At 46.1% G+C, this 72,089-nt stretch overlaps 2 long non-coding RNA genes across 2 annotated transcripts; one reads left to right on the top strand and one right to left on the bottom strand.

Moving 5' to 3' along the window:
* Window positions 1-37,628: 37,628 nt before the first annotated feature.
* On the bottom strand, window positions 37,629-38,192 carry LOC136784016 (uncharacterized). Its single transcript, XR_010824360.1, has 3 exons — window positions 38,085-38,192; window positions 37,814-37,994; window positions 37,629-37,744 (listed from the first exon to the last, which is right to left on the bottom strand). It is a non-coding gene; the product is annotated as an uncharacterized lncRNA (long non-coding RNA).
* Window positions 38,193-42,306: 4,114 nt separating this feature from the next.
* Window positions 42,307-42,870, top strand: LOC136784015 (uncharacterized). The gene is made up of 3 exons (XR_010824359.1): window positions 42,307-42,414; window positions 42,505-42,685; window positions 42,755-42,870. It is a non-coding gene; the product is annotated as an uncharacterized lncRNA (long non-coding RNA).
* Window positions 42,871-72,089: the final 29,219 nt, after the last annotated feature.

Below are 72,089 nucleotides of genomic sequence, written 5' to 3'. Positions count from 1 at the left end.
GGAGTACTTGTATGGGACTAGGGTAACTCACTTGGGGTCAGAGAGTACATATAAAGGGGCTAGGATAACTCACTTGGGGTCAGGGAGTGCTTATACAGGTGATATGGTAACTCACTTGGGGTCAGGGAGTACTTGTATTGGACTAGAGTAACTCACTTGGGGTCAGGGAGTACTTATATGGTACCAGGATAACTCACTTAGGGCCAGGGTACACTTATAATGGGGTAAGGTAACACACATGGGGTCAAGGAGTAGTTATAAGGGACTAGGGTAACTCACTTGGGGTCTGGGAGTACATATAAAGGGGATAGGATAACTAACTTGCGGTCAGAGAGTACATATAAAGAGGCTAGTATAACTCACTTGGGGTCAGGGAGTACTTATATTGGGGCTATGGTAACTCACTTGGGGTCAGGGAGTACTTATTTGGGACTAGTGTACTCACTTAGGGACAGGGAGTTCTTATATGGGACTAGGGTAACACACTTGCTGTCAGAGAGTACATATAAAGGGGATAGGATAACTCACATGCGGTCAGAGTGTACATATAATGGGGCTAGGATAACTCACTTGGGGTCAGGGAGTACATTTATGGGACTAAGGTAACACATTTGGGGGTCAGGGAGTACTTTTAAAGGGGCTAGGGTAACACACTTGGGGTCAGGGAGTACTTATATGAGACTAGGGTAACACACTTGGGGCAAGGAGTACTTATAAAGGGGTTTGAATAACTCAATTGCGTTCAGAGAGTGCATATAAAGGAGCTAGTATAACTCACTTGGGGTCTGGGAGTACTTATGATGGGGCTATGGTAACTGACTTGGGGTCAGGGAGTACTTATTTGGGACTAGTGTACTCACTTGGCGTCTGGGAGTACTTATAAAGGGGCTAGAATAACCCACTTGGGGTCAGGGAGTACTACTGTGGGACTACGGTAACTCACTTGCGGTCAGAGAATATATATAAAGGGGCTAGGATAACTCACTTGGGGTCAGGGAGTACTTATAAAGGGGCTAAGGTAACACACTTGGGTTCAGGGAGTACTTATATGAGACTAGGGTAACACACTTGGAGTCAGGGAGTACTTATAAAGGGGTTTGAATAACTCACTTGCGTTCAGAGAGTGCATATAAAGGGGCTAGGATAACTCACTTGCGGCCAGGGTGTACTTATAAAGGGGCTGGTGTAACTCACTTGGGGTCAGAGAGTACTTATAAGGGACTAGGGTAACTCACTTGCGGTGAGAGAGTACATATAAAGGGACTAGGGTAACTCACTTGGCTTCTGGGAGTACTTATAAAGGGGCTAGAATAACCCACTTGGGGTCAGGGAGTACTACTGTGGGACTACGGTAACTCACTTGCGGTCAGAGAGTACATATAAAGGGGCTAGGATAACTCACTTGCGGTCAGAGGGTACATATAGAGGGGCTAGGATAACTCACTTGGGGTCAGGGAGTACTTATAAAAGGGCTATGGTAACTCACTTGGGGTCAGGGAGAATTTATATGGGACTAGGGTAACTCACTTGCGGTCAGAGAGTACATATAAAGGGGCTAGGGAAACTCACTTGGGGTCAGGGAGTACTTATAATGGGGCTATGGTATCTCACTTGGGGTCAGGGAGTAAATATTTGGGACTAGTGTACTCACTTAGGGACAGGGAGTTCTTATATGGGACTAGGGTAACACACTTGCGGTCAGAGAGTACATATAAAGGGGATAGGATAACTCACTTGGGGTCAGGGAGTACTTATAAAGGGGCTATTGTAACTCACTTGGGGTCAGGGAGTACTTATATGGCACTAGGGTAACTCACTTGCGGTCAGAGGGTACATATAAAGGGGCTAGGATAACTCACTTAAGGTAAGGGAGTACTTATAAAGGGGCTATGGTAACTCACTTGGGGTCAGGGAGTAATTCTATGGGACTAGGGTAACTCACTTGCGGTCAGAGAGTACATATAAAGGGGCTAGGATAACTCACTTGGGGTCAGGGAGTGCTTATAAAGGTGATGTGGTAACTCACATGGGGTCAGAGAGTACTTCTATGGGACTAGGGTAACTCACTTGCGGTCAGAGAGTACATATAAAGGGGCTAGGATAACTCACTTGCGGTCAGAGGGTACATATAAAGGGGCTAGGATAACTCACTTGGTGTCAGGGAGTACTTATAAAAGGGCTATGGTAACTCACTTGGGGTCAGGGAGTATTTATATGGGACTAGGGTAACTCACTTGCGGTCAGAGAGTACATATAAAGGAGCTAGGGAAACTCACTTGGGGTCAGGGAGTACTTGTATGGGACTAGGGTAACTCACTTGGGGTCAGGGAGTACTTATATGGTACCAGGATAACTCACTTGCGGTGAGAGAGTACATATAAAGGGGCTAGGATAACTCACTTGGGGTCAGGGAGTGCTTATAAAGATGATATGGTAACTCACTTGGGGTCAGGGAGTACTTATATGGCACTAGGGTAACTCACTTGCGGTCAGAGGGTACATATAAAGGGGATAGGATAACTCACTTGCGGTCAGAGGGTACATATAAAGGGGCTAGGATAACTCACTTGGGGTCAGGGAGTACTTATAAAAGGGCTATGGTAACTCACTTTGGGTCAGGGAGTATTTATATGGGACTAGGGTAACTCACTTGCGGTCAGAGAGTACATATAATGGGTCTAGGGAAACTCACTTGGGGTCAGGGAGTACTTGTATGGGACTATGGTAACTCACTTGGGGTCAGGGAGTACTTGTATGGTACCAGGATAACTCACTTGGGGCCAGGGTGTACTTATAAAGGGGCTAGGGTACCTCACTTTGGGTCAGGGAGTAGTTATAAGGGACTAGGGTAACTCACTTGGGGACTGGGAGTACTTATATGAGACTAGGATAACACACTTGGGGTCAGGAAGTACTTATAAAGGGGTTAGAATAACTCACTTGCGGTCAGAGAGTACATATAAAGGGCCTAGGATTACTCACCTGGGGTCAGAGAGTACTTATAAAGGGGCTATGGTAACTCACTTGCGGTCAGAGGGTACATATAAAGGGGCTAGGATAACTCACTTGGGGTCATGGAGTACTTGTATGGGACTAGGGTAACTCACTTGGGGTCAGGGAGTACTTATATGGTACCAGGATAACTCACTTAGGGCCAGGGTGTACTTATAAAGGGGGTAAGGTAACTCACATGGGGTCAAGGAGTAGTTATAAGGGAATAGGGTAACTCACTTGGGGTCTGAGAGTACATATAAAGGGGATAGGATAACTGACTTGCGGTCAGAGAGTACATATAAAGAGGCTAGTATAACTCACTTGGGGTCAGGGAGTACTTATAAAGGGGCTGGGGTAACTCACTTGGGTTCAGAGGGTACTTATAAGGGACTAGGGTAACTCACTTGCGGTCAGAGAGTACATATAAAGGGGCTAGGATAACTCACTTGGGGTCAGGGAGTGCTTATAAAGGTGATATGGTAACTCACTTGGGGTCAGGGAGTACTTATAAAGGGGCTATTGTAACTCACTTGGGGTCAGGGAGTACTTATATGGCAATAGGGTAACTCACTTGCGGTCAGAGGGTACATATAAAGGGGCTAGGATAACTCACTTGGGGTCATGGAGTACTTATAAATGGGCTATGGTAACTCACTTGGTGTCAGGGAGTACTATTATGGGACTAGGGTAACTTACTTGCGGTCAGAGAGTACATATAAAGGTGCTAGGATAACTCACTTGGGGTCAGGGAGTACTTGTATGGGACTAGGGTAACTCACTTGGGGTCAGGGAGTACTTATATGGTACCAGGATAACTCACTTAGGGCCAGAGTGTACTTATAAAGGGGGTAAGGTAACTCACATGGGGTCAAGGAGTAGTTATAAGGGAATAGGGTAACTCACTTGGGGTCTGGGAGTACATATAAAGGGAATAGGATAACTGACTTGCGGTCAGAGAGTACATATAAAGAGGCTAGTATAACTCACTTGGGGTCAGGGAGTACTTATAATGGGGCTATGGTATCTCACTTGGGGTCAGGGAGTACTTATTTGGGACTAGTGTACTCACTTAGGGACAGGGAGTTCTTATATGGGACTAGGGTAACACACTTGCGGTCAGGGAGTACATATAAAGGGGATAGGATAACTCACTTGGGGTCAGGGAGTACTTATAAAGGTGCTAGGGTGAATCATTTGGGGTCAGGGTGTACCTCTATGTGACTAGAGTAACTCACTTGGGTTCAGGGAATACATATATGAGACTAGGGTAACACTCTTGGGGTCAGGGAGTACTTATAAAGGGGCTAGGATAACTCACTTGGGGTCAGGGAGTACATTTATGGGACTAAGGTAACACATTTGGGGGTCAGGGAGTACTTTTAAAGGGGCTAGGGTAGCTCACTTGCGGACAGATAGTACATATTAAGGGGATAGGATAACTCACTTGGGATCGGGGAGTACTTATAAAGGGGCTAAGGTAACACACTTGGGTTCAGGGAGTACTTATATGAGACTAGGGTAACACACTTGGGGTCAGGGAGTACTTATAAAGGGGTTTGAATAACTCACTTGCGTTCAGAGAGTGCATATAAAGGGGCTAGGATAACTCACTTGCGGCCAGGGTGTACTTATAAAGGGGCTGGTGTAACTCACTTGGGGTCAGAGAGTACTTATAAGGGACTAGGGTAACTCACTTGCAGTGAGAGAGTACATATAAAGGGGCTAGGATAACTCACTTGGGGTCAGGGAGTACTTATAAAGGGGCTATTGTAACTCACTTGGGGTCAGGGAGTACTTACATGTCACTAGGGTAACTCACTTGCGGTCAGAGGGTACATATAAAGGGGCTAGGATAACTCACTTAAGGTCAGGGAGTACTTATAAAGGGGCTGTGGTAACTCACTTGGGGTCAGGGAGTAATTCTATGGGACTAGGGTAACTCACTTGCGGTCAGAGAATACATATAAAGGGGCTAGGATAACTCACTTGGTGTCAGGGAGTGCTTATAAAGGTGATGTGGTAACTCACTTGGGGTCAGAGAGTACTTCTATGGGACTAGGGTAACTCACTTGCGGTCAGAGAGTACATATAAAGGGGCTAGGATAACTCACTTGCGGACAGAGGGTACATATAAAGGGGCTAGGATAACTCACTTGGGGTCAGGGAGTACTTATAAAAGGGCTATGGTAACTCACTTGGGGTCAGGGAGTATTTATATGGGACTAGGGTAACTCACTTGCGGTCAGAGAGTACATATAAAGGGGCTAGGGAAACTCACTTGGTGTCAGGGAGTACTTATATGGTACTAGGGTAACTCATTTGGGGGTTAAATTGTACTTATATGGAACCAGGGTAACTCACCTGGGGTCAGGGAGTACTTATTTGGTGCTAGTGTAACTCTCTTGGGGTCAGGAATTACTTATATGCGACTAGGGTAATTCGCATTGGGTCATTGAGTACTTATATGGCACTAGGGTAACTCACTTGGGGTCAGGGAGTAATTACAAAAGCGCTAGGGTAACTCAATTGGGGTAAAGGAGTACCTATATGGGACTAGGGTACCATACTTGGGGTCAGGGAGTACTTATAAAGGGGCTAGTGTAACTCACTTGGTGTCAGGGAGTACTTATATGGTACTAGGGTAACTCGTATTGGGTCAGGGAGTACTAATAAAGGTGCTAGATTATCTCACTTGAGGTAAGGGAGTACTTATAAAGGGGCTAGGGTAACTCACTTGGGGTCAGGGAGTACTTATATGGGACTAGGGTAACTCACTTGGGGTCAGGGAGTACTTATAAAGGGGCTAGGGTAACTCACTTGGTGTCAGGGAGTACTTATATGGGACTAGTGTAACTCACTTGGGGTCAGGGAGTACTTATATGGGACTAGGGTAACTCACTTGGGGTCAGGGAGTACTTATATTGTACTAGGGTAACTCACTTGGAGTCAGGGAGTACTTATATGGGACTAGGGAATCTCACTTGGGGTCAGGGAGTAATTATATGGTACTAGTGTAACTCACTTGGGGTCAGGGAGTACTTATATGGGACTAGGGTAACTCACTTGGGGTCAGGGAGTACTAATAAAGGGGCTAGATTATCTCACATGTGGTCAGGGAGTACTTATAAAGGGGCTAGGGTAACTCACTTGGGGTCAGGGAGTACTTATATGGGACTAGGGTAACTCACTTGGGGTCAGGGGGTACTTATAAAGGGGCTAGGGTAACTCACTTGGTGTCAGGGAGTACTTATATGAGACTAGTGTAACTCACTTGGGGTCAGGGAGTACTTATATGGGACTAGGGTAACTCACTTGGGGTCAGGGAGTACTTATATGGGACTAGGGTAACACACTTGGGGTTAGGGAGCACTTATATGGGACGAGTGTAACTCACTTGGGGTCAGGGAGTACTTATATGGGACTATGGTAACTTACTTGAGGTCAGGGAGTACTTATATTGTACTAGGGTAACTCACTTGGAGTCAGGGAGTACTTATATGGGACTAGGGATCTCACTTGGGGTCAGGGAGTACTTATATGGGACTAGTGTAACTCACTTGGGGTCAGGGAGTACTTATATGGGACTAGGGTAACTCACTTGGTGTCAGGGAGTACTTATAAAGGGGCTAGGGTAACTCGCATTGGGTCAGGGAGTACTTATAAAGGGGCTAGGGTATCTCACTTGGGGTCAGGGAGTACTTCTATGGGACTAGGGTAATTCACTTGGGGGTCAGGGAGTACTTATATGGGACTACTGTAACTCACTTGGGGTCAGGGAGTACTTATATGGGACTAGGGTAACTCACTTGGGGTCAGGGAGTACTTATATTGTACTAGGGTAACTCACTTGGAGTCAGGGAGTACTTATATGGGACTACTGTAACTCACTTGGGGTCAGGGAGTACTTATATGGGACTAGGGTAACTCACTTGGGGTCAGGGAGTACTTATATGGGACTAGGGTAACTCACTTGGGGTCAGGGAGTACTTATAAGGGACTAGTGTAACTCACTTGGGGTCATGGAGTACTTATATGGGACTAGGGTAACACACTTGGGGTTAGGGAGCACTTATATGGGACGAGTGTAACTCACTTGGTGTCAGGGAGTACTTATATGGGACTAGGGTAACTTACTTGAGGTCAGGGAGTACTTATATTGTACTAGGGTAACTCACTTGGAGTCAGGGAGTACTTATATGGGACTAGGGATCTCACTTGGGGTCAGGGAGTACTTATATGGGACTAGTGTAACTCACTTGGGGTCAGGGAGTACTTATATGGGACTAGGGTAACTCACTTGGGGTCAGGGAGTACTTATAAAGGGGCTAGGGTAACTCGCATTGGGTCAGGGAGTACTTATAAAGGGGCTAGGGTATCTCACTTGGGGTCAGGGAGTACTTCTATGGGACTAGGGTAATTCACTTGGGGGTCAGGGAGTACTTATATGGGACTACTGTAACTCACTTGGGGTCAGGGAGTACTTATATGGGACTAGGGTAACTCATATAGGGTCAGGGAGTACTTATATGGGACTAGTGTAACTCACTTGGGAGTCAGGGAGTACTTATATGGGACTACTGTAACTCACTTGGGGTCAGGGAGTACTTATATGGGACTAGGGTAACTCACTTGGGGTCAGGGAGTACTTATAAAGGGGCTAGGGTAACTCGCTTGGGGTCAGGGAGTACTTATAAAGGGGCTAGTGTAACACACTTGGGGTCAGGGAGTGCTTATATGAGACTAGGGTAACTCGCTTTGGGTCAGGGAGTACTTATAAAGGGGCTAGTGTAACTCAATTAGGGTAAGGGAGTACCTATATGGGACTAAGGTAACTCACTTGAGGTCAGGGAATTCCTAAATTGGACTAGGGTAACTCACTTGGGGTCAGGGAGTACTTATATGGGACTAGGTTAACTCACTTGGGTTCAGGGATTACTTATAAAGGGGCTAGGGTAACTCACTTGGTGTCAGGGAGTACTTATATGGTACTAGGGTAACTCATTTGGGGGTTAAATTGTACTTATATGGAACCAGGGTAACTCACCTGGGGTCAGGGAGTACTTATATGGGACAAGGGTAACTCACTTGGGGTCAGGGAGTGCTTATTTGGGGCTAGTGTAACTCTCTTGGGGTCAGGAATTACTTATATGGGACTAGGGTAATTCGCATTGGGTAATTGAGTACTTATATGGCACTAGGGTAACTCACTTGGGGTCAGGGAGTAATTACAAAAGCGCTAAGGTAACTCAATTGGGGTAAGGGAGTACCTATATGGGACTAGGGTACCATAATTGGGGTCAGAGAGTACTTATAAAGGGGCTAGTGTAACTCACTAGGTGTCAGGGAGTACTTATATGGTACTAGGGTAATTCGTATTGGGTCAGGGAGTACTAATAAAGGGGCTAGATTATCTCACATGTGGTCAGGGAGTACTTATAAAGGGGCTAGGGTAACTCACTTGGGGTCAGGGAGTACTTATATGGGACTAGGGTAACTCACTTGGGGTCAGGGGGTACTTATAAAGGGGCTAGGGTAACTCACTTGGTGTCAGGGAGTACTTATATGAGACTAGTGTAACTCACTTGGGGTCAGGGAGTACTTATATGGGACTAGGGTAACTCACTTGGGGTCAGGGAGTACTTATATTGTACTAGGGTAACTCACTTGGAGTCAGGGAGTACTTATATGGGACTAGGGTATCTCACTTGGGGTCAGGGAGTAATTATATGGTACTATCGTAACTCACTTGGGGTCAGGGAGTACTTATATGGGACTAGGGTAACTCACTTGGGGTCAGGGAGTACTTATAAAGGGGCTAGGGTAACTCGCATTGGGTCAGGGAGTACTTATATGGGACTAGGGTAACTCACTTGGGGTCAGGGAGTACTTATAAAGGGGCTAGGGTAACTCGCATTGGGTCAGGGAGTACTTATATGGGACTAGGGTAACTCACTTGGGGTCAGGGAGTACTTATAAAGGGGCTAGGGTAACTCGCATTGGGTCAGGGAGTACTTATAAAGGGGCTAGGGTATCTCACTTGGGGTCAGGGATTACTTCTATGGGACTAGGGTAATTCACTTGGGGGTCAGGGAGTACTTATATGGGACTACTGTAACTCACTTGGGGTCAGGGAGTACTTATATGGGACTAGGGTAACTCATATAGGGTCAGGGAGTACTTATATGGGACTAGTGTAACTCACTTGGGAGTCAGGGAGTACTTATATGGGACTACTGTAACTCACTTGGGGTCAGGGAGTACATATATGGGACTAGGGTAACTCACTTGGGGTCAGGGAGTACTTATAAAGGGGCTAGGGTAACTCGCTTGGGGTCAGGGAGTACTTATAAAGGGGCTAGTGTAACACACTTGGGGTCAGGGAGTGCTTATATGAGACTAGGGTAACTCGCTTGGGGTCAGGGAGTACTTATAAAGGGGCTAGTGTAACACACTTGGGGTCAGGGAGTACTTATATGGGACTAGGTTAACTCACTTGGGTTCAGGGATTACTTATAAAGGGGCTAGGGTAACTCACTTGGTGTCAGGGAGTACTTATATGGTACTAGAGTAACTCATTTGGGGGTTAAATTGTACTTCTATGGAACCAGGGTAACTCACCTGGGGTCAGGGAGTACTTATATGGGACTAGGGTAACTCACTTGGGGTCAGGGAGTACTTATTTGGGGCTAGTGTAACTCTCTTGGGGTCAGGGAGTAATTACAAAAGCGCTAAGGTAACTCAATTGGGGTAAGGGAGTACCTATATGGGACTAGGGTACCATAATTGGGGTCAGAGAGTACTTATAAAGGGGCTAGTGTAACTCACTAGGTGTCAGGGAGTACTTATATGGTACTAGGGTAAATCGTATTGGGTCAGGGAGTACTAATAAAGGGGCTAGATTATCTCACATGTGGTCAGGGAGTACTTATAAAGGGGCTAGGGTAACTCACTTGGGGTCAGGGAGTACTTATATGGGACTAGGGTAACTCACTTGGGGTCAGGGGGTACTTATAAAGGGGCTAGGGTAACTCACTTGGTGTCAGGGAGTAATTATATGGTACTAGGGTAATTCACTTGGGGTCAGGGAGTACTTATATGGGACTAGGGTAACTCACTTGGGGTCAGGGAGTACTTACAAAGGGGCTAGGGTAACTCGCATTGGGTCAGGGAGTACTTATATGGGACTAGGGTAACTCACTTGTGGTCAGGGAGTACTTATAAAGGGGCTAGGATAACTCACTTGGGGTCAGGGAGTACATTTATGGGACTAAGGTAACACATTTGGGGGTCAGGGAGTACTTTTAAAGGGGCTAGGGTAGCTCACTTGGTGTCAGGGAGTAATTATATGGTACTAGGGTAATTCACTTGGGGTCAGGGAGTACTTATATGGGACTAGGGTAACTCACTTGGGGTCAGGGAGTACTTATAAAGGGGCTAAGGTAACACACTTGGGTTCAGGGAGTACTTATATGAGACTAGGGTAACACACTTGGGGTCAGGGAGTACTTATAAAGGGGTTTGAATAACTCACTTGCGTTCAGAGAGTGCATATAAAGGGGCTAGGATAACTCACTTGCGGCCAGGGTGTACTTATAAAGGGGCTAGGGTAACTCACTTTGGGTCAGGGAGTAGTTATAAAGGGGCTATTGTAACTCACTTGGGGTCAGGGAGTACTTATATGGCACTAGGGTAACTCAATTGCGGTCAGAGGGTACATATAAAGGGGCTAGGATAACTCACTTAAGGTCAGGGAGTACTTATAAAGGGGCTGTGGTAACTCACTTGGGGTCAGGGAGTAATTCTATGGGACTAGGGTAACTCACTTGCGGTCAGAGAATACATATAAAGGGGCTAGGATAACTCACTTGGTGTCAGGGAGTGCTTATAAAGGTGATGTGGTAACTCACTTGGGGTCAGAGAGTACTTCTATGGGACTAGGGTAACTCACTTGCGGTCAGAGAGTACATATAAAGGGGCTAGGATAACTCACTTGCGGACAGAGGGTACATATAAAGGGGCTAGGATAACTCACTTGGGGTCAGGGAGTACTTATAAAAGGGCTATGGTAACTCACTTGGGGTCAGGGAGTATTTATATGGGACTAGGGTAACTCACTTGCGGTCAGAGAGTACATATAAAGGGGCTAGGGAAACTCACTTGGTGTCAGGGAGTACTTATATGGTACTAGGGTAACTGATTTGGGGGTTAAATTGTACTTATATGGAACCAGGGTAACTCACCTGGGGTCAGGGAGTACTTATTTGGTGCTAGTGTAACTCTCTTGGGGTCAGGAATTACTTATATGCGACTAGGGTAATTCGCATTGGGTCATTGAGTACTTATATGGCACTAGGGTAACTCACTTGGGGTCAGGGAGTAATTACAAAAGCGCTAGGGTAACTCAATTGGGGTAAAGGAGTACCTATATGGGACTAGGGTACCATACTTGGGGTCAGGGAGTACTTATAAAGGGGCTAGTGTAACTCACTTGGTGTCAGGGAGTACTTATATGGTACTAGGGTAACTCGTATTGGGTCAGGGAGTACTAATAAAGGTGCTAGATTATCTCACTTGAGGTAAGGGAGTACTTATAAAGGGGCTAGGGTAACTCACTTGGGGTCAGGGAGTACTTATATGGGACTAGGGTAACTCACTTGGGGTCAGGGAGTACTTATAAAGGGGCTAGGGTAACTCACTTGGTGTCAGGGAGTACTTATATGGGACTAGTGTAACTCACTTGGGGTCAGGGAGTACTTATATGGGACTAGGGTAACTCACTTGGGGTCAGGGAGTACTTATATTGTACTAGGGTAACTCACTTGGAGTCAGGGAGTACCTATATGGGACTAGGGAATCTCACTTGGGGTCAGGGAGTAATTATATGGTACTAGTGTAACTCACTTGGGGTCAGGGAGTACTTATATGGGACTAGGGTAACTCACTTGGGGTCAGGGAGTACTAATAAAGGGGCTAGATTATCTCACATGTGGTCAGGGAGTACTTATAAAGGGGCTAGGGTAACTCACTTGGGGTCAGGGAGTACTAATATGGGACTAGGGTAACTCACTTGGGGTCAGGGGGTACTTATAAAGGGGCTAGGGTAACTCACTTGGTGTCAGGGAGTACTTATATGAGACTAGTGTAACTCACTTGGGGTCAGGGAGTACTTATATGGGACTAGGGTAACTCACTTGGGGTCAGGGAGTACTTATATGGGACTAGGGTAACACACTTGGGGTTAGGGAGCACTTATATGGGACGAGTGTAACTCACTTGGGGTCAGGGAGTACTTATATGGGACTATGGTAACTTACTTGAGGTCAGGGAGTACTTATATTGTACTAGGGTAACTCACTTGGAGTCAGGGAGTACTTATATGGGACTAGGGATCTCACTTGGGGTCAGGGAGTACTTATATGGGACTAGTGTAACTCACTTGGGGTCAGGGAGTACTTATATGGGACTAGGGTAACTCACTTGGTGTCAGGGAGTACTTATAAAGGGGCTAGGGTAACTCGCATTGGGTCAGGGAGTACTTATAAAGGGGCTAGGGTATCTCACTTGGGGTCAGGGAGTACTTCTATGGGACTAGGGTAATTCACTTGGGGGTCAGGGAGTACTTATATGGGACTACTGTAACTCACTTGGGGTCAGGGAGTACTTATATGGGACTAGGGTAACTCACTTGGGGTCAGGGAGTACTTATATTGTACTAGGGTAACTCACTTGGAGTCAGGGAGTACTTATATGGGACTACTGTAACTCACTTGGGGTCAGGGAGTACTTATATGGGACTAGGGTAACTCACTTGGGGTCAGGGAGTACTTATATGGGACTAGGGTAACTCACTTGGGGTCAGGGAGTACTTATAAGGGACTAGTGTAACTCACTTGGGGTCAGGGAGTACTTATATGGGACTAGGGTAACACACTTGGGGTTAGGGAGCACTTATATGGTACGAGTGTAACTCACTTGGTGTCAGGGAGTACTTATATGGGACTAGGGTAACTTACTTGAGGTCAGGGAGTACTTATATTGTACTAGGGTAACTCACTTGGAGTCAGGGAGTACTTATATGGGACTAGGGATCTCACTTGGGGTCAGGGAGTACTTATATGGGACTAGTGTAACTCACTTGGGGTCAGGGAGTACTTATATGGGACTAGGGTAACTCACTTGGGGTCAGGGAGTACTTATAAAGGGGCTAGGGTAACTCGCATTGGGTCAGGGAGTACTTATAAAGGGGCTAGGGTATCTCACTTGGGGTCAGGGAGTACTTCTATGGGACTAGGGTAATTCACTTGGGGGTCAGGGAGTACTTATATGGGACTACTGTAACTCACTTGGGGTCAGGGAGTACTTATATGGGACTAGGGTAACTCATATAGGGTCAGGGAGTACTTATATGGGACTAGTGTAACTCACTTGGGAGTCAGGGAGTACTTATATGGGACTACTGTAACTCACTTGGGGTCAGGGAGTACTTATATGGGACTAGGGTAACTCACTTGGGGTCAGGGAGTACTTATAAAGGGGCTAGGGTAACTCGCTTGGGGTCAGGGAGTACTTATAAAGGGGCTAGTGTAACACACTTGGGGTCAGGGAGTGCTTATATGAGACTAGGGTAACTCGCTTTGGGTCAGGGAGTACTTATAAAGGGGCTAGTGTAACTCAATTAGGGTAAGGGAGTACCTATATGGGACTAAGGTAACTCACTTGAGGTCAGGGAATTCCTAAATTGGACTAGGGTAACTCACTTGGGGTCAGGGAGTACTTATATGGGACTAGGTTAACTCACTTGGGTTCAGGGATTACTTATAAAGGGGCTAGGGTAACTCACTTGGTGTCAGGGAGTACTTATATGGTACTAGGGTAACTCATTTGGGGGTTAAATTGTACTTATATGGAACCAGGGTAACTCACCTGGGGTCAGGGAGTACTTATATGGGACAAGGGTAACTCACTTGGGGTCAGGGAGTACTTATTTGGGGCTAGTGTAACTCTCTTGGGGTCAGGAATTACTTATATGGGACTAGGGTAATTCGCATTGGGTAATTGAGTACTTATATGGCACTAAGGTAACTCACTTGGGGTCAGGGAGTAATTACAAAAGCGCTAAGGTAACTCAATTGGGGTAAGGGAGTACCTATATGGGACTAGGGTACCATAATTGGGGTCAGAGAGTACTTATAAAGGGGCTAGTGTAACTCACTAGGTGTCAGGGAGTACTTATATGGTACTAGGGTAATTCGTATTGGGTCAGGGAGTACTAATAAAGGGGCTAGATTATCTCACATGTGGTCAGGGAGTACTTATATGGGACTAGGGTAACTCACTTGGGGTCAGGGGGTACTTATAAAGGGGCTAGGGTAACTCACTTGGTGTCAGGGAGTACTTATATGAGACTAGTGTAACTCACTTGGGGTCAGGGAGTACTTATATGGGACTAGGGTAACTCACTTGGGGTCAGGGAGTACTTATATTGTACTAGGGTAACTCACTTGGAGTCAGGGAGTACTTATATGGGACTAGGGTATCTCACTTGGGGTCAGGGAGTAATTATATGGTACTAGTGTAACTCACTTGGGGTCAGGGAGTACTTATATGGGACTAGGGTAACTCACTTGGGGTCAGGGAGTACTTATAAAGGGGCTAGGGTAACTCGCATTGGGTCAGGGAGTACTAATATGTGACTAGGGTAACTCACTTGGGGTCAGGGAGTACTTATAAAGGGGCTAGGGTAACTCGCATTGGGTCAGGGAGTACTTATATGGGACTAGGGTAACTCACTTGGGGTCAGGGAGTACTTATAAAGGGTCTAGGGTAACTCGCATTGGGTCAGGGAGTACTTATAAAGGGGCTAGGGTATCTCACTTGGGGTCAGGGAGTACTTCTATGGGACTAGGGTAATTCACTTGGGGGTCAGGGAGTACTTATATGGGACTACTGTAACTCACTTGGGGTCAGGGAGTACTTATATGGGACTAGGGTAACTCATATAGGGTCAGGGAGTACTTATATGGGACTAGTGTAACTCACTTGGGAGTCAGGGAGTACTTATATGGGACTACTGTAACTCACTTGGGGTCAGGGAGTACATATATGGGACTAGGGTAACTCACTTGGGGTCAGGGAGTACTTATAAAGGGGCTAGGGTAACTCGCTTGGGGTCAGGGAGTACTTATAAAGGGGCTAGTGTAACACACTTGGGGTCAGGGAGTGCTTATATGAGACTAGGGTAACTCGCTTGGGGTCAGGGAGTACTTATAAAGGGGCTAGTGTAACACACTTGGGGACAGGGAGTACTTATATGGGACTAGGTTAACTCACTTGGGTTCAGGGATTACTTATAAAGGGGCTAGGCTAACTCACTTGGTGTCAGGGAGTACTTATATGGTACTAGAGTAACTCATTTGGGGGTTAAATTGTACTTCTATGGAACCAGGGTAACTCACCTGGGGTCAGGGAGTACTTATATGGGACTAGGGTAACTCACTTGGGGTCAGGGAGTACTTATTTGGGGCTAGTGTAACTCTCTTGGGGTCAGGGAGTAATTACAAAAGCGCTAAGGTAACTCAATTGGGGTAAGGGAGTACCTATATGGGACTAGGGTACCATAATTGGGGTCAGAGAGTACTTATAAAGGGGCTAGTGTAACTCACTAGGTGTCAGGGAGTACTTATATGGTACTAGGGTAACTCGTATTGGGTCAGGGAGTACTAATAAAGGGGCTAGATTATCTCACAAATGGTCAGGGAGTACATATAAAGGGGCTAGGGTAACTCACTTGGGGTCAGGGAGTACTTATATGGGACTAGGGTAACTCAATTGGGGTCAGGGGGTACTTATAAAGGGGCTAGGGTAACTCACTTGGTGTCAGGGAGTAATTATATGGTACTAGGGTAATTCACTTGGGGTCAGGGAGTACTTATATGGGACTAGGGTAACTCACTTGGGGTCAGGGAGTACTTACAAAGGGGCTAGGGTAACTCGCATTGGGTCAGGGAGTACTTATATGGGACTAGGGTAACTCACTTGTGGTCAGGGAGTACTTATAAAGGGGCTAGGGTAACTCACTTGGGGTCAGGGAGTACTTATATGGGACTAGGGTAACTCACTTGGGGTCAGGGAGTACTTATATGGGACTAGTGTAACTCGCTTAGGGTCAGGGAGTACTTATAAAGGGGCTAGTGTAACACACTTGGGGTCAGGGAATGCTTATATGAGACTAGGGTAACTCGCTTTGGGTCAGGGAGTACTTATAAAGGGGCTAGTGTAACTCAATTAGGTTAAGGGAGTACCCATATGGGACTAAGGTAACTCACTTGAGGTCAGGGAATACCTAAATTGGACTAGGGTAACTCACTTGGGGTCAGGGAGTACTTATATGGGACTAGGGTAACTCACTTGGGGTCAGGGAGTACTTATAAAGGGACTAGGGTAACTCACTTGGGGTGAGGGAGTACTTATATGGGACTAGGGTAACTCACTTGGGGTCAGGGAGTACTTATATTGTACTAGGGTAACTCACTTGGAGTCAGGGAGTACTTATATGGGACTAGGGAATCTCACTTGGGGTCAGGGAGCAATTATATGGTACTAGTGTAACTCACTTGGGGTCAGGGAGTACTTATATGGGACTAGGGTAACTCACTTGGGGTCAGGGAGTACTTATAAAGGGGCTAGGGTATCTCACTTGGGGTCAGGGAGTACTTATATGGGACTAGGGTAATTCACTTGGGGGTCAGGGAGTACTTATATGGGACTAGGGTAATTCACTTGGGGGTCAGGGAGTACTTATATGGGACTAGGGTAACTCACTTGTGGTCAGGGAGTACTTATAAAGGGGCTAGGGTATCTCACTTGGGGTCAGGGAGTACTTCAATGGGACTAGGGTAATTCACTTGGGGGTCAGGGAGTACTTATATGGGACTACTGTAACTCACTTGGGGTCAGGGAGTACTTATAAAGGGGCTAGGGTATCTCACTTGGGGTCAGGGAGTACTTATATGGGACTAGGGTAATTCACTTGGGGGTCAGGGAGTACTTATATGGGACTAGGGTAACTTACTTGAGGTCAGGGAGTACTTATATTGTACTAGGGTAACTCACTTGGAGTCAGGGAGTAGTTATATGGGACTAGGGTATCTCACTTGGGGTCAGGGAGTACTTATATGGGACTAGGGTAACTTACTTGAGGTCAGGGAGTACTTATATTGTACTAGGGTAACTCACTTGGAGTCAGGGAGTACTTATATGGGACTACTGTAACTCACTTGGGGTCAGGGAGTACTTATATGGGACTAGGGTAACTCACTTGGGGTCAGGGAGTACTTATATGGGACTAGGGTAACTCACTTGGGGTCAGGGAGTACTTATAAGGGACTAGTGTAACTCACTTGGGGTCAAGGAGTACCTAAATTGGACTAGGGTAACTCACTTGGGGTCAGGGAGTACTTCTATGGGACTAGGGTAATTCACTTGGGGGTCAGGGAGTACTTATATGGGACTACTGTAACTCACTTGGGGTCAGGGAGTACTTATATGGGACTAGGGTAACTCACTTGGGGTCAGGGAGTACTTTTAAAGGGGCTAGGGTAACTCACTTGGTGTCAGGGAGTACTTATATGGGACTAGGGTAACTCACTTGTGGTCAGGGAGTACTTATAAAGGGGCTAGGGTATCTCACTTGGGGTCAGGGAGTACTTATATGGGACTAGGGTAATTCACTTGGGGTCAGGGAGTACTTATATGGGACTAGTGTAACTCACTTGGGGTCAGGGAGTACTTATATGTGACTAGGGTAACTCACTTAAGGTCAGTGAGGATTTATATGGCACTAGGGTAACCCACTTGGAGTCAAGGAGTACTTATATAGGGGCTAGGGTAACACACTTGAGGTCAGGGAGTACTTATAAAGGGGCTAGGGTTACTCACTTGGGGTCAGGGAGTACTTATATGGGACTAGTGTAACTCACTTGGGGTCAGGGAGTACTTATATGTGACTAGGGTAACTCACTTAAGGTCAGTGAGGATTTATATGGCACTAGGGTAACTCACTTGGAGTCAAGGAGTACTTATATAGGGGCTAGGGTAACACACTTGAGGTCAGGGAGTACTTATAAAGGGGCTAGGGTAACTCACTTGGGGTCAGGGAGTACTTATAAAGGGGCTAGGGTAACTCACTTGGGGTCAGGGAGTACTTATAAAGGGGCTAGGGTAACTCACTTGGGGTCAGGGAGTACTTATAAAGGGGCTAGGGTAACTCACTTGTGGTCAGTGAGTACTTATATGGGACTAAGGTAACTCGCTTGGGGGTCAGGGAGTACTTATTTGGGACTACTGTAACTCACTTGGGGTCAGGGAGTACTTATATGGGAGTAGGGTAATTCACTTGGGGTCAGGGAGTACTTATATGGGACTAGGGTAACTCACTTGTGGTCAGGTAGTACTTATAAAGGGGCTAGGGTATCTCACTTGGGGTCAGGGAGTACTTATATGGGACTAGGGTAATTCACTTGGGGGTCAGGGAGTACTTATATGGGACTACTGTAACTCACTTGGGGTCAGGGAGTACTTATATGGGACTAGGGTAACTCACTTGGGGTCAGGGAGTACTTATATGGGACTAGTGTAACTCACTTGGGGTCAGGGAGTACTTATATGTGACTAGGGTAACTCACTTAAGGTCAGTGAGGATTTATATGGCACTAGGGTAACTCACTTGGAGTCAAGGAGTACTTATATAGGGGCTAGGGTAACACACTTGAGGTCAGGGAGTACTTATAAAGGGGCTAGGGTAACTCACTTGGGGTCAGGGAGTACTTATAAAGGGGCTAGGGTAACTCACTTGTGGTCAGTGAGTACTTATATGGGACTAAGGTAACTCACTTGAGGTCAGGGAGTACTTATAAGGGACTACTGTAACTCACTTAGGGGTCAGGAAGTACTTATATGGGACAAGGGTACCATACTTGGGGTCAGAGATTACTTATAAAGGGGCTAGGGCAACTCACTTGGGGTCAGGGTGTACTTATATGGGACTAGGGTAACTCACTTGGGGTCAGGGAGTACTTATATGGGACTAGTGTAACTCACTTGGGGCCAGGGAGTACTTATATGGGACTAGAGTAACTCGCATTGGGTCAGGGAGTACTTATATGGCACTAGGTTAACTCACTTGTGGTCAGGGAGTACTTATAAAGGGGCTAGGGTATCTCACTTGGGGTCAGGGAGTACTTATATGGGACTAGTGTAACGCACTTGGGGTCAGGGAGTACTTATATGGGACTAGGGTAACTCACTTGGGGTCAAGGAGTACTTATAAAGGGGCTAGGGTAACTCGCATTGGGTCAGCGAGTACTTATATGGGACTAGGGTAACTCACTTGTGGTCAGGGAGTACTTATAAAGGGGCTAGGGTATCTCACTTGGGGTCAGGGAGTACTAATATGGGACTAGGGTAATTCATTTGGGGGTCATGGAGTACTTATATGGGACTACTGTAACTCACTTGGGGTCAGGGAGTACTTATATGGGACTAGGGTAACTCACTTGGGGTCAGGGAGTACTTATAAAGGGGCTAGGGTAACTCACTTGAGGTCAGGGAATACCTAAATTGGACTAGGGTAACTCACTTGTGGTCAGGGAGTACTTATAACGGGGCTAGGGTATCTCACTTGGGGTCAGGGAGTACTTATATGGGACTAGGGTAATTCACTTAGGGGTCAGGGAGTACTTATATTGTACTAGGGTAACTCACTTGGAGTCAGGGAGTACTTATATGGGATTAAGGTAACTCACTTGAGGTCAGGGAGTACTTATAAGGGACTACTGTAACTCACTTAGGGGTCAGGAAGTACTTATATGGGACAAGGGTACCATACTTGGGGTCAGAGATTACTTATAAAGGGGCTAGGGCAACTCACTTGGGGTCAGGGTGTACTTATATGGGACTAGGGTAACTCACTTGGGGTCAGGGAGTACTTATATGGGACTAGTGTAACTCACTTGGGGTCAGGGTGTACTTATATGGAACTAGTGTAACTCACTTGGGGTCAGGGAGTACTTATATGGGACTAGTGTAACTCACTTGTGGTAAGGGAGTACTTATAAAGGGGCTAGGGTAACTCACTTGGGGTCAGGGAGTACTTATAAAGGGGCTAGGGTATCTCACTTGGGGTCAGGGAGTACTTATATGGGACTAGGGTAATTCACTTGGGGGTCAGGGAGTACTTATATTGAACTAGGGTAACTCACTTGGAGTCAGGGAGTACTTATATGGGACTAGGGTAACTCACTTGGGGTCAGGGAGTACTTATATGGGACTAGTGTAACTCACTTGGGTTCAGGGAGTACTTATATGGGACTAGTGTAACTCACTTGGGGTCAGGGAGTACTTATATGGGACTAGTGTAACTCACTTGTGGTCAGGGAGTACTTATAAAGGGGCTAGGGTATCTCACTTGGGGTCAGGGAGTACTTATATGGGACTAGGGCAATTCACTTGGGGGTCAGGGAGTACTTATATTGTACTAGGGTAACTCACTTGGAGTCAGGTAGTACTTATATGGGACTAGGGTAACTCACTTGGGGTCAGGGAGTACTTATATGTGACTAGTGTAACTCACTTGGGATCAGGGAGTACTTATATGGGACTAGTGTAACTCACTTGTGGTCAGGGAGTACTTATAAAGGGGCTAGGGTATCTCACTTGGGGTCAGGGAGTACTTATATGGGACTAGGGTAATTCACTTGGGGGTCAGGGAGTACTTATATTGTACTAGGGTAACTCACTTGGAGTCAGGTAGTACTTATATGGTACTAGGGTAACTCACTTGGGGTCAGGGAGTACTTATATGGGACTAGTGTAACTCACTTGGGGTCAGGGAGTACTTATATGGGACTAGTGTAACTCACTTGTGGTCAGGGAGTACTTATAAAGGGGCTAGGGTAACTCACTTGGGGTCAGGGAGTACTTATAAAGGGGCTAGGGTAACTCACCTAGCGGTCAGGGAGTAATTATATGGGACTAAGGTACCATACTTGGGGTCAGGGAGTACTTATATGTGACTAGGGTAACTCACTTAAGGTCAGTGAGGATTTATATGGCACTAGGGTAACTCACTTGGAGTCAAGGAGTACTTATATAGGGGCTAGGGTAACACACTTGAGGTCAGGGAGTACTTATAAAGGGGCTAGTGTAACTCACTTGGTGTCAGGGAGTACTTATATGGTACTAGGGTAACTCACTTGTGGGTTAACTTGTACTTATATGGAACCAGGGTAACTCACATGGGGTCAGGGAGTACTTATATGGGTCTAGTGTAACTCACTTGGGGTCAGGGAGTACTTATAAAGGGGCTAGTGTAACTCACTTGGTGTCAGGAATTACTTATATGGGACTAGGGTAATTCGCATTGGGTCATTGAGTACTTATATGGCACTAGGGTAACTCACTTGGGGTCAGGGAGTAATTACAAAAGCGCTAGGGTAACTCAATTGGGGTAAGGGAGTACCTATATGGGACTAGGGTACCATAATTGGGGTCAGGGAGTACTTATATGGTACTAGGGTAACTCGTATTGGGTCAGGGAGTACTAATAAAGGGGCTAGATTATCTCACTTGTGGTCAGGGAGAACTTATAAAGGGGCTAGGGTAACTCACTTGGGGTCAGGGAGTACTTATATGGGACTAGGGTAACTCACTTGGGGTCAGGGAGTACTTATAAAGGGGCTAGGGTAACTCACTTGGTGTCAGGGAGTACTTATATCGGACTAGTGTAACTCACTTGGGGTCAGGGAGTACTTACATGGGACTAGGGTAACTCACTTGGGGTCAGGGAGTACTTATATTGTACTAGGGTAACTCACTTGGAGTCAGGGAGTACTTATATGGGACTAGGGTATCTCACTTGGGGTCAGGGAGTAATTATATGGTACTAGTGTAACTCACTTGGGGTCAGGGAGTACTTATATGGGACTAGGGTAACTCACTTGGGGTCAGGGAGTACTTATAAAGGGGCTAGGGTAACTCGCATTGGGTCAGGGAGTACTTATAAAGGGGCTAGGGTATCTCACTTGGGGTCAGGGAGTACTTCAATGGGACTAGGGTAATTCACTTGGGGGTCAGGGAGTACTTATATGGGACTACTGTAACTCACTTGGGGTCAGGGAGTACTTATATGGGACTAGGGTAACTCACTTGGGGTCAGGTAGTACTTATAAAGGGGCTAGGGTAACTCACTTGGTGTCAGGGAGTACTTATATGGGACTAGGGTAACTCACTTGTGGTCAGGGAGTACTTATAAAGGGGCTAGGGTATCTCACTTGGGGTCAGGGAGTACTTATATGGGACTAGGGTAATTCACTTGGGGTCAGGGAGTACTTATATGGGACTAGTGTAACTCACTTGGGGTCAGGGAGTACTTATATGTGACTAGGGTAACTCACTTAAGGTCAGTGAGGATTTATATGGCACTAGGGTAACCCACTTGGAGTCAAGGAGTACTTATATAGGGGCTAGGGTAACACACTTGAGGTCAGGGAGTACTTATAAAGGGGCTAGGGTTACTCACTTGGGGTCAGGGAGTACTTATATGGGACTAGTGTAACTCACTTGGGGTCAGGGAGTACTTATATGTGACTAGGGTAACTCACTTAAGGTCAGTGAGGATTTATATGGCACTAGGGTAACTCACTTGGAGTCAAGGAGTACTTATATAGGTGCTAGGGTAACACACTTGAGGTCAGGGAGTACTTATAAAGGGGCTAGGGTAACTCAATTGGGGTCAGGGAGTACTTATAAAGGGGCTAGGGTTATTCACTTGTGGTCAGTGAGTACTTATATGGGACTAAGGTAACTCACTTGAGGTCAGGGAGTACTTATATGGGACTAGAGTAACTCGCATTGGGTCAGGGAGTACTTATATGGCACTAGGTTAACTCACTTGTGGTCAGGGAGTACTTATAAAGGGGCTAGGGTATCTCACTTGGGGTCAGGGAGTACTTATATGGGACTAGTGTAACGCACTTGGGGTCAGGGAGTACTTATAAGGGACTACTGTAACTCACTTAGGGGTCAGGAAGTACTTATATGGGACAAGGGTACCATACTTGGGGTCAGAGATTACTTATAAAGGGGCTAGGGCAACTCACTTGGGGTCAGGGTGTACTTATATGGGACTAGGGTAACTCACTTGGGGTCAGGGAGTACTTATATGGGACTAGTGTAACTCACTTGGGGCCAGGGAGTACTTATATGGGACTAGAGTAACTCGCATTGGGTCAGGGAGTACTTATATGGCACTAGGTTAACTCACTTGTGGTCAGGGAGTACTTATAAAGGGGCTAGGGTATCTCACTTGGGGTCAGGGAGTACTTATATGGGACTAGGGTAATTCACTTGGGGTCAGGGAGTACTTATATGGGACTAGTGTAACTCACTTGGGGTCAGGGAGTACTTATATGTGACTAGGGTAACTCACTTAAGGTCAGTGAGGATTTATATGGCACTAGGGTAACCCACTTGGAGTCAAGGAGTACTTATATAGGGGCTAGGGTAACACACTTGAGGTCAGGGAGTACTTATAAAGGGGCTAGGGTTACTCACTTGGGGTCAGGGAGTACTTATATGGGAATAGTGTTACTCACTTGGAGTCAGGGAGTACTTATATGGGACTAGGGTAACTCACTTGGGGTTAGGGAGTACTTATATGGGACTAGGGTAACTCACTTGGGGTCAGAGAATACTTATAAAGGGGCTAGGGTAACTCACTTGGTGTCAGGGAGTACTTATATGGTACTAGGGTAACTCATTTGGAGTCAAGGAGTACTTATATAGGGGCTAGGGTAACACACTTGAGGTCAGGGAGTACTTATAAAGGGGCTAGGGTTACTCAATTGGGGTCAGGGAGTACTTATATGGGACTAGGGTAATTCACTTGGGGTCAGGGAGTACTTATATGGGACTAGTGTAACTCACTTGGGGTCAGGGAGTACTTATATGTGACTAGGGTAACTCACTTAAGGTCAGTGAGGATTTATATGGCACTAGGGTAACCCACTTGGAGTCAAGGAGTACTTATATAGGGGCTAGGGTAACACACTTGAGGTCAGGGAGTACTTATAAAGGGGCTAGGGTTACTCACTTGGGGTCAGGGAGTACTTATATGGGACTAGTGTAACTCACTTGGGGTCAGGGAGTACTTATATGTGACTAGGGTAACTCACTTAAGGTCAGTGAGGATTTATATAGCACTAGGGTAACTCAATGGAGTCAAGGAGTACTTATATAGGGGCTAGGGTAACACACTTGAGGTCAGGGAGTACTTATAAAGGGGCTAGGGTAACTCACTTGGGGTCAGGGAGTACTTATAAAGGGGCTAGGGTAACTCACTTGTGGTCAGGGAGTACTTATATGGTACTAGGGTAAGTCACTTGTGGGTTAACTTGTACTTATATGGAACCAGGGTAACTCACATGGGGTCAGGGAGTACTCATAAAGGGGCTAGTGTAACTCACTTGGTGTTAGGGAATACTTATATGGCACTAGGATAACTTACTTGAGGTCAGGGAGTACTTATATTGTACTAGGGTAACTCTCTTGGAGTCAGGGAGTACTTATATGGGACTAGGGTAACTCACTTGGGGTCAGGGAGTACTTATATGGGAACAGTATAACTCACTAGTGGTCAGGGAGTACTTATAAAGGGGCTAGGGTAACTCACTTGGGGTCTGGGAGTACTTATAAAGGGGCTAGGGTAACTCACTTGTGGTCAGGGAGTACTTATATGGTACTAGGGTAACTCACTTGAGGTCAGGGAGTACTTATATTGTACTAGGGTAACTCACTTGGAGTCAGGGAGTACTTATAAAGGGGCTAGGGTAACTCACTTAGCGGTCAGGGAGTAATTATATGGGACTAAGGTACCATACTTGGGGTCAGGGAGTACTTATATGTGACTAGGGTAACTCACTTAAGGTCAGTGAGGATTTATATGGCACTAGGGTAAATCACTTGGAGTCAAAGAGTACTTATATAGGGGCTAGGGTAACACACTTGGGGTCAGGGAGTACTTATAAAGGGGCTAGTGTAACTCACTTGGTGTCAGGGAGTACTTATATGGTACTAGGGTAAGTCACTTGTGGGTTAACTTGTACTTATATGGAACCAGGGTAACTCACATGGGGTCAGGGAGTACTCATAAAGGGGCTAGTGTAACTCACTTGGTGTTAGGGAATACTTATATGGCACTAGGATAACTTACTTGAGGTCAGGGAGTACTTATATTGTACTAGGGTAACTCTCTTGGAGTCAGGGAGTACTTATATGGGACTAGGGTAACTCACTTGGGGTCAGGGAGTACTTATATGCGACTAGTGTAACTCACTTGGGGTCGGGGAGTACTTATATGGGACTAGGGTAACCCACTTGGGGTCAGGGAGCACTTATATGGGACGAGTGTAACTCACTTGGGGTCAGGGAGTACTTATATGGGACTAGGGTAACTTACTTGAGGTCAGGGAGTACTTATATTGTACTAGGGTAACTCACTTGGAGTCAGGGAGTACTTATAAAGGGGCTAGGGTAACTCACTTAGCGGTCAGGGAGTAATTATATGGGACTAAGGTACCATACTTGGGGTCAGGGAGTACTTATATGTGACTAGGGTAACTCACTTAAGGTCAGTGAGGATTTATATGGCACTAGGGTAAATCACTTGGAGTCAAAGAGTACTTATATAGGGGCTAGGGTAACACACTTGGGGTCAGGGAGTACTTATAAAGGGGCTAGTGTAACTCACTTGGTGTCAGGGAGTACTTATATGGTACTAGGGTAAGTCACTTGTGGGTTAACTTGTACTTATATGGAACCAGGGTAACTCACATGGGGTCAGGGAGTACTCATAAAGGGGCTAGTGTAACTCACTTGGTGTTAGGGAATACTTATATGGCACTAGGATAACTTACTTGAGGTCAGGGAGTACTTATATTGTACTAGGGTAACTCTCTTGGAGTCAGGGAGTACTTATATGGGACTAGGGTAACTCACTTGGGGTCAGGGAGTACTTATATGCGACTAGTGTAACTCACTTGGGGTCGGGGAGTACTTATATGGGACTAGGGTAACCCACTTGGGGTCAGGGAGCACTTATATGGGACGAGTGTAACTCACTTGGGGTCAGGGAGTACTTATATGGGACTAGGGTAACTTACTTGAGGTCAGGGAGTACTTATATTGTACTAGGGTAACTCACTTGGAGTCAGGGAGTACTTATATGGGACTAGGGTATCTCACTTGGGGTCAGGGAGTACTTATATGGGACTAGTGTAACTCACTTGGGGTCAGGGAGTACTTATATGGGACTAGGGTAACTCACTTGGGGTCAGGGAGTACTTATAAAGGGGCTAGGGTATCTCACTTGGGGTCAGGGAGTACTTCTATGGGACTAGGGTAATTCACTTGGGGGTCAGGGAGTACTTATATGGGACTAGGGTAACTCACTTGGGGTCAGGGAGTACTTATAAAGGGGCTAGGGTAACTCACTTGGTGTCAGGGAGTACTTATATGGTACTAGGGTAACTCATTTGGGGGTTAAATTGTACTTATATGGCAGCAGGGTAACTCACCTGGGGTCAGGGAGTACTTATAAAGGGGCTAGTGTAACTCACTTGGTGTCAGGGAGTACTTATATGGGACTAGGGTAACTCACTTGGGGTCAGGGAGTACTTATATGGGGCTAGTGTAACTCTCTTGGGGTCAGGAATTAGTTATATGGGACTAGGGTAACTCGCATTGGGTCATTGAGTACTTATATGGAACTAGGGTAACTCACTTGAGGTCAGGGAGTAATTATAAAAGCGCTAGGGTAACTCAATTGGGGTAAGGGAGTACCTATATGGGACTAAGGTAACGCACTTGGGGTCAGGGAATACCTATATGGGACTAGGGTAACTCACTTGGGGTCAGGGGGTACTTATATGGGACTAGGGTAACTCAGTTGTGGTCAGGGAGTACTTATAATGGGGCTAGGGTAACTCACTTGGGGTCAGGGAGTACTTATATGGGACTAGTGTAACTCTCTTGGGGTCAGGGAGTACTTATATGGGACTAGGGTAACTCGCATTGGGTCAGGGAGTACTAATAAAGGGGCTAGATTATCCCACTTGAGGTCAGGGAGTACTTATAAAGGGGCTAGGGTAACTCACTTGGGGTCTGGGAGTACTTATAAAGGGGCTAGGGTAACTCACTTGTGGTCAGGGAGTACTTATATGGTACTAGGGTAACTCACTTGAGGTCAGGGAGTACTTATATTGTACTAGGGTAACTCACTTGGAGTCAGGGAGTACTTATATGGGACTAGGGTAACTCACTTGGGATCAGGGAGTACTTATATGGGACTAGTGTAACTCACTTGTGGTCAGTGAGTACTTATAAAGGGGTAGGGTAACTCACTTGGGGTCAGGGAGTACTTATAAAGGGGCTAGGGAAACTCACTTAGCGGTCAGGGAGTAATTATATGGGACTAAGGTACCATACTTGGGGTCAGGGAGTACTTATATGTGACTAGGGTAACTCACTTGGTGTCAGGGAGTACTTATATGGTACTAGGGTAACTCACTTGTGGGTTAACTTGTACTTATATGGAACCAGGGTAACTCACTTGGGGTCAGGGAGTACTTATAAAGGGGCTAGGGTAACTCGCATTGGGTCAGGGAGTACTTATAAAGGGGCTAGGGTATCTCACTTGGGGTCAGGGAGTACTTCTATGGGACTAGGGTAATTCACTTGAGGTCAGGGAGTACTTATATTGTATTAGGGTAACTCACTTGGAGTCAGGGAGTACATATATGGGACTAGGGTAACTCACTTGGGGTCAGGGAGTACTTATATGGGACTAGTGTAACTCACTTGGGGTCAGGGAGTACTTATATGGGACTAGTATAACTCAATAGTGGTCAGGGAGTACTTATAAAGGGGCTAGGGTAACTCACTTGGGGTCTGGGAGTACTTATAAAGGGGCTAGGGTAACTCACTTGTGGACAGGGAGTACTTATATGGTACTAGGGTAACTCATTTGATGTCAGGGAGTACTTATATTGTACTAGGGTAACTCACTTGGAGTCAGGGAGTACTTATAAAGGGGCTAGGGTAACTCACTTAGCGGTCAGGGAGTAATTATATGGGACTAAGGTACCATACTTGGGGTCAGGGAGTACTTATATGTGACTAGGGTAACTCACTTAAGGTCAGTGAGGATTTATATGGCACTAGGGTAACTCACTTGGGGTCAGGGAGTACTTATAAAGGGGCTAGGGTAACTCACTTAGCAGTCAGGGAGTAATTATATGGGACTAAGGTACCATACTTGGGGTCAGGGAGTATTTATATGTGACTAGGGTAACTCACTTAAGGTCAGTGAGGATTTATATGGCTCTAGGGTAAATCACTTGGAGTCAAGGAGTACTTACATAGGGGCTAGGGTAACACACTTGGGGTCAGGGAGTACTTATAAAGGGGCTAGTGTAACTCACTTGGTGTCAGGGAGTACTTATATGGTACTAGGGTAACTCACTTGGGGTCAGGGAGTACTTATATGGGACTAGTGTAACACACTTGTGGTCAGGGAGTACTTATATGGGACTAGGGTAACTCACTTGGGATCAGGGAGCACTTATATGGGACGAGTGTAACTCACTTGGGGTCAGGGAGTACTTATATGGGACTAGGGTAACTTACTTGAGGTCAGGGAGTACTTATATTGTACTAGAGTAACTCACTTGGAGTCAGGGAGTACTTATATGGGACTAGGGTATCTCACTTGGGGTCAGGGAGTACTTATATGGGACTAGTGTAACTCACTTGGGGTCAGGGAGTACTTATATGGGACTAGGGTAACTCACTTGGAGTCAGGGAGTACATATATGGGACAAGGGTAACTCACTTGAGGTCAGGGAGTACTTATATTGTACTAGGGTAACTCACTTGGAGTCAGGGAGTACATATATGGGACAAGGGTAACTCACTTGGGGTCAGGGAGTACTTATATGGGACTAGTGTAATTCACTTGGGGTCAGGGAGTACTTGTATGGGACTAGTATAACTCACTAGTGGTCAGGGAGTACTTATAAAGGGGCTAGGGTAACTCACTTGGGGTCTGGGAGTACTTATATGGGAACAGTATAACTCACTAGTGGTCAGGGAGTACTTATAAAGGGGCTAGGGTAACTCACTTGGGGTCTGGGAGTACTTATAAAGGGGCTAGGGTAACTCACTTGTGGTCAGGGAGTACTTATATGGTACTAGGGTAACTCACTTGAGGTCAGGGAGTACTTATATTGTACTAGGGTAACTCACTTGGAGTCAGGGAGTACTTATTAAGGGGCTAGGGTAACTCACTTAGCGGTCAGGGAGTAATTATATGGGACTAAGGTACCATACTTGGGGTCAGGGAGTACTTATATGTGACTAGGGTAACTCACTTAAGGTCAGTGAGGATTTATATGGCACTAGGGTAAATCACTTGGAGTCAAAGAGTACTTATATAGGGGCTAGGGTAACACACTTGGGGTCAGGGAGTACTTATAAAGGGGCTAGTGTAACTCACTTGGTGTCAGGGATTACTTATATGGTACTAGGGTAAGTCACTTGTGGGTTAACTTGTACTTATATGGAACCAGGGTAACTCACATGGGTTCAGGGAGTACTCATAAAGGGGCTAGTGTAACTCACTTGGTGTTAGGGAATACTTATATGGCACTAGGATAACTTACTTGAGGTCAGGGAGTACTTATATTGTACTAGGGTAACTCTCTTGGAGTCAGGGAGTACTTATATGGGACTAGGGTAACTCACTTGGGGTCAGGGAGTACTTATATGCGACTAGTGTAACTCACTTGGGGTCGGGGAGTACTTATATGGGACTAGGGTAACCCACTTGGGGTCAGGGAGCACTTATATGGGACGAGTGTAACTCACTTGGGGTCAGGGAGTACTTATATGGGACTAGGGTAACTTACTTGAGGTCAGGGAGTACTTATATTGTACTAGGGTAACTCACTTGGAGTCAGGGAGTACTTATATGGGACTAGGGTATCTCACTTGGGGTCAGGGAGTACTTATATGGGACTAGTGTAACTCACTTGGGGTCAGGGAGTACTTATATGGGACTAGGGTAACTCACTTGGGGTCAGGGAGTACTTATAAAGGGGCTAGGGTATCTCACTTGGGGTCAGGGAGTACTTCTATGGGACTAGGGTAATTCACTTGGGGGTCAGGGAGTACTTATATGGGACTAGGGTAACTCACTTGGGGTCAGGGAGTACTTATAAAGGGGCTAGGGTAACTCACTTGGTGTCAGGGAGTACTTATATGGTACTAGGGTAACTCATTTGGGTGTTAAATTGTACTTATATGGAAGCAGAGTAACTCACCTGGGGTCAGGGAGTACTTATAAAGGGGCTAGTGTAACTCACTTGGTGTCAGGGAGTACTTATATGGGACTAGGGTAACTCACTTGGGGTCAGGGAGTACTTATATGGGGCTAGTGTAACTCTCTTGGGGTCAGGAATTAGTTATATGGGACTAGGGTAACTCGCATTGGGTCATTGAGTACTTATATGGAACTAGGGTAACTCACTTGAGGTCAGGGAGTAATTATAAAAGCGCTAGGGTAACTCAATTGGGGTAAGGGAGTACCTATATGGGACTAAGGTAACGCACTTGGGGTCAGGGAATACCTATATGGGACTAGGGTAACTCACTTGGGGTCAGGGGGTACTTATATGGGACTAGGGTAACTCACTTGTGGTCAGGGAGTACTTATATGGGGCTAGGGTAACTCACTTGGGGTCAGGGAGTACTTATATGGGACTAGGGTAACTCACTTGGGGTCAGGGAGCACTTATATGGGACGAGTGTAACTCACTTGGGGTCAGGGAGTACTTATATGGGACTAGGGTAACTTACTTGAGGTCAGGGAGTACTTATATTGTACTAGGGTAACTCACTTGGAGTCAGGGAGTACTTATATGGGACAAGGGTATCTCACTTGGGGTCAGGGAGTACTTATATGGGACTAGTGTAACTCACTTGTGGTCAGTGAGTACTTATAAAGGGGTAGGGTAACTCACTTGGGGTCAGGGAGTACTTATAAAGGGGCTAGGGAAACTCACTTAGCGGTCAGGGAGTAATTATATGGGACTAAGGTACCATACTTGGGGTCAGGGAGTACTTATATGTGACTAGGGTAACTCACTTAAGGTCAGTGAGGATTTATATGGCACTAAGGTAACTCACTTGGAGTCAAGGAGTACTTATATAGGGGCTAGGGTAACACACTTGGGGTCAGGCAGTACTTATAAAGGGGCTAGTGTAACTCACTTGGTGTCAGGGAGTACTTATATGGTACTAGGGTAACTCACTTGTGGGTTAACTTGTACTTATATGGAACCAGGGTAACTCACTTGGGGTCAGGGAGTACTTATAAAGGGGCTAGGGTAACTCGCATTGGGTCAGGGAGTACTTATAAAGGGGCTAGGGTATCTCACTTGGGGTCAGGGAGTACTTCTATGGGACTAGGGTAATTCACTTGAGGTCAGGGAGTACTTATATTGTATTAGGGTAACTCACTTGGAGTCAGGGAGTACATATATGGGACTAGGGTAACTCACTTGGGGTCAGGGAGTACTTATATGGGACTAGTGTAACTCACTTGGGGTCAGGGAGTACTTATATGGGACTAGAATAACTCAATAGTGGTCAGGGAGTACTTATAAAGGGGCTAGGGTAACTCACTTGGGGTCTGGGAGTACTTATAAAGGGGCTAGGGTAACTCACTTGTGGACAGGGAGTACTTATATGGTACTAGGGTAACTCATTTGAGGTCAGGGAGTACTTATATTATACTAGGGTAACTCACTTGGAGTCAGGGAGTACTTATAAAGGGGCTAGGGTAACTCACTTAGCGGTCAGGGAGTAATTATATGGGACTAAGGTACCATACTTGGGGTCAGGGAGTACTTATATGTGACTAGGGTAACTCACTTAAGGTCAGTGAGGATTTATATGGCACTAGGGTAACTCACTTGGGGTCAGGGAGTACTTATAAAGGGGCTAGGGTAACTCACTTAGCTGTCAGGGAGTAATTATATGGGACTAAGGTACCATACTTGGGGTCAGGGAGTATTTATATGTGACTAGGGTAACTCACTTAAGGTCAGTGAGGATTTATATGGCTCTAGGGTAAATCACTTGGAGTCAAGGAGTACTTACATAGGGGCTAGGGTAACACACTTGGGGTCAGGGAGTACTTATAAAGGGGCTAGGGTAACTCACTTGGGGTCAGGGAGCACTTATATGGGACGAGTGTAACTCACTTGGGGTCAGGGAGTACTTATATGGGACTAGGGTAACTTACTTGAGGTCAGGGAGTACTTATATTGTACTAGAGTAACTCACTTGGAGTCAGGGAGTACTTATATGGGATTAGGGTATCTCACTTGGGGTCAGTGAGTACTTATATGGGACTAGTGTAACTCACTTGGGGTCAGGGAGTACTTATATGGGACTAGGGTAACTCACTTGGAGTCAGGGAGTACATATATGGGACAAGGGTTACTCACTTGAGGTCAGGGAGTACTTATATTGTACTAGGGTAACTCACTTGGAGTCAGGGAGTACATATATGGGACAAGGGTAACTCACTTGGGGTCAGGGAGTACTTATATGGGACTAGTGTAATTCACTTGGGGTCAGGGAGTACTTATATGGGACTAGTATAACTCACTAGTGGTCAGGGAGTACTTATAAAGGGGCTAGGGTAACTCACTTGGGGTCTGGGAGTACTTATAAAGGGGCTAGGGTAACTCACTTGTGGTCAGGGAGTACTTATATGGTACTAGGGTAACTCACTTGAGGTCAGGCAGTACTTATATTGTACTAGGGTAACTCACTTGGAGTCAGGGAGTACTTATATGGGACTAGGGTAACTCACTTGGGGTCAGGGAGTACTTATATGGGACTAGTGTAACTCACTTGGGGTCAGGGAGTACTTATATGGGAACAGTATAACTCACTAGTGGTCAGGGAGTACTTATAAAGGGGCTAGGGTAACTCACTTGGGGTCTGGGAGTACTTATAAAGGGGCTAGGGTAACTCACTTGTGGTCAGGGAGTACTTATATGGTACTAGGGTAACTCACTTGAGGTCAGGGAGTACTTATATTGTACTAGGGTAACTCACTTGGAGTCAGGGAGTACTTATTAAGGGGCTAGGGTAACTCCCTTAGCGGTCAGGGAGTAATTATATGGGACTAAGGTACCATACTTGGGGTCAGGGAGTACTTATATGTGACTAGGGTAACTCACTTAAGGTCAGTGAGGATTTATATGGCACTAGGGTAAATCACTTGGAGTCAAAGAGTACTTATATAGGGGCTAGGGTAACACACTTGGGGTCAGGGAGTACTTATAAAGGGGCTAGTGTAACTCACTTGGTGTCAGGGAGTACTTATATGGTACTAGGGTAAGTCACTTGTGGGTTAACTTGTACTTATATGGAACCAGGGTAACTCACATGGGGTCAGGGAGTACTCATAAAGGGGCTAGTGTAACTCACTTGGTGTTAGGGAATACTTATATGGCACTAGGATAACTTACTTGAGGTCAGGGAGTACTTATATTGTACTAGGGTAACTCTCTTGGAGTCAGGGAGTACTTATATGGGACTAGGGTAACTCACTTGGGGTCAGGGAGTACTTATATGCGACTAGTGTAACTCACTTGGGGTCGGGGAGTACTTATATGGGACTAGGGTAACCCACTTGGGGTCAGGGAGCACTTATATGGGACGAGTGTAACTCACTTGGGGTCAGGGAGTACTTATATGGGACTAGGGTAACTTACTTGAGGTCAGGGAGTACTTATATTGTACTAGGGTAACTCACTTGGAGTCAGGGAGTACTTATTTGGGACTAGGGTATCTCACTTGGGGTCAGGGAGTACTTATATGGGACTAGTGTAACTCACTTGGGGTCAGGGAGTACTTATATGGGACTAGGGTAACTCACTTGGGGTCAGGGAGTACTTATAAAGGGGCTAGGGTATCTCACTTGGGGTCAGGGAGTACTTCTATGGGACTAGGGTAATTCACTTGGGGGTCAGGGAGAACTTATATGGGACTAGGGTAACTCACTTGGGGTCAGGGAGTACTTATAAAGGGGCTAGGGTAACTCACTTGGTGTCAGGGAGTACTTATATGGTACTAGGGTAACTCATTTGGGGGTTAAATTGTACTTATATGGAAGCAGGGTAACTCACCTGGGGTCAGGGAGTACTTATAAAGGGGCTAGTGTAAGTCACTTGGTTTCAGGGAGTACTTATATGGGACTAGGGTAACTCACTTGGGGTCAGGGAGTACTTATATGGGGCTAGTGTAACTCTCTTGGGGTCAGGAATTAGTTATATGGGACTAGGGTAACTCGCATTGGGTCATTGAGTACTTATATGGAACTAGGGTAACTCACTTGAGGTCAGGGAGTAATTATAAAAGCGCTAGGGTAACTCAATTGGGGTAAGGGAGTACCTATATGGGACTAAGGTAACGCACTTGGGGTCAGGGAATACCTATATGGGACTAGGGTAACTCACTTGGGGTCAGGGGGTACTTATATGGGACTAGGGTAACTCAGTTGTGGTCAGGGAGTACTTATAATGGGGCTAGGGTAACTCACTTGGGGTCAGGGAGTACTTATATGGGACTAGTGTAACTCTCTTGGGGTCAGGGAGTACTTATATGGGACTAGGGTAACTCGCATTGGGTCAGGGAGTACTAATAAAGGGGCTAGATTATCCCACTTGAGGTCAGGGAGTACTTATAAAGGGGCTAGGGTAACTCACTTGGGGTCTGGGAGTACTTATAAAGGGGCTAGGGAAACTCACTTAGCGGTCAGGGAGTAATTATATGGGACTAAGGTACCATACTTGGGGTCAGGGTGTACTTATATGTGACTAGGGTAACTCACTTAAGGTCAGTGAGGATTTATATGGCACTAAGGTAACTCACTTGGAGTCAAGGAGTACTTATATAGGGGCTAGGGTAACACACTTGGGGTCAGGCAGTACTTATAAAGGGGCTAGTGTAACTCACTTGGTGTCAGGGAGTACTTATATGGTACTAGGGTAACTCACTTGTGGGTTAACTTGTACTTATATGGAACCAGGGTAACTCACATGGGGTCAGGGAGTACTTATATGGGACTAGTGTAACTCACTTGGGGTCAGGGAGTACTTATATGGGACTAGTATAACTCAATAGTGGTCAGGGAGTACTTATAAAGGGGCTAGGGTAACTCACTTGGGGTCTGGGAGTACTTATAAAGGGGCTAGGGTAACTCACTTGTGGTCAGGGAGTACTTATATGGTACTAGGGTAACTCATTCGAGGTCAGGGAGTACTTATATTGTACTAGGGTAACTCACTTGGAGTCAGGGAGTACTTATAAAGGGGCTAGGGTAACTCACTTAGCGGTCAGGGAGTAATTATATGGGACTAAGGTACCATACTTGGGGTCAGGGAGTACTTATATGTGACTAGGGTAACTCACTTAAGGTCAGTGAGGATTTATATGGCACTAGGGTAACTCACTTGTGGTCAGGGAGTACTTATATGGGACTAGGGTAACTCACTTGGGGTCAGGGAGCACTTATATGGGACGAGTGTAACTCACTTGGGGTCAGGGAGTACTTATATGGGACTAGGGTAACTTACTTGAGGTCAGGGAGTACTTATATTGTACTAGGGTAACTCACTTGTAGTCAGGGAGTACTTATATGGGACTAGGGTATCTCACTTGGGGTCAGGGAGTACTTATATGGGACTAGTGTAACTCACTTGGGGTCAGGGAGTACTTATATGGGACTAGGGTAACTCACTTGGGGTCAGGGAGCACTTATATGGGACGAGTGTAACTCACTTGGGGTCAGGGAGTACTTATATGGGACTAGGGTAACTTACTTGAGGTCAGGGAGTACTTATATTGTACTAGGGTAACTCACTTGTAGTCAGGGAGTACTTATATGGGACTAGGGTATCTCACTTGGGGTCAGGGAGTACTTATATGGGACTAGTGTAACTCACTTGGGGTCAGGGAGTACTTATATGGGACTAGGGTAACTCACTTGGAGTCAGGGAGTACATGTATGGGACAAGGGTAACTCACTTGAGGTCAGGGAGTACTTATATTGTACTAGGGTAAGTCACTTGGAGTCAGGGAGTACATATATGGGACAAGGGTAACTCACTTGGGGTCAGGGAGTACTTATATGGGACTAGTGTAAATCACTTGGGGTCAGGGAGTACTTATATGGGACTAGTATAACTCACTAGTGGTCAGGGAGTACTTATATGGGACTAGTGTAACTCACTTGGGGTCAGGGAGTACTTATAAAGGGACTAGTGTAACTCACTTGGTGTCAGGGAGTACTTATATGGTACTGTGGTAACTCACTTGGGGTTTAACTTGTACTTATATGGAACCAGGGTAACTGACATGGGGTCAGGGAGTACTTATAAAAGGGCTAGTGTAACTCACTTGGTGTTAGGGAATACTTATATGGCACTAGGGTAACTTACTTGAGGTCAGGGAGTACTTATATTGTACTAGGGTAACTCACTTGGAGTCAGGGAGTACTTATATGGGACTAGGGTATCTCACTTGGGGTCAGGGAGTACTTATATGGGACTAGTGTAACTCACTTGGGGTCAGGGAGTATTTATATGGGACTAGGGTAACTCACTTGGGGTCTGGGAGTACTTATAAAGGGGCTAGGGTAACTCGCATTGGGTCAGGGAGTACTTATAAAGGGGCTAGGGTATCTCACTTGGGGTCAGGGAGTACTTCTATGGGACTAGGGTAATTCACTTGAGGTCAGGGAGTACTTATATTGTATTAGGGTAACTCATTTGGAGTCAGGTAGTACACTGACATTCATCGAATCTGCTCGTGAAGAATGGCCTACTAGATTTGTAACTAGCTGGACAGCTTCAGGTCTCTAGTTCTCACCAAAGCGTAAAACGTCACGGTGACGTCAGATGACGTCACGATGACGTATAGGAGTCGTGGTGGGGAGAATAAGGAGAATCTGGTAAATTGCATATACTCGAGTGTAGCGGTTGATCGTCTTACTTTTGTCAAAAGTATATCATCTCGGGATAAAATGGTATAGTAAGAATTTTCTTCTTTCTCTGTCTAATAGCATAAGAGTGAGAGAGAAAGACATATGATACCCCATGTGCCCATTGATTCTGCTCGAGCACGTTTTTGGTATAGTGATAGGAATTTTGGTATACTGATAGAAGCGGTAATAATATAGTAATCAAACGACAGATCAATAAAAAGAAGAGGGCATATTCCAATGAGTGAAGTGTCAAAATGTGCAACTTAACCTCTGTAATTTGTATTAATTTATTAAAATAACTTGTAAGTGATGAACTTTTAATAAAATCATATTAAGTGTTATAAATTTGTATAAAAAATATGTATTTTAGTTTTAACCTATTATTGTGTAACATATGGTGTATAAAAATAACTGAAAATATATATTTTAAATTAAATTTATGTTGTTGATATTTTGTCAAGAATAACACATCATTAACTTTTATATTAATAATAAGGAGCTATATTCTTGAGTCGTAAAGTCCATTGGAGCTTGCAAGTCAACTATGGATCCCAAGCTTACAGCAATAAGATTCTACGAATAAAGAAGATGCAATTCATTATTAAAATAGATAATCGTTAACTCAGATTTTTTTGCAGAAACCTAATATCAATAGTGACAAGCTTTCGTATCTATTTCCAATTGATGATGCTGGAAGAGAACCTCTGAGAGCTCCTGACAGCTCAACTGCCACAGGTCCAAGAAACAGCTATTTACGTAAATCTGTCCAGTGTCATGCAATACATTATCCAGAAGCCATTCTGCTATTATCCAGCTAATGTTTCTACGCAATATAATTAATTTCTTATTAATTTTCAAATATACTAAATATGTAAAGAAGAAAAAGCCAATATATTAAAATCCATTTACTTACACTACATCTCATTACGTAACCATGAGTGAATATTGTTGAATGGTGACAGAACAGTTTATAGTTGCAGAATCAGAATACATTCCTGTTGTGGGTAATGTTGCTGGGTCCTTTTGTTCTTTCGCAGTATCCAAAAGCAGCAAATTTGCAATGATTTTACAATTATAGCCTATATTCGAAGAAAACTTTAATACTTAAACTTAAATTGAAGAATATTCAAATGATTAATAGTAACTCCTTACGGATTAAGATATCTTGCATTATTTTCAATTTCTGCTACCAGTGCATATAGGCAAATTCAGTGGTAAATTGTTATTCTCATCACTTAGAGCTTGTTAATCCTGTAAGTTACGTAGCACTTTAAAGTGGGCAAACAAATCCTTACGCTGCATTATATTAGTCTTCTCTTCCTTCGCTAACTTTTGAAAATTCATATATTACTGTTATCCACGAGTATATTTACCCAGTGGCTGAAAAATATTAGAAAGAGTATGAAAATTCATTCTTAAAAGTAAGCATAAATTATTTCCATATTCATAAAGTTATACATACCTATTCTATTATTTAGCTGGATGTTAGCTGCCACGAAGACATCCATATGCAATGTGCCTGCCCTCCTTCCTTTTTATTCCAGTGTATTATCCTAATAGTTTGCTGCAGGACAGTCTTAAGTCAGAAATAGATTGAAGTGTGATAATTCGGTTCTACTTTCTCTTTACCCTGGCCTACCATGAGGAGATACTCTTTTTTATCTTGATTTTTCATAACGTAAATGATAAATAATTATTCCTGAAATAAAAACGTGCACACACACATATATATATATATATATATATTATTGTCTTTTCAGATTATATACTGTATTTTTTATCTTATATAATTTATTTTTTTTTTCTTTTTTTCAGTATTCCGAAAATTGATTTACGTTAAATAATATTGGTGGCCCTGAAAAGGGCCGATTTTTGGATCCAACACGTGGCAGAGCACATTCCTTTTTTATACCATGCAATCCGATCCATCTAAAAAAATACCCATTCGAAACCAACAACAGTAAAGCTCATTCAATAATCCGTCCAGTAGCCATTCCGCTCGATCACTTGATTAAGTCGATTAGGTATCGAGTTAGTCAAGTTAGCTAAGAACTCTGGGTCAGACCTAAGGCCTTCCCAGATATTCTTCGCTTGATCGAGAATCGCTGCCCTCGTCCTCGCGCCTGGCTCTATCCATCGTCTGGACATCAATGCCCAGACGTTCCCAATTAAATTGAGATCCGGTGATCGAGCGGGCCAATCCACCACTTCCAACTCCGGGTGTCGCGCAAACCACGCTCGCGTTTCGCGTGAGGTATGGATCGCTGAATTGTCCTGCACAAATCGGATCACCGGTACTTCATCCGCGGGATATACATTACGCACGCTTGGGAGAAAAATTTCTTCCAAGATGCGAATGTATTCCCGGGAATTCATACGTGGAGAAATCTCCACAAGATCACCGATATGTTCACCGGAAATCCAGCCCCATACGCCACACGATACGCGTCCAGACCGATGAGTCTGGAAGACGTGGTTTGGCTGCAACCGGGTATCGTTCGGGCGCCACACGTGCAAGGCCTGAGCCTGAGAGGGCAACGATATGAAAACCTTTTCATCGGTCCATATCGTAGCCTTCCAATCTGCACGGCTCCGCGAAAGATTCGCGAGGGCATAGCCAACTCTCTGCTCACGGTGAGCAGGAGTTAATGGGATTTTACGCGCTGGACGACGGCAGTGAATACCTGCAGAGTGTAAACGCCGCAGGCCGGTGGTCACTGAAGCTGGATAATCTATCTCCTCCACTATGTCGCTGACACTAGCGAAGGGATCTTCTTCGATCCTGCTCAGCAGCTGCTGGTCATCGATCTCCGAAGTCCTTTTCTGCCCTCTGTTCTCCGCTCTCCGGTCACGCAGTGCGTGGTCTCCGCCTTCGCGGTACCGACGTATCCAGCGCCTGACGGTGGTCTCGTGTGCCCCGCAGAGTACAGCGATCTCACTCGCGCTTTTCCCGCACTCAAAATAGCCAATGGCTCTTCCTCTGGTAGCCTCACTATGCTGTGACATCGTCGACGTATCCAATAGATATGAATGTTATAACAAATTAACGTTATTATCGATACTTCTAATTCAATAATCGAGGCATTATTCACTTTTATCTATAATAACGTTAATTTGTTATAACATTCATATCTATTGGATACGTCGACGATGTCACAGCATAGTGAGGCTACCAGAGGAAGAGCCATTGGCTATTTTGAGTGCGGGAAAAGCGCGAGTGAGATCGCTGTACTCTGCGGGGCACACGAAACCACCGTCAGGCGCTGGATACGTCGGTACCGCGAAGGCGGAGACCACGCACTGCGTGACCGGAGAGCGGAGAACAGAGGGCAGAAAAGGACTTCGGAGATCGATGACCAGCAGCTGCTGAGCAGGATCGAAGAAGATCCCTTCGCTAGTGTCAGCGACATAGTGGAGGAGATAGATTATCCAGCTTCAGTGACCACCGGCCTGCGGCGTTTACACTCTGCAGGTATTCACTGCCGTCGTCCAGCGCGTAAAATCCCATTAACTCCTGCTCACCGTGAGCAGAGAGTTGGCTATGCCCTCGCGAATCTTTCGCGGAGCCGTGCAGATTGGAAGGCTACGATATGGACCGATGAAAAGGTTTTCATATCGTTGCCCTCTCAGGCTCAGGCCTTGCACGTGTGGCGCCCGAACGATACCCGGTTGCAGCCAAACCACGTCTTCCAGACTCATCGGTCTGGACGCGTATCGTGTGGCGTATGGGGCTGGATTTCCGGTGAACATATCGGTGATCTTGTGGAGATTTCTCCACGTATGAATTCCCGGGAATACATTCGCATCTTGGAAGAAATTTTTCTCCCAAGCGTGCGTAATGTATATCCCGCGGATGAAGTACCGGTGATCCGATTTGTGCAGGACAATTCAGCGATCCATACCTCACGCGAAACGCGAGCGTGGTTTGCGCGACACCCGGAGTTGGAAGTGGTGGATTGGCCCGCTCGATCACCGGATCTCAATTTAATTGAGAACGTCTGGGCATTGATGTCCAGACGATGGATAGAGCCAGGCGCGAGGACGAGGGCAGCGATTCTCGATCAAGCGAAGAATATCTGGGAAGGCCTTAGGTCTGACCCAGAGTTCTTAGCTAACTTGACTAACTCGATACCTAATCGACTTAATCAAGTGATCGAGCGGAATGGCTACTGGACGGATTATTGAATGAGCTTTACTGTTGTTGGTTTCGAATGGGTATTTTTTTAGATGGATCGGATTGCATGGTATAAAAAAGGAATGTGCTCTGCCACGTGTTGGATCCAAAAATCGGCCCTTTTCAGGGCCACCAATATTATTTAACGTAAATCAATTTTCGGAGTACTGAAAAAAAGAAAAAAAAAATAAATTATATAAGATAAAAAATACAGTATATAATCTGAAAAGACAATAATATATATATATATATATATATGTGTGTGTGCACGTTTTTATTTCAGGAATAATTATTTATCATTTACGTTATGAAAAATCAAGATAAAAAAGAGTATCTCCTCATGGTAGGCCAGGGTAAAGAGAAAGTAGAACCGAATTATCACACTTCAATCTATTTCTGACTTAAGACTGTCCTGCAGCAAACTATTAGGATAATACACTGGAATAAAAAGGAAGGAGGGCAGGCACATTGCATATGGATGTCTTCGTGGCAGCTAACATCCAGCTAAATAATAGAATAGGTATGTATAACTTTATGAATATGGAAATAATTTATGCTTACTTTTAAGAATGAATTTTCATACTCTTTCTAATATTTTTCAGCCACTGGGTAAATATACTCGTGGATAACAGTAATATATGAATTTTCAAAAGTTAGCGAAGGAAGAGAAGACTAATATAATGCAGCGTAAGGATTTGTTTGCCCACTTTAAAGTGCTACGTAACTTACAGGATTAACAAGCTCTAAGTGATGAGAATAACAATTTACCACTGAATTTGCCTATATGCACTGGTAGCAGAAATTGAAAATAATGCAAGATATCTTAATCCGTAAGGAGTTACTATTAATCATTTGAATATTCTTCAATTTAAGTTTAAGTATTAAAGTTTTCTTCGAATATAGGCTATAATTGTAAAATCATTGCAAATTTGCTGCTTTTGGATACTGCGAAAGAACAAAAGGACCCAGCAACATTACCCACAACAGGAATGTATTCTGATTCTGCAACTATAAACTGTTCTGTCACCATTCAACAATATTCACTCATGGTTACGTAATGAGATGTAGTGTAAGTAAATGGATTTTAATATATTGGCTTTTTCTTCTTTACATATTTAGTATATTTGAAAATTAATAAGAAATTAATTATATTGCGTAGAAACATTAGCTGGATAATAGCAGAATGGCTTCTGGATAATGTATTGCATGACACTGGACAGATTTACGTAAATAGCTGTTTCTTGGACCTGTGGCAGTTGAGCTGTCAGGAGCTCTCAGAGGTTCTCTTCCAGCATCATCAATTGGAAATAGATACGAAAGCTTGTCACTATTGATATTAGGTTTCTGCAAAAAAATCTGAGTTAACGATTATCTATTTTAATAATGAATTGCATCTTCTTTATTCGTAGAATCTTATTGCTGTAAGCTTGGGATCCATAGTTGACTTGCAAGCTCCAATGGACTTTACGACTCAAGAATATAGCTCCTTATTATTAATATAAAAGTTAATGATGTGTTATTCTTGACAAAATATCAACAACATAAATTTAATTTAAAATATATATTTTCAGTTATTTTTATACACCATATGTTACACAATAATAGGTTAAAACTAAAATACATATTTTTTATACAAATTTATAACACTTAATATGATTTTATTAAAAGTTCATCACTTACAAGTTATTTTAATAAATTAATACAAATTACAGAGGTTAAGTTGCACATTTTGACACTTCACTCATTGGAATATGCCCTCTTCTTTTTATTGATCTGTCGTTTGATTACTATATTATTACCGCTTCTATCAGTATACCAAAATTCCTATCACTATACCAAAAACGTGCTCGAGCAGAATCAATGGGCACATGGGGTATCATATGTCTTTCTCTCTCACTCTTATGCTATTAGACAGAGAAAGAAGAAAATTCTTACTATACCATTTTATCCCGAGATGATATACTTTTGACAAAAGTAAGACGATCAACCGCTACACTCGAGTATATGCAATTTACCAGATTCTCCTTATTCTCCCCACCACGACTCCTATACGTCATCGTGACGTCATCTGACGTCACCGTGACGTTTTACGCTTTGGTGAGAACTAGAGACCTGAAGCTGTCCAGCTAGTTACAAATCTAGTAGGCCATTCTTCACGAGCAGATTCGATGAATGTCAGTGTACATATATGGGACTAGGGTAACTCACTTGGGGTCAGGGAGTACTTATATGGGACTAGTGTAACTCACTTGGGGTCAGGGAGTACTTATATGGGACTAGTATAACTCAATAGTGGTCAGGGAGTACTTATAAAGGGGCTAGGGTAACTCACTTGGGGTCTGGGAGTACTTATATGGGACTAGGGTAACTCACTTGGGGTCAGGGAGTACTTATATGGGACTAGTGTAACTCACTTGGGGTCAGGGAGTACTTATATGGGACTAGTATAACTCAATAGTGGTCAGGGAGTACTTATAAAGGGGCTAGGGTAACTCACTTGGGGTCTGGGAGTACTTATAAAGGGGCTAGGGTAACTCACTTGTGGTCAGGGAGTACTTATATGGTACTAGGGTAACTCATTCGAGGTCAGGGAGTACTTATATTGTACAAGGGTAACTCACTTGGAGTCAGGGAGTACTTATAAAGGGGCTAGGGTAACTCACTTAGCGGTCAGGGAGTAATTATATGGGACTAAGGTACCATACTTGGGGTCAGGGAGTACTTATATGTGACTAGGGTAACTCACTTAAGGTCAGTGAGGATTTATATGGCACTAGGGTAACTCACTTGGGGTCAGGGAGTACTTATAAAGGGGCTAGGGTAACTCACTTAGCGGTCAGGGAGTACTTATAAAGGGGCTAGTGTAACTCACTTGGTGTCAGGGAGTACTTATATGGTACTAAGGTAACTCACTTGTGGGTTAACTTGTACTTATATGGAACCGGGGTAACTCACATGGGGTCAGGGAGTACTCATAAAGGGGCTAGTGTAACTCACTTGGTGTTAGGGAATACTTATATGGCACTAGGGTAACTTACTTGAGGTCAGGGAGTACTTATATTGTACTAGGGTAACTCACTTGGAGTCAGGGAGTACTTATATGGGACTAGGGTAACTCACTTGGGGTCAGGGAGTACTTATATGGGACTAGTGTAACTCACTTGGGGTCAGGGAGTACTTATATGGGACTAGGGTAACTCACTTGGGGTCAAGGAGCATTTATATGGGACGAGTGTAACTCACTTGGGGTCAGGGAGTACTTATATGGGACTAGGGTAACTTACTTGAGGTCAGGGAGTAGTTATATTGTACTAGGGTAACTCACTTGGAGTCAGGGAGTACTTATATGGGACTAGTGTAACTCACTTGGGGTCAGGGAGTACTTATATGGGATTAGGGTAACTCACTTGGGGTCAGGGAGTACTTATAAAAGGGCTAGGGTAACTCGCATTGGGTCAGGGAGTACTTATATGGGAATAGGGTAACTCACTTGTGGTCAGGGAGTACTTATAAAGGAGCTAGGGTATCTCACTTGGGGTCAGGGAGTACTTATATGGGACAAGGGTATCTCACTTGGGGTCAGGGAGTACTTATATGGGACTAGTGTAACTCACTTGGGGTCAGGGAGTACTTATATGGGACTAGGGTAACTCACTTGGGGTCAGGGAGTACTTATATGGCACTAGTGTAACTCAATTGGGGTCAGGGAGTACTTATATGGGACTAGTGTAACTCACTTGTGGTCAGGGAGTACTTATATGGGACTAGGGTAACTCACTTGGGGTCAGGGAGCACTTATATGGGACGAGTGTAACTCACTTGGGGTCAGGGAGTACTTATATGGGACTAGGGTAACTTACTTGAGGTCAGGGAGTACTTATATTGTACTAGGGTAACTCACTTGTAGTCAGGGAGTACTTATATGGGACTAGGGTATCTCACTTGGGGTCAGGGAGTACTTATATGGGACTAGTGTAACTCACTTGGGGTCAGGGAGTACTTATATGGGACTAGGGTAACTCACTTGGAGTCAGGGAGTACATGTATGGGACGAGGGTAACTCACTTGAGGTCAGGGAGTACTTATATTGTACTAGGGTAAGTCACTTGGAGTCAGGGAGTACATATATGGGACAAGGGTAACTCACTTGGGGTCAGGGAGTACTTATATGGGACTAGTGTAAATCACTTGGGGTCAGGGAGTACTTATATGGGACTAGTATAACTCACTAGTGGTCAGGGAGTACTTATAAAGGGGCTAGGGTAACTCACTTGGGGTCTGGGAGTACTTATAAAGGGGCTAGGGTAACTCACTTGTGGTCAGGGAGTACTTATATGGTACTAGGGTAACTCACTTGTGGGTTAACTTGTATTTATATGGAACCAGGGTAACTCACATGGGGTCAGGGAGTACTTATATGGGACTAGTGTAACTCACTTGGGGTCAGGGAGTACTTATAAAGGGGCTAGTGTAACTCACTTGGTGTCAGGGAGTACTTATATGGTACTGTGGTAACTCACTTGGGGTTTAACTTGTAGTTATATGGAACCAGGGTAACTGACATGGGGTCAGGGAGTACTTATAAAAGGGCTAGTGTAACTCACTTGGTGTTAGGGAATACTTATATGGCACTAGGGTAACTTACTTGAGGTCAGGGAGTACTTATATTGTACTAGGGTAACTCACTTGGAGTCAGGGAGTACTTATATGGGACTAGGGTATCTCACTTGGGGTCAGGGAGTACTTATATGGGACTAGTGTAACTCAATTGGGGTCAGGGAGTACTTATATGGGACTAGTGTAACTCACTTGTGGTCAGGGAGTACTTATATGGGACTAGGGTAACTCACTTGGGGTCAGGGAGCACTTATATGGGACGAGTGTAACTCACTTGGGGTCAGGGAGTACTTATATGGGACTAGGGTAACTTACTTGAGGTCAGGGAGTACTTATATTGTACTAGAGTAACTCACTTGGAGTCAGGGAGTACTTATATGGGACTAGGGTATCTCACTTGGGGTCAGGGAGTACATATATGGGACAAGGGTAACTCACTTGAGGTCAGGGAGTACTTATATGGGACTAGTGTAACTCACTTGGGGTCAGGGAGTACTTATATGGGACTAGGGTAACTCACTTGGGGTCAAGGAGCATTTATATGGGACGAGTGTAACTCACTTGGGGTCAGGGAGTACTTATATGGGACTAGGGTAACTTACTTGAGGTCAGGGAGTAGTTATATTGTACTAGGGTAACTCACTTGGAGTCAGGGAGTACTTATATGGGACTAGTGTAACTCACTTGGGGTCAGGGAGTACTTATATGGGATTAGGGTAACTCACATGGGGTCAGGGAGTACTCATAAAGGGGCTAGTGTAACTCACTTGGTGTTAGGGAATACTTATATGGCACTAGGGTAACTTACTTGAGGTCAGGGAGTACTTATATTGTACTAGGGTAACTCACTTGGAGTCAGGGAGTACTTATATGGGACTAGGGTAACTCACTTGGGGTCAGGGAGTACTTATATGGGACTAGTGTAACTCACTTGGGGTCAGGGAGTACTTATATGGGACTAGGGTAACTCACTTGGGGTCAAGGAGCATTTATATGGGACGAGTGTAACTCACTTGGGGTCAGGGAGTACTTATATGGGACTAGGGTAACTTACTTGAGGTCAGGGAGTAGTTATATTGTACTAGGGTAACTCACTTGGAGTCAGGGAGTACTTATATGGGACTAGTGTAACTCACTTGGGGTCAGGGAGTACTTATATGGGATTAGGGTAACTCACTTGGGGTCAGGGAGTACTTATAAAAGGGCTAGGGTAACTCGCATTGGGTCAGGGAGTACTTATATGGGAATAGGGTAACTCACTTGTGGTCAGGGAGTACTTATAAAGGGGCTAGGGTATCTCACTTGGGGTCAGGGAGTACTTATATGGGACAAGGGTATCTCACTTGGGGTCAGGGAGTACTTATATGGGACAAGTGTAACTCACTTGGGGTCAGGGAGTACTTATATGGGACTAGGGTAACTCACTTGGGGTCAGGGAGTACTTATATGGCACTAGTGTAACGCAATTGGGGTCAGGGAGTACTTATATGGGACTAGTGTAACTCACTTGTGGTCAGGGAGTACTTATATGGGACTAGGGTAACTCACTTGGGGTCAGGGAGCACTTATATGGGACGAGTGTAACTCACTTGGGGTCAGGGAGTACTTATATGGGACTAGGGTAACTTACTTGAGGTCAGGGAGTACTTATATTGTACTAGGGTAACTCACTTGTAGTCAGGGAGTACTTATATGGGACTAGGGTATCTCACTTGGGGTCAGGGAGTACTTATATGGGACTAGTGTAACTCACTTGGGGTCAGGGAGTACTTATATGGGACTAGGGTAACTCACTTGGAGTCAGGGAGTACATTTATGGGACAAGGGTAACTCACTTGAGGTCAGGGAGTACTTATATTGTACTAGAGTAAGTCACTTGGAGTCAGGGAGTACATATATGGGACAAGGGTAACTCACTTGGGGTCAGGGAGTACTTATATGGGACTAGTGTAAATCACTTGGGGTCAGGGAGTACTTATATGGGACTAGTATAACTCACTAGTGGTCAGGGAGTACTTATAAAGGGGCTAGGGTAACTCACTTGGGGTCTGGGAGTACTTATAAAGGGGCTAGGGTAACTCACTTGTGGTCAGGGAGTACTTATATGGTACTAGGGTAACTCACTTGTGGGTTAACTTGTATTTATATGGAACCAGGGTAACTCACATGGGGTCAGGGAGTACTTATATGGGACTAGTGTAACTCACTTGGGGTCAGGGAGTACTTATAAAGGGGCTAGTGTAACTCACTTGGTGTCAGGGAGTACTTATATGGTACTGTGGTAACTCACTTGGGGTTTAACTTGTAGTTATATGGAACCAGGGTAACTGACATGGGGTCAGGGAGTACTTATAAAAGGGCTAGTGTAACTCACTTGGTGTTAGGGAATACTTATATGGCACTAGGGTAACTTACTTGAGGTCAGGGAGTACTTATATTGTACTAGGGTAACTCACTTGGAGTCAGGGAGTACTTATATGGGACTAGGGTATCTCACTTGGGGTCAGGGAGTACTTATATGGGACTAGTGTAACTCAATTGGGGTCAGGGAGTACTTATATGGGACTAGTGTAACTCACTTGTGGTCAGGGAGTACTTATATGGGACTAGGGTAACTCACTTGGGGTCAGGGAGCACTTATATGGGACGAGTGTAACTCACTTGGGGTCAGGGAGTACTTATATGGGACTAGGGTAACTTACTTGAGGTCAGGGAGTACTTATATTGTACTAGAGTAACTCACTTGGAGTCAGGGAGTACTTATATGGGACTAGGGTATCTCACTTGGGGTCAGGGAGTACATATATGGGACAAGGGTAACTCACTTGAGGTCAGGGAGTACTTATATTGTACTAGGGTAACTCACTTGGAGTCAGGGAGTACATATATGGGACAAGGGTAACTCACTTGGGGTCAGGGAGTACTTATATGGGACTAGTGTAATTCACTTGGGGTCAGGGAGTACTTATATGGGACTAGTATAACTCACTAGTGGTCAGGGAGTACTTATAAAGGGGCTAGGGTAACTCACTTGGGGTCAGGGAGCACTTATATGGGACGAGTGTAACTCACTTGGGGTCAGGGAGTACTTATATGGGACTAGGGTAACTCACTTGAGGTCAGGGAGTACATATATGGGACAAGGGTAACTCACTTGAGGTCAGGGAGTACTTATATTGTACTAGGGTAACTCACTTGGAGTCAGGGAGTACATATATGGGACAAGGGTAACTCACTTGGGGTCAGGGAGTACTTATATGGGACTAGTGTAATTCACTTGGGGTCAGGGAGTACTTATAAAGGGGCTAGGGAAACTCACTTAGCGGTCAGGGAGTAATTATATGGGACTAAGGTACCATACTTGGGGTCAGGGAGTACTTATATGTGACTAGGGTAACTCACTTAAGGTCAGTGAGGATTTATATGGCACTAAGGTAACTCACTTGGAGTCAAGGAGTACTTATATAGGGGCTAGGGTAACACACTTGGGGTCAGGCAGTACTTATAAAGGGGCTAGGGTAACTCGCATTGGGTCAGGGAGTACTTATAAAGGGGCTAGGGTATCTCACTTGGGGTCAGGGAGTACTTATATGGTACTAGGGTAACTCACTTGTGGGTTAACTTGTACTTATATGGAACCAGGGTAACTCACTTGGGGTCAGGGAGTACTTATAAAGGGGCTAGGGTAACTCGCATTGGGTCAGGGAGTACTTATAAAGGGGCTAGGGTATCTCACTTGGGGTCAGGGAGTACTTCTATGGGACTAGGGTAATTCACTTGAGGTCAGGGAGTACTTATATTGTATTAGGGTAACTCACTTGGAGTCAGGGAGTACATATATGGGACTAGGGTAACTCACTTGGGGTCAGGGAGTACTTATATGGGACTAGTATAACTCAATAGTGGTCAGGGAGTACTTATAAAGGGGCTAGGGTAACTCACTTGGGGTCTGGGAGTACTTATAAAGGGGCTAGGGTAACTCACTTGTGGACAGGGAGTACTTATATGGTACTAGGGTAACTCATTTGATGTCAGGGAGTACTTATATTGTACTAGGGTAACTCACTTGGAGTCAGGGAGTACTTATAAAGGGGCTAGGGTAACTCACTTAGCGGTCAGGGAGTAATTATATGGGACTAAGGTACCATACTTGGGGTCAGGGAGTACTTATATGTGACTAGGGTAACTCACTTAAGGTCAGTGAGGATTTATATGGCACTAGGGTAACTCACTTGGGGTCAGGGAGTACTTATAAAGGGGCTAGGGTAACTCACTTAGCGGTCAGGGAGTAATTATGTGGGACTAAGGTACCATACTTGGGGTCAGGGAGTATTTATATGTGACTAGGGTAACTCACTTAAGGTCAGTGAGGATTTATATGGCTCTAGGGTAAATCACTTGGAGTCAAGGAGTACTTACATAGGGGCTAGGGTAACACACTTGGGGTCAGGGAGTACTTATAAAGGGGCTAGTGTAACTCACTTGGTGTCAGGGAGTACTTATATGGTACTAGGGTAACTCACTTGGGGTCAGGGAGTACTTATATGGGACTAGTGTAACTCAATTGGGGTCAGGGAGTACTTATATGGGACTAGTGTAACTCACTTGGGGTCAGGGAGCACTTATATCGGACGAGTGTAACTCACTTGGGGTCAGGGAGTACTTATATGGGACTAGGGTAACTTACTTGAGGTCAGGGAGTACTTATATTGTACTAGAGTAACTCACTTGGAGTCAGGGAGTACTTATATGGGACTAGGGTTTCTCACTTGGGGTCAGGGAGTACTTATATGGGACTAGTGTAACTCACTTGGGGTCAGGGAGTACTTATATGGGACTAGGGTAACTCACTTGGAGTCAGGGAGTACATATATGGGACAAGGGTAACTCACTTGAGGTCAGGGAGTACTTATATTGTACTAGGGTAACTCACTTGGAGTCAGGGAGTACATATATGGGACAAGGGTAACTCACTTGGGGTCAGGGAGTACTTATATGGGACTAGTGTAATTCACTTGGGGTCAGGGAGTACTTATATGGGACTAGTATAACTCACTAGTGGTCAGGGAGTACTTATAAAGGGGCTAGGGTAACTCACTTGGGGTCTGGGAGTACTTATATGGGAACAGTATAACTCACTAGTGGTCAGGGAGTACTTATAAAGGGGCTAGGGTAACTCACTTGGGGTCTGGGAGTACTTATAAAGGGGCTAGGGTAACTCACTTATGGTCAGGGAGTACTTATATGGTACTAGGGTAACTCACTTGAGGTCAGGGAGTACTTATATTGTACTAGGGTAACTCACTTGGAGTCAGGGAGTACTTATTAAGGGGCTAGGGTAACTCACTTAGCGGTCAGGGAGTAATTATATGGGACTAAGGTACCATACTTGGGGTCAGGGAGTACTTATATGTGACTAGGGTAACTCACTTAAGGTCAGTGAGGATTTATATGGCACTAGGGTAAATCACTTGGAGTCAAAGAGTACTTATATAGGGGCTAGGGTAACACACTTGGGGTCAGGGAGGACTTATAAAGGGGCTAGTGTAACTCACTTGGTGTCAGGGAGTACTTATATGGTACTAGGGTAAGTCACTTGTGGGTTAACTTGTACTTATATGGAACCAGGGTAACTCACATGGGTTCAGGGAGTACTCATAAAGGGGCTAGTGTAACTCACTTGGTGTTAGGGAATACTTATATGGCACTAGGATAACTTACTTGAGGTCAGGGAGTACTTATATTGTACTAGGGTAACTCTCTTGGAGTCAGGGAGTACTTATATGGGACTAGGGTAACTCACTTGGGGTCAGGGAGTACTTATATGCGACTAGTGTAACTCACTTGGGGTCGGGGAGTACTTATATGGGACTAGGGTAACCCACTTGGGGTCAGGGAGCACTTATATGGGACGAGTGTAACTCACTTGGGGTCAGGGAGTACTTATATGGGACTAGGGTAACTTACTTGAGGTCAGGGAGTACTTATATTGTACTAGGGTAACTCACTTGGAGTCAGGGAGTACTTATATGGGACTAGGGTATCTCACTTGGGGTCAGGGAGTACTTATATGGGACTAGTGTAACTCACTTGGGGTCAGGGAGTACTTATATGGGACTAGGGTAACTCACTTGGGGTCAGGGAGTACTTATAAAGGGGCTAGGGTATCTCACTTGGGGTCAGGGAGTACTTCTATGGGACTAGGGTAATTCACTTGGGGGTCAGGGAGTACTTATATGGGACTAGGGTAACTCACTTGGGGTCAGGGAGTACTTATAAAGGGGCTAGGGTAACTCACTTGGTGTCAGGGAGTACTTATATGGTACTAGGGTAACTCATTTGGGGGTTAAATTGTACTTATATGGAAGCAGAGTAACTCACCTGGGGTCAGGGAGTACTTATAAAGAGGCTAGTGTAACTCACTTGGTGTCAGGGAGTACTTATATGGGACTAGGGTAACTCACTTGGGGTCAGGGAGTACTTATATGGGGCTAGTGTAACTCTCTTGGGGTCAGGAATTAGTTATATGGGACTAGGGTAACTCGCATTGGGTCATTGAGTACTTATATGGAACTAGGGTAACTCACTTGAGGTCAGGGAGTAATTATAAAAGCGCTAGGGTAACTCAATTGGGGTAAGGGAGTACCTATATGGGACTAAGGTAACGCACTTGGGGTCAGGGAATACCTATATGGGACTAGGGTAACTCACTTGGGGTCAGGGGGTACTTATATGGGACTAGGGTAACTCAGTTGTGGTCAGGGAGTACTTATAATGGGGCTAGGGTAACTCACTTGGGGTCAGGGAGTACTTATATGGGACTAGTGTAACTCTCTTGGGGTCAGGGAGTACTTATATGGGACTAGGGTAACTCGCATTGGGTCAGGGAGTACTAATAAAGGGGCTAGATTATCCCACTTGAGGTCAGGGAGTACTTATAAAGGGGCTAGGGTAACTCACTAGGGGTCTGGGAGTACTTATAAAGGGGCTAGGGAAACTCACTTAGCGGTCAGGGAGTAATTATATGGGACTAAGGTACCATACTTGGGGTCAGGGAGTACTTATATGTGACTAGGGTAACTCACTTAAGGTCAGTGAGGATTTATATGGCACTAAGGTAACTCACTTGGAGTCAAGGAGTACTTATATAGGGGCTAGGGTAACACACTTGGGGTCAGGCAGTACTTATAAAGGGGCTAGTGTAACTCACTTGGTGTCAGGGAGTACTTATATGGTACTAGGGTAACTCACTTGTGGGTTAACTTGTACTTATATGGAACCAGGGTAACTCACATGGGGTCAGGGAGTACTTATATGGGACTAGTGTAACTCACTTGGGGTCAGGGAGTACTTATAAAGGGGCTAGGGTAACTCGCATTGGGTCAGGGAGTACTTATAAAGGGGCTAGGGTATCTCACTTGGGGTCAGGGAGTACTTCTATGGGACTAGGGTAATTCACTTGAGGTCAGGGAGTACTTATATTGTATTAGGGTAACTCACTTGGAGTCAGGGAGTACATATATGGGACTAGGGTAACTCACTTGGGGTCAGGGAGTACTTATATGGGACTAGTATAACTCAATAGTGGTCAGGGAGTACTTATAAAGGGGCTAGGGTAACTCACTTGGGGTCTGGGAGTACTTATAAAGGGGCTAGGGTAACTCACTTGTGGACAGGGAGTACTTATATGGTACTAGGGTAACTCATTTGATGTCAGGGAGTACTTATATTGTACTAGGGTAACTCACTTGGAGTCAGGGAGTACTTATAAAGGGGCTAGGGTAACTCACTTAGCGGTCAGGGAGTAATTATATGGGACTAAGGTACCATACTTGGGGTCAGGGAGTACTTATATGTGACTAGGGTAACTCACTTAAGGTCAGTGAGGATTTATATGGCACTAGGGTAACTCACTTGGGGTCAGGGAGTACTTATAAAGGGGCTAGGGTAACTCACTTAGCGGTCAGGGAGTAATTATGTGGGACTAAGGTACCATACTTGGGGTCAGGGAGTATTTATATGTGACTAGGGTAACTCACTTAAGGTCAGTGAGGATTTATATGGCTCTAGGGTAAATCACTTGGAGTCAAGGAGTACTTACATAGGGGCTAGGGTAACACACTTGGGGTCAGGGAGTACTTATAAAGGGGCTAGTGTAACTCACTTGGTGTCAGGGAGTACTTATATGGTACTAGGGTAACTCACTTGGGGTCAGGGAGTACTTATATGGGACTAGTGTAACTCAATTGGGGTCAGGGAGTACTTATATGGGACTAGTGTAACTCACTTGGGGTCAGGGAGCACTTATATCGGACGAGTGTAACTCACTTGGGGTCAGGGAGTACTTATATGGGACTAGGGTAACTTACTTGAGGTCAGGGAGTACTTATATTGTACTAGAGTAACTCACTTGGAGTCAGGGAGTACTTATATGGGACTAGGGTATCTCACTTGGGGTCAGGGAGTACTTATATGGGACTAGTGTAACTCACTTGGGGTCAGGGAGTACTTATATGGGACTAGGGTAACTCACTTGGAGTCAGGGAGTACATATATGGGACAAGGGTAACTCACTTGAGGTCAGGGAGTACTTATATTGTACTAGGGTAACTCACTTGGAGTCAGGGAGTACATATATGGGACAAGGGTAACTCACTTGGGGTCAGGGAGTACTTATATGGGACTAGTGTAATTCACTTGGGGTCAGGGAGTACTTATATGGGACTAGTATAACTCACTAGTGGTCAGGGAGTACTTATAAAGGGGCTAGGGTAACTCACTTGGGGTCTGGGAGTACTTATATGGGAACAGTATAACTCACTAGTGGTCAGGGAGTACTTATAAAGGGGCTAGGGTAACTCACTTGGGGTCTGGGAGTACTTATAAAGGGGCTAGGGTAACTCACTTATGGTCAGGGAGTACTTATATGGTACTAGGGTAACTCACTTGAGGTCAGGGAGTACTTATATTGTACTAGGGTAACTCACTTGGAGTCAGGGAGTACTTATTAAGGGGCTAGGGTAACTCACTTAGCGGTCAGGGAGTAATTATATGGGACTAAGGTACCATACTTGGGGTCAGGGAGTACTTATATGTGACTAGGGTAACTCACTTAAGGTCAGTGAGGATTTATATGGCACTAGGGTAAATCACTTGGAGTCAAAGAGTACTTATATAGGGGCTAGGGTAACACACTTGGGGTCAGGGAGGACTTATAAAGGGGCTAGTGTAACTCACTTGGTGTCAGGGAGTACTTATATGGTACTAGGGTAAGTCACTTGTGGGTTAACTTGTACTTATATGGAACCAGGGTAACTCACATGGGTTCAGGGAGTACTCATAAAGGGGCTAGTGTAACTCACTTGGTGTTAGGGAATACTTATATGGCACTAGGATAACTTACTTGAGGTCAGGGAGTACTTATATTGTACTAGGGTAACTCTCTTGGAGTCAGGGAGTACTTATATGGGACTAGGGTAACTCACTTGGGGTCAGGGAGTACTTATATGCGACTAGTGTAACTCACTTGGGGTCGGGGAGTACTTATATGGGACTAGGGTAACCCACTTGGGGTCAGGGAGCACTTATATGGGACGAGTGTAACTCACTTGGGGTCAGGGAGTACTTATATGGGACTAGGGTAACTTACTTGAGGTCAGGGAGTACTTATATTGTACTAGGGTAACTCACTTGGAGTCAGGGAGTACTTATATGGGACTAGGGTATCTCACTTGGGGTCAGGGAGTACTTATATGGGACTAGTGTAACTCACTTGGGGTCAGGGAGTACTTATATGGGACTAGGGTAACTCACTTGGGGTCAGGGAGTACTTATAAAGGGGCTAGGGTATCTCACTTGGGGTCAGGGAGTACTTCTATGGGACTAGGGTAATTCACTTGGGGGTCAGGGAGTACTTATATGGGACTAGGGTAACTCACTTGGGGTCAGGGAGTACTTATAAAGGGGCTAGGGTAACTCACTTGGTGTCAGGGAGTACTTATATGGTACTAGGGTAACTCATTTGGGGGTTAAATTGTACTTATATGGAAGCAGAGTAACTCACCTGGGGTCAGGGAGTACTTATAAAGGGGCTAGTGTAACTCACTTGGTGTCAGGGAGTACTTATATGGGACTAGGGTAACTCACTTGGGGTCAGGGAGTACTTATATGGGGCTAGTGTAACTCTCTTGGGGTCAGGAATTAGTTATATGGGACTAGGGTAACTCGCATTGGGTCATTGAGTACTTATATGGAACTAGGGTAACTCACTTGAGGTCAGGGAGTAATTATAAAAGCGCTAGGGTAACTCAATTGGGGTAAGGGAGTACCTATATGGGACTAAGGTAACGCACTTGGGGTCAGGGAATACCTATATGGGACTAGGGTAACTCACTTGGGGTCAGGGGGTACTTATATGGGACTAGGGTAACTCAGTTGTGGTCAGGGAGTACTTATAATGGGGCTAGGGTAACTCACTTGGGGTCAGGGAGTACTTATATGGGACTAGTGTAACTCTCTTGGGGTCAGGGAGTACTTATATGGGACTAGGGTAACTCGCATTGGGTCAGGGAGTACTAATAAAGGGGCTAGATTATCCCACTTGAGGTCAGGGAGTACTTATAAAGGGGCTAGGGTAACTCACTAGGGGTCTGGGAGTACTTATAAAGGGGCTAGGGAAACTCACTTAGCGGTCAGGGAGTAATTATATGGGACTAAGGTACCATACTTGGGGTCAGGGAGTACTTATATGTGACTAGGGTAACTCACTTAAGGTCAGTGAGGATTTATATGGCACTAAGGTAACTCACTTGGAGTCAAGGAGTACTTATATAGGGGCTAGGGTAACACACTTGGGGTCAGGCAGTACTTATAAAGGGGCTAGTGTAACTCACTTGGTGTCAGGGAGTACTTATATGGTACTAGGGTAACTCACTTGTGGGTTAACTTGTACTTATATGGAACCAGGGTAACTCACATGGGGTCAGGGAGTACTTATATGGGACTAGTGTAACTCACTTGGGGTCAGGGAGTACTTATAAAGGGGCTAGTGTAACTCACTTGGTGTCAGGGAGTACTTATATGGTACTGTGGTAACTCACTTGGGGTTTAACTTGTACTTATATGGAACCAGGGTAACTGACATGGGGTCAGGGAGTACTTATAAAGGGGCTAGTGTAACTCACTTGGTGTTAGGGAATACTTATATGGCACTAGGGTAACTTACTTGAGGTCAGGGAGTACTTATATTGTACTAGGGTAACTCACTTGGAGTCAGGGAGTACTTATATGGGACTAGGGTAATTCACTTGAGGTCAGGGAGTACTTATATTGTATTAGGGTAACTCACTTGGAGTCAGGGAGTACATATATGGGACTAGGGTAACTCACTTGGGGTCAGGGAGTACTTATATGGGACTAGTGTAACTCACTTGGGGTCAGGGAGTACTTATATGGGACTAGAATAACTCAATAGTGGTCAGGGAGTACTTATAAAGGGGCTAGGGTAACTCACTTGGGGTCTGGGAGTACTTATAAAGGGGCTAGGGTAACTCACTTGTGGACAGGGAGTACTTATATGGTACTAGGGTAACTCATTTGAGGTCAGGGAGTACTTATATTATACTAGGGTAACTCACTTGGAGTCAGGGAGTACTTATAAAGGGGCTAGGGTAACTCACTTAGCTGTCAGGGAGTAATTATATGGGACTAAGGTACCATACTTGGGGTCAGGGAGTATTTATATGTGACTAGGGTAACTCACTTAAGGTCAGTGAGGATTTATATGGCTCTAGGGTAAATCACTTGGAGTCAAGGAGTACTTACATAGGGGCTAGGGTAACACACTTGGGGTCAGGGAGTACTTATAAAGGGGCTAGTGTAACTCACTTGGTGTCAGGGAGTACTTATATGGTACTAGGGTAACTCACTTGGGGTCAGGGAGTACTTATATGGGACTAGTGTAACTCAATTGGGGTCAGGGAGTACTTATATGGGACTAGTGTAACTCACTTGTGGTCAGGGAGTACTTATATGGGACTAGGGTAACTCACTTGGGGTCAGGGAGCACTTATATGGGACGAGTGTAACTCACTTGGGGTCAGGGAGTACTTATATGGGACTAGGGTAACTTACTTGAGGTCAGGGAGTACTTATATTGTACTAGAGTAACTCACTTGGAGTCAGGGAGTACTTATATGGGACTAGGGTATCTCACTTGGGGTCAGGGAGTACTTATATGGGACTAGTGTAACTCACTTGGGGTCAGGGAGTACTTATATGGGACTAGGGTAACTCACTTGGAGTCAGGGAGTACATATATGGGACAAGGGTTACTCACTTGAGGTCAGGGAGTACATATATGGGACAAGGGTAACTCACTTGGGGTCAGGGAGTACTTATATGGGACTAGTGTAACTCACTTGGGGTCAGGGAGTACTTATAAAGGGACTAGTGTAACTCACTTGGTGTCAGGGAGTACTTATATGGTACTGTGGTAACTCACTTGGGGTTTAACTTGTACTTATATGGAACCAGGGTAACTGACATGGGGTCAGGGAGTACTTATAAAAGGGCTAGTGTAACTCACTTGGTGTTAGGGAATACTTATATGGCACTAGGGTAACTTACTTGAGGTCAGGGAGTACTTATATTGTACTAGGGTAACTCACTTGGAGTCAGGGAGTACTTATATGGGACTAGGGTATCTCACTTGGGGTCTGGGAGTACTTATAAAGGGGCTAGGGTAACTCACTTGTGGTCAGGGAGTACTTATATGGTACTAGGGTAACTCACTTGTGGGTTAACTTGTATTTATATGGAACCAGGGTAACTCACATGGGGTCAGGGAGTACTTATATGGGACTAGTGTAACTCACTTGGGGTCAGGGAGTACTTATAAAGGGACTAGTGTAACTCACTTGGTGTCAGGGAGTACTTATATGGTACTGTGGTAACTCACTTGGGGTTTAACTTGTACTTATATGGAACCAGGGTAACTGACATGGGGTCAGGGAGTACTTATAAAAGGGCTAGTGTAACTCACTTGGTGTTAGGGAATACTTATATGGCACTAGGGTAACTTACTTGAGGTCAGGGAGTACTTATATTGTACTAGGGTAACTCACTTGGAGTCAGGGAGTACTTATATGGGACTAGGGTATCTCACTTGGGGTCAGGGAGTACTTATATGGGACTAGTGTAACTCACTTGGAGTCAGGGAGTATTTATATGGGACTAGGGTAACTCACTTGGGGTCTGGGAGTACTTATAAAGGGGCTAGGGTAACTCGCATTGGGTCAGGGAGTACTTATAAAGGGGCTAGGGTATCTCACTTGGGGTCAGGGAGTACTTCTATGGGACTAGGGTAATTCACTTGAGGTCAGGGAGTACTTATATTGTATTAGGGTAACTCATTTGGAGTCAGGGAGTACATATATGGGACTAGGGTAACTCACTTGGGGTCAGGGAGTACTTATATGGGACTAGTGTAACTCACTTGGGGTCAGGGAGTACTTATATGGGACTAGTATAACTCAATAGTGGTCAGGGAGTACTTATAAAGGGGCTAGGGTAACTCACTTGGGGTCTGGGAGTACTTATAAAGGGGCTAGGGTAACTCACTTGTGGTCAGGGAGTACTTATATGGTACTAGGGTAACTCATTCGAGGTCAGGGAGTACTTATATTGTACTAGGGTAACTCACTTGGAGTCAGGGAGTACTTATAAAGGGGCTAGGGTAACTCACTTAGCGGTCAGGGAGTAATTATATGGGACTAAGGTACCATACTTGGGGTCAGGGAGTACTTATATGTGACTAGGGTAACTCACTTAAGGTCAGTGAGGATTTATATGGCACTAGGGTAACTCACTTGGGGTCAGGGAGTACTTATAAAGGGGCTAGGGTAACTCACTTAGCGGTCAGGGAGTACTTATAAAGGGGCTAGTGTAACTCACTTGGTGTCAGGGAGTACTTATATGGTACTAAGGTAACTCACTTGTGGGTTAACTTGTACTTATATGGAACCGGGGTAACTCACATGGGGTCAGGGAGTACTCATAAAGGGGCTAGTGTAACTCACTTGGTGTTAGGGAATACTTATATGGCACTAGGGTAACTTACTTGAGGTCAGGGAGTACTTATATTGTACTAGGGTAACTCACTTGGAGTCAGGGAGTACTTATATGGGACTAGGGTAACTCACTTGGTGTCAGGGAGTACTTATATGGTACTGTGGTAACTCACTTGGGGTTAAACTTGTACTTATATGGAACCAGGGTAACTGACATGGGGTCAGGGAGTACTTATAAAAGGGCTAGTGTAACTCACTTGGTGTTAGGGAATACTTATATGGCACTAGGGTAACTTACTTGAGGTCAGGGAGTACTTATATTGTACTAGGGTAACTCACTTGGAGTCAGGGAGTACTTATATGGGACTAGGGTATCTCACTTGGGGTCAGGGAGTACTTATATGGGACTAGTGTAACTCACTTGGGGTCAGGGAGTACTTATATGGGACTAGGGTAACTCACTTGGGGTCAGGGAGTACTTATAAAGGGGCTAGGGTAACTCGCATTGGGTCAGGGAGTACTTATAAAGGGGCTAGGGTATCTCACTTGGGGTCAGGGAGTACTTCTATGGGACTAGGGTAATTCACTTGAGGTCAGGGAGTACTTATATTGTACTAGGGTAACTCACTTGGAGTCAGGGAGTACATATATGGGACTAGGGTAACTCACTTGGGGTCAGGGAGTACTTATATGGGACTAGTGTAACTCACTTGGGGTCAGGGAGTACTTATATGGGAACAGTATAACTCACTAGTGGTCAGGGAGTACTTATAAAGGGGCTAGGGTAACTCAGTTGGGGTCTGGGAGTACTTATAAAGGGGCTAGGGTAACTCACTTGAAGTCAGGGAGTACTTATATTGTACTAGGGTAACTCACTTGGAGTCAGGGAGTACTTATAAAGGGGCTAGGGTAACTCACTTAGCGGTCAGGGAGTAATTATATGGGACTAAGGTACCATACTTGGGGTCAGGGAGTACTTATATGTGACTAGGGTAACTCACTTAAGGTCAGTGAGGATTTATATGGCACTAGGGTAATCACTTGGAGTCAAGGAGTACTTATATAGGGGCTAGGGTAACACACTTGGGGTCAGGGAGTACTTATAAAGGGGCTAGTGTAACTCACTTGGTGTCAGGGAGTACTTATATGGTATTAGGGTAAGTCACTTGTGGGTTAACTTGTACTTATATGGAAGCAGGGTAACTCACATGGGTTCAGGGAGTACTCATAAAGGGGCTAGTGTAACTCACTTGGTGTTAGGGAATACTTATATGGCACTAGGATAACTTACTTGAGGTCAGGGAGTACTTATATTGTACTAGGGTAACTCTCTTGGAGTCAGGGAGTACTTATATGGGACTAGGGTAACTCACTTGGGGTCAGGGAGTACTTATATGCGACTAGTGTAACTGACTTGGGGTCGGGGAGTACTTATATGGGACTAGGGTAACTCACTTGGGGTCAGGGAGCACTTATATGGGACGAGTGTAACTCACTTGGGGTCAGGGAGTACTTATATGGGACTAGGGTAACTTACTTGAGGTCAGGGAGTACTTATATTGTACTAGGGTAGCTCACTTGGAGTCAGGGAGTACTTATATGGGACTAGGGTATCTCACTTGGGGTCAGGGAGTACTTATATGGGACTAGTGTAACTCACTTGGGGTCAGGGAGTACTTATATGGGACTAGGGTAACTCACTTGGGGTCAGGGAGTACTTATAAAGGGGCTAGGGTATCTCACTTGGGGTCAGGGAGTACTTCTATGGGACTAGGGTAATTCACTTGGGGGTCAGGGAGTACTTATATGGGACTAGGGTAACTCACTTGGGGTCAGGGAGTACTTATAAAGGGGCTAGGGTAACTCACTTGGTGTCAGGGAGTACTTATATGGTACTAGGGTAACTCATTTGGGGGTTAAATTGTACTTATATGGAAGCAGGGTAACTCACTTGGGGTCAGGGAGTACTTATATGGGGCTAGTGTAACTCTCTTGGGGTCAGGAATTAGTTATATGGGACTAGGGTAACTCGCATTGGGTCATTGAGTACTTATATGGAACTAGGGTAACTCACTTGAGGTCAGGGAGTAATTATAAAAGCGCTAGGGTAACTCAATTGGGGTAAGGGAGTACCTATATGGGACTAAGGTTACGCACTTGGGGTCAGGGAATACCTAAATGGGACTAGGGTAACTCACTTGGGGTCAGGGGGTACTTATATGGGACTAGGGTAACTCAGTTGTGGTCAGGGAGTACTTATAATGGGGCTAGGGTAACTCACTTGGGGTCAGGGAGTACTTATATGGGACTAGTGTAACTCTCTTGGGGTCAGGGAGTACTAATAAAGGGGCTAGATTATCTCACTTGAGGTCAGGGAGTACTTATAAAGGGGCTAGGGTAACTCACTTGGGGTCAGGGAGTACTTATAAAGGGGCTAGGGTAACTCACTTGTGGTCAGGGAGTACTTATAAAGGGGCTAGGGTAACTCGCATTGGGTCAGTGAGTACTTATATGGGACTAGGGTAACTCACTTGTGGTCAGGGAGTACTTATAAAGGGGCTAGGGTATCTCACTTGGGGTCAGGGAGTACTTCTATGGGACTAGGGTAATTCACTTGGGGGTCAGGGAGTACTTATATGGGACTACTGTAACTCACTTGGGGTCAGGGAGTACTTATATGGGACTAGGGTAACTCACTTGGGGTCAGGGAGTACTTATAAAGGGGCTAGGATAACTCGCTTGGGGTCAGGGAGTACTTATAAAGGGGCTAGTGTAACACACTTGGGGTCAGGGAGTACTTATAAAGGGGCTAGTGTAACACACTTGGTGTCAGGGAGTGCTTATATGAGACTAGGGTAACTCGCTTTGGGTCAGGGAGTACTTATAAAGGGGCTAGTGTAACTCAATTAGGGTAAGGGAGTACCTATATGGGACTAAGGTAACTCACTTGAGGTCAGGGAATACCTAAATTGGACTAGGGTAACTCACTTGGGGTCAGGGAGTACTTATATGGGACTAGGGTAACTCACTTGGGGTCAGGGAGTACTTATATGGGACTAGTGTAACTCACTTGGGATCAGGGAGTACTTATATGGGACTAGTGTAACTCACTTGGGGTCAGGGAGTACTTATATGGGACTAGGGTAACTCACTTGGTGTCAGGGAGTACTTATATGGGACTAGGGTAACTCACTTGGGCCTGGGGCGGTTTACCACGCTACCAGGCGCGTCCCCGGGTGGTGGATGGGGGGACGGCCGGCAGATATGCCGGTTAGCTGCGAAATAAGCCGTTTCATACGGACGAATAAGCAGTCGCGAACCAAAATGGTATTCTCACCCTCGCCTCATTTCATTCTCATGTGTCATCTTCCGTCGTACGGATTCCGGACGAGGGCCCCATAACATCACTTTTCTCATTTCACCCATTTCAGGGGACACGGGTACGGCCTCTGTGTTGACACTGCCCGAAAGGGATGTGGGGATGATTCCAGTAAGGTCGTGCTCGTGTCGGATACCGGTGTCTACGCACCATCCTCCCACGGAGGTATGCGGAATGCCAGTGATGGAAGAAGGTGTAAGGCGGCTTGGATGTTTGTCCCCGGGCTTGAGCCCCAAGCCATGGTGTCTGATGGAGGTAGGCATCATGGTGATCACCCCTCCACTTCCTGAGGCGGCGCGTTCGGAGACGCTCCGCATGCTGGTGATTATTTATTAATTTATGGAAAACCAAACTTCTTCTTATTCTTCCCCTACAGGTAACGGCGTTAGCGCAGGATCGGGCTCCAGAGCCATGGACTTGGAGTAGGTGCGGCTGCGCCTGGAGGCCCGTGACAGAAGTGCGCAGGAACTGCATACGCTCATCCAGCGTATGTCAGTAGCAATGACGGAGCTTCTTGGACTCACGGACGGGAGAAAGGGCGTCAAGAGGAGCATCCAGGGAAAAGTGAGGGACCTGCGGGATCTCGTCGTCTCCGCTGTGCAGGAGGTGCAGGGAGCTGCGACCCAGGATTTTGGGTCACTTCTCCCTGTGCTTCTTGAGACGAGGGAGCGGGACGAAGCGCGAGAAGAGGTGCAACGGCCAGCGCTGAAGAATTAGGGTACGCAGACGTCGCTTCCGCTTCCACCGACTTCTAAAGGGGGGAGGGGGGTTTCGATTAAGTCGGGTGGAAGCGGCAATACGGAAAGGGGCGCGAAAAGGGGAGCTGCCCTGGGGACGCCTCCTCCGCCGAAGGAGGGGGCCTCTGGGGCAGCTGGCCCGACACCAGTGGCTACGGCATCTCCTCCGCGGGAGGAGGGGGTGCAATGGTCGGTCGTGGCTGGGCGGAAGGGAAAGGGGAGGAGGGATTTGGGGCCGGCCCCGATATCCCGACCTCCTCATTCGGGTAGGGTTGGGGGACCTCCTCGTCGCCCTCGTGTCCAGGCCGTGCTCGTAGCGTGCGGGTCGGAAGGGTATGGGGGGGGGCGATGAGGTTGCTGAAGGAAAGGGTGGACCCCGGTAAGGTCGGGGTTGAAGTCAGGTCGATCAGGAGGACTCGCAGGGGAGACCTCCTGATTGAGCTGAATAAGGGAGGGGGCTCCGCGTCCACGCTCGCGGGGGCGGTCGCGGAGGCGTTGGGTAACGGGATTCCGGTCTCTTCTCTCTCTCCGATGGAGAGGGTGGAGATCCGGGACCTCGATGGGGTTTCGTCCGGGGAGGATGTGCGTGCGGCCCTTCTGGCCGCACTGGGCGAGGAGGCAGCCGGGGTTAGAGTCTCCGCGCCGCGAAGAACTGGTGAGGGCTCCTGGGCCGTCGGCGCTTCCATGCCACCCGAGGTGGCTGGCAAGTTGTTGCGGCTTGGGCGCGTTCGCGTTGGGTGGGTGGTCTGCAGGGTTCGCCCTGCGACCAGTATCGTGCGGTGCAAGAGGTGTCACCACTTCGGTCACACCTCGGGTAGCTGCAAATTCAGCACAGACCGTTCGGGGCTGTGTTGGAGATGCGGGGAGGGGGGTCATGCCTCTGCCAGTTGTAGGGGTTCTCCTTGTTGTCTCGCCTGTAGGGACTCGGGGCTTGCGCATGATCACGCTGGGGGCTCTTCAGCGTGCGGATCGATCGGGGTGTGGAGAGGATCGAGACGTACATGAAGGGTCTTCAGATCAATGTCAATCGTTCGCGATCTGCTCAGGACTTGGCCGTCCATTGCACGTACTCTGGCGAGTACACGGTCTGCCTTGTCTCAGAGCAGCATAGGAATAGTAATTTCCCAAGCACCGGCTTGGAGGATGTCGGGGGGGATTCGGCTATGCTGCCCGGTGCTTCGTGCAAACTGGCATCCGTCTCGTCCGGTCGGGGGTTTTGTTCGTCTCTCGTTGGGGACATTAGGGTGTACAGTGTTTACTTTACCCCTAATGCCCCCATCGGGGAGTTCGAGGCTTTCCTGGAGGACTTGGCGGGGAGTGTCAGGGAGCATGGGGTGCCGGTCCTCATTGGTGGAGACTTCAACTCGTGGTCGACATCATGGGGATCCGGTTGCACTAACCGACGTGGAGAGCTTGTTGAGGAATGGGGCGGTCAGCTCGGGTTGACATTGCTCAACCGAGGTCGTTCTCCGACCTTCGTCTCAGGCGACCGTGGTAGTATAATAGATCTCACCTGGGTATCGTCGTCGATCGCCTCGAGAGTAGTCTCCTGGGAGGTGCTCGATGACGAGACTCTGAGCGATCACCGCTTCATCCAGTGGATTCTCACGGATGGGGGTCCTGGCCCTGCCTCGCCGGAGCGGGGGGTGCGCTGGGTTCGCTCGAGGTTCGACCCACTCTTATGCGAATTGGCATTTGCGTGGGGAATAGCCTCGAGCAGCTCGGCTTCCCCTCCGTCCGGGCGGGGGAGGGCCGGGGCGGACGTCGGCGGTGAAGGCTCGGGCGTCTCGCCGGAGGGTTATCTCCGGAGACTCGTCGGGGCGTCCGACGCTTCTATGCCCAGGGCTCACGGAACTGCCAAGCGCTGGAAAGCAGCGTATTGGTGGTGTGAGGACCTCGACCGTCTCCGTAAGGCAGCGAATGCTGCCCGCAGGAGGTGGTCGAGGTCGAGGGGTGCCAATACGGAAATTCACTTGCGCGAAGCCTATAAGACGGCGAGAACCGCTTTCTCCTCCGCTATACGCGAGAGGAAGCGGGCCGCATGGTTGGCGCTGGTGAATGAAGTGGAGGCAGATCCTTGGGGTCGCCCCTTCTGGGTGGCCTACAAGAGATTGAAGAGACAGACATCTGCTAGTCTGACGGAGTCTGAGACGGTGGTTGCGATTGAGAGTCTTTTCTCGACGTCGCAAGTGAGGCCTGGGGGCGTTCCATTCGTGGTTCGCGGTGACACCAGGCCGATCTTGGAGTCTGATCTCATCACGGAAGCAGAGATTGTCATGGCTGCCGGGAAGTCCCCTGCAAAGGGGGCCCCTGGTGTCGATGGCATTCTCCCGGAAGTGGTTAAGGTTGCAGCAATGAGCTGCCCCGCTGATTTTGCCCGGTTGTTCAACAGCTGCCTGGAACTCGGCGACTTTCCCGCTATCTGGAGGAGGGCGAGGGTTGTCCTAATCCCGAAAGGGATCGGGGGCTTCAGACCCATATCTCTCCTACCGGTGGTGGGGAAGTTGTTCGAGAGGGTAGTTGTCGCTCGTCTTACGGAGGTTTATGAGGGGGTCGCACCTCTCGCGGACGGTCAATACGGGTTCCGTCCTGGTAGAAGTACCATGGATGCCGTATCGGCTGTCCAGAATTTTATTCGGATCGCCCTTCGGGGGTCTGTGTACCGGAGCAAACGCGTGGCCGTAATCCTTCTCGACATTAAGAACGCGTTCAATTCTGTGTCGCATGCGGCCATCTTGGAGGCCCTGGCCGCCAATGGCGCGGTCCCGGGGTTGATTGTGGTTATAGTCCGCAGTTACCTGGGGGACCGGGTCATTGAGTGCGCTGGACGGCAGTGGCGCGTTGGGGCGGGTGTTCCGCAGGGATCGGTCTTAGGACCTCTCCTGTGGAACATTTGTTTCGACGGTCTGCTACGGTTGAGTATCCCGGAGGGCTGCACGTTGACTTGTTACGCGGACGATACGGCATTGTGTGTGTCTGCGGGAAGCGTCGGGTCCTTGCAGTTGAAGGCTAACAGGGCTTTGTCGCGTATCGTTCTGTGGCTTGAGGGGAGGAACCTGGAGGTGAACGTCTCCAAATCGGAGGCTGTTTTCTTCTCTAGGAGGCGATCTGATCGGGCTCCGCGGTTTTCGGTCGGGGGCGAGACGGTTTCCGTCTCCCCGCGGGCGAAATACCTCGGTGTGTGGTTGGATCGTCGTCTTTCCTTCAAGTTTCACATTGATTGCATGGTGGGAAAAGCCAAAAAGGCTGGGTGGGCTTTGAGTAGCTTATTGCCGAACGTGGGTGGTTCGGGGGTCTCGGGAAGGATGTTGTACACGAACTTAGTGCACAGCATTCTTCTTTACGGGGCGCCTTGCTGGGCTGAGGCTGCCGCTCGCCCAACCATTGCGAGATCCCTAATCTCCGCGCAGAGGGTCATGGCGCTGAGGGTTTACCGCGCGTGTCGCACGGCTTCGTCCTGTGCGCTATTAGTAATCTCGGGCATACCACCGGCCCATCTTTTAGCTTTGGAGCGCAGGGAGGTGTACGATGCGTCGCGTGCGGGTGGCTCCTCGGCTGGCGTGGCCGAAGCACGGAGATTGGCGAGGGCTAATTTAGTAGAGAGATGGCAGGCAGCATGGGACTCGGATGGTCGGGGTAGGTGGACCCACCGCCTCATCCCGGACATCCGGTCCTGGCTGGCTGCTAATTGTAGAAGCTTGAACTACCATGTTTCCCAGATGCTCCTGGGGCATGGTAGTTTCATGAGTCATCGCGCGAGGGTGGGCCGCAGGGCGACTCCCGACTGCTGGTGCTCCCCGAATCCGGTCGCGGATACGGCGGAGCACACGCTGTTGTGGTGTCCCCTGTGGGAATGCGAAAGAGCAGAACTCTGTGATGCTTTAGGTGTGCCCTCGTTGGAGGTGGAGACCCTTGTGTCCCATGTTACGAGTACGCCGAAGCTTGGAATGCATTTTCCAGCTTCTCGGTTAGGGTCCTCACCTCCAAGGACAGTAGAGTCCGAGCTGAAGAGTCTGCAGCTCTCTCCTCTGGGGTGGGGTAGAGTCTGGGGTTTTTGTTTGTCTGGGGATGACCGCATACGGTCGTAGAGTAGAGCGTATACCCTCCTACCTGATGTTATAAGCTATGCTTGGTACCGGGTAGGGGGGCAGGTAGGGGGTTTTGGTGGGTTAGCCCACATAACCTCTGGCCAAAACATCGGCCGCCAGAGGTACTTAACAAGTCGTAAGGCTTTAAGAAGTTTCCCCCTACCTCGCAAAGCGTCGGAAAAAAAAAGGGTAACTCACTTGGGGTCAGGGAGTACTTATATGGGGCTAGTGTAACTCTCTTGGGGTCAGGAATTACTTATATGGGACTAGGGTAACTCGCATTGGGTCATTGAGTACTTATATAGCACTAGGGTAAGTCACTTGGGTCAGGGAGTAATTATAAAAGCGATAGGGTAAACCAATTGAGGTCAGGGAATACCTATATGGGACTAGGGTAACTCACTTGGGGTCAGGGGGTACATATATGGGACTAGGGTAACTCAGTTGTGGTCAGGGAGTACTTATAATGGGGCTAGGGTAACTCACTTTGGGTCAGGGAGTACTTATATGGGACTAGTGTAACTCTCTTGGGGTCAGGGAGTACTTATATGGGACTAGGGTAACACGCATTGGGTCAGGGAGTACTAATAAAGGGGCTAGATTATCCCACTTGAGGTCAGGGAGTACTTATAAAGGGGCTAGGGTAACTCACTTGGGGTCTGGGAGTACTTATAAAGGGGCTAGGGTAACTCAATTGTGGTCAGGGAGTACTTATATTGTACTAGGGTAACTCACTTGGAGTCAGGGAGTACTTATATGGGACTAGGGTAACTCACTTGGGGTCAGGGAGTACTTATATGGGACTAGTGTAACTCACTTGGGGTCAGGGAGTACTTATATGGGACTAGTGTAACTCACTTGTGGTCAGGGAGTACTTATAAAGGGGCTAGGGTAACTCACTTGGGGTCAGGGAGTACTTATAAAGGGGCTAGGGTAACTCACTTAGCGGTCAGGGAGTAATTATATGGGACTAAGGTACCATACTTGGGATCAGGGAGTACTTATATGGGACTAGGGTAACTTAATTGAGGTCAGGGAGTACTTATATTGTACTAGGGTAACTCACTTGGAGTCAGGGAATACTTATAAAGGGGCTAGTGTAACACACTTGGGGTCAGGGAGTACTTATATGGGACAAGGGTAACTTAATTGAGGTCAGGGAGTACTTATATTGTACTAGGGTAACTCACTTGGAGTCAGGGAGTACTTATATGGGACTAGGGTATCTCACTTGGGGTCAGGGAGTACTTATATGGGACTAGTGTAACTCACTTGGGGTCAGGGAGTACTTATATGGGACTAGTGTAACTCACTTGGGGTCAGGGAGTACTTATATGGGACTGGTGTAACTCACTTGGGGTTAGGGAGTACTTATATGGGACTAGGGTAACTCACTTGGGGTCAGGGAGTGCTTATATGAGACTAGGGTAACTCGCTTTGGGTCAGGGAGTACTTATAAAGGGGCTAGTGTAACTCAATTAGGGTAAGGGAGTACCTATATGGGACTAAGGTGTCTCACTTGAGGTCAGGGAATACCTAAATTGGACTAGGGTAACTCACTTGGGGTCAGGGAGTACTTATATGGGGCTAGGGTAACTCACTTGGGGTCAGGGAGTACTTATATGGGACTAGTGTAACTCACTTGGGGTCAGGGAGTACTTATATGGGACTAGTGTAACTCACTTGGGGTTAGGGAGTACTTATTTGGGACTAGGGTAACTCACTTGGGGTCAGGGAGTACTTATATGGTACTAGGGTAATTCACTTGTGGGTTAACTTGTACTTATATGGAACCAGGGTAACTTACATGGGGTCAGGGAGTACTTATATGGGACTAGTGTAACTCACTTGGGGTCAGGTAGTACTTATAAAGGGGCTAGTGTAACTCACTTGGTGTCAGGGAGTACTTATATGGTACTGGGGTAACTCACTTGGGGTTTAACTTGTACTTATATGGAACCAGGGTAACTCACATGGGGTCAGGGAGTACTTATAAAGGGGCTAGTGTAACTCACTTGGTGTTAGGGAATACTTATATGGCACTAGGGTAAGTCAAGTGGGGTCAGGGAGTACTTATTTGGGACTAGTCTAACTCACTTGGGGTCAGGGAGTACTGATATGGGACTAGGGTAACTCACTTGGGGTCAGGGAGCACTTATATGGGACGAATGTAACTCACTTGGGGTCAGGGAGTACTTATATGGGACTAGGGTAACTTAATTGAGGTCAGGGAGTACTTATATTGTACTAGGGTAACTCACTTGGAGTCAGGGAATACTTATAAAGGGGCTAGTGTAACACACTTGGGGTTAGGGAGTACTTATATGGGACTAGGGTAACTTAATTGAGGTCAGGGAGTACTTATATTGTACTAGGGTAACTCACTTGGAGTCAGGGAGTACTTATATGGGACTAGGGTAACTCACTTGGGGTCAGGGAGTGCTTATATGAGACTAGGGTAACTCGCTTTGGGTCAGGGAGAACTTATAAAGGGGCTAGTGTAACTCAATTAGGGTAAGGGAGTACCTATATGGGACTAAGGTAACTCACTTGAGGTCAGGGAATACCTAAATTGGACTAGGGTAACTCACTTGGGGTCAGGGAGTACTTATATGGGACTAGGGTAACTCACTTTGGGTCAGGGAGTACTTATATGGGACTAGTGTAACTCACTTGGGGTCAGGGAGTACTTATATGGGACTAGTGTAAGTCACTTGGGGTTAGGGAGTACTTATATGGGACTAGGGTAACTCACTTGGGGTCAGGGAGTACTTATAAAGGGGCTAGGGTAACTCACTTGGTGTCAGGGAGTACTTATATGGTACTAGGGTAACTCATTTGGGGGTCAGGGAGTACTTATATGGGACTACTGTAACTCACTTGGGGTCAGGGAGTACTTATATGGGACTAAGGTAACTCACTTGGGGTCAGGGAGTACTTATAAAGGGGCTAGGGTAACTCGCTTGGGGTCAGGGAGTACTTATAAAGGGGCTAGGGTAACACACTTGGTGTCAGGGAGTACTTATATGGGACTAGGGTAACTCACTTGGGGTCAGGGAGTACTTATATGGGACTAGGATAACTCACTTGGAGTCAGGGAGTACTTATATGGCACTAGGGTAACTCACTTGGAGTTAGGGAGTACTTATAAAGGGGCTAGGGTAACACACTTGGGGTCAGGGAGTACTTATATGAAACTAGTGTAACTAACTTGGGGTCAGGGAGTACTTATAAAGGGGCTAGTGTAACTCACTTGGTGTCAGGGAGTACTTATATGGCACTAGGGTAACTCACTTAAAGTCAGGAAGTACTTATAAAGGGGCTACTGTAACACACTTGGGGTCAGGGAGTACTTATATGGGACTAGTGTAACTCATTTAATGTCAGGGAGTACTTATAAAGGGGCTAGGGTAACACACTTGTGGTCAGGGAGTACTTATATGGGACTAGTGTAACTCACTTGGGGTCAGGGAGTACTTATAAAGGGGCTAGTGTAACTCACTTGGTGTTAGGGAATACTTATATGGCACTAGGGTAACTTACTTGGGGTCAGTGAGTACTTATATTGTACTAGGGTAACTTACTTGGGGTCAAGGAGTACTTGTATGGGACTAGGGTAACTCACTTAAAGTCAGGGAGTACTTATAAAGGGTCTAGTGTAACACACTTGGGGTCCGGGAGTACTTATATGGGACTAGTGCAACTCACTTGGTGTCAGGGAGTACTTATATGGCACTAGGGTAACTCACTTGGAGTAAGGGAGTACTTATAAAGGGGCTAGGGTAACTCACTTGGGGTCAGGGAGTACTTATATGGGACTAGTGTAACTCACTTGGGGTCAGGGAGTACTTATA

This window comes from Prorops nasuta, unplaced genomic scaffold (genome assembly GCF_024137725.1).
Source record: "Prorops nasuta isolate Cenicafe-Biocafe unplaced genomic scaffold, Cenicafe_Pnas_1.2 PNAS00043, whole genome shotgun sequence".
In the NCBI taxonomy this organism is placed as follows: domain Eukaryota; kingdom Metazoa; phylum Arthropoda; class Insecta; order Hymenoptera; family Bethylidae; genus Prorops; species Prorops nasuta.
This window is presented reverse-complemented; position numbering and strand designations above follow the sequence as displayed.